General features: G+C 37.3%; 3 protein-coding genes and 1 long non-coding RNA gene across 5 annotated transcripts; 3 read left to right on the top strand and 1 right to left on the bottom strand.

The window, feature by feature from the left end:
- The first annotated feature begins 11,452 nt into the window (after positions 1-11,452).
- Positions 11,453-21,664, top strand: pank1b (pantothenate kinase 1b). Its single transcript, XM_048169853.1, is given in 8 exon segments — positions 11,453-11,792; positions 11,795-11,983; positions 13,751-14,103; positions 14,326-14,579; positions 16,061-16,237; positions 16,321-16,444; positions 16,863-16,988; positions 18,603-21,664. Coding segments are annotated over 8 exon segments (1,353 nt in total). The 5' UTR covers positions 11,453-11,722; the 3' UTR covers positions 18,663-21,664.
- slc16a12b (solute carrier family 16 member 12b) lies at positions 18,803-39,739 on the top strand. Of its 2 annotated transcripts, none has more exons than XM_048169852.1 (7): positions 18,803-18,860; positions 26,896-26,983; positions 28,682-28,785; positions 29,816-29,959; positions 30,060-30,654; positions 37,091-37,350; positions 37,503-39,739. In XM_048169852.1, exons 1-7 carry the CDS (start codon positions 18,803-18,805, stop codon positions 37,733-37,735), a joined length of 1,482 nt encoding a protein of 493 aa, XP_048025809.1. In that variant the 3' UTR covers positions 37,736-39,739. The 2 variants fall into 2 exon arrangements, with proteins under 2 accessions (XP_048025809.1, XP_048025808.1); XM_048169851.1 differs by lacking the exon at positions 18,803-18,860 and adding an exon at positions 24,846-25,346 and having other exon boundaries at positions 26,735-26,983.
- Positions 39,740-51,701: 11,962 nt separating this feature from the next.
- Positions 51,702-53,067, top strand: LOC125256040. Its single transcript, XR_007182038.1, has 3 exons — positions 51,702-51,853; positions 52,518-52,561; positions 52,725-53,067. It is a non-coding gene; the product is annotated as an uncharacterized LOC125256040 (long non-coding RNA).
- A 9,234-nt stretch (positions 53,068-62,301) lies between these two features.
- Positions 62,302-71,821, bottom strand: ifit11 (interferon-induced protein with tetratricopeptide repeats 11). Its single transcript, XM_048170618.1, has 2 exons — positions 71,674-71,821; positions 62,302-66,976 (listed from the first exon to the last, which is right to left on the bottom strand). Exons 1-2 carry the CDS (start codon positions 71,691-71,693, stop codon positions 65,524-65,526), a joined length of 1,473 nt encoding a protein of 490 aa, XP_048026575.1. The 5' UTR covers positions 71,694-71,821; the 3' UTR covers positions 62,302-65,523.
- Between the last annotated feature and the right edge of the window lie 268 nt (positions 71,822-72,089).

Genomic DNA, 72,089 nt, shown 5'->3' with positions numbered 1-72,089 from the left:
ACCTGCACTCTGCCCGTCATCTCTGGTTGTTCAATAAACTCAATCTTAACTATACCTGTGTCTCCGTCCCCTTCTGTATGTAACAGTTATATTACTTCCAGTGGCTGTGAGACAGCAAGACATTTTTGCCGCACTACAAGTACTTATAATGTCTCTTGTGTTGTACTGTAGATAATACCACTTGATTATGTACTATTTTATCAGGGCTGACTATATTCTGTAGATGATATTAACTTTTCTGAAGCATGACTTTTATTTATTTATTTTATTGCTAATGGAGACCTTTCAGTGGTTTTATTTAAGATATTTCTCCTATACCTTGAGATACAAATGACAATTGTTGCAATACATTATTATATAGAGTGTAGAGCTTTTATAGTAATTGCATAGCTCAGTTTATTTTGAAGGATCTTTGACAAGACTGTTATGCCAAATATGAGCACAATTTCTGACAGTTTTGAGGGGAGACATGTGAGATTCTGATAAGAAATATATGAAATGTAGAAGAAATAAAGCAAAATACAAATTTCATCTCTATTCAATCTCATTGCTGTCTTACTCTGTGAACCTAACCTGGTCGGGAGCAGGATTTCTTCGGTAAACACATGATTTCTTTCCTCCCACTTTTTAGAGTCTAAGTGATGTTTAAATACTTCATTCATTCATTCATTCATTCATTCATTCATTCATGCTGCAAATATGCTTTTCTTACCAAGTATTTTTGTTTTATTTCAAGTACAAATATCTAAGAATTCTTAAATCAAGATGCATTTTCTATATAAGAAATTGATATAAGATATTTAGTCTTGTTTCCTGGGGGTGGGGGGCTCTAAATTAAGTGCATTTTACTTAAGTAAAATTATTTGACAGTTATCTATGTTATTATTGCATTCTGTTAATGTCTTTCTTTCTTTTTTTTTTGTCCGTGGGATACCATGAAAATGAATATTAGTTCAATAACTTACCGTTCTGCCAGTTTTCACCTCTGATATTATAATATATTGTGATAAGAATTTAACTCAGAAGTATGTGGGCATCTTTTTGTATGGTGCTGTTGCCATGGTGAATCGTAATATCAGAGCTCCATTGATCATGACTTTTCATAGTCATGGTCCATGCACTTAACTCAGAGTCAGCCTTCTCAGAGTTGATTAAACTAACTCAATTCAGCTGTTCTGAAAATGAAAACTCCCATCTCAGGGTAAGTCAACTCAGAGTTCAAATTTTGTTGACCCTCCATTCTGGAATACACCCCAGATGTGTTTTTGCACGTTATATATATGAAGAGTTCAGATGCAAAAGCCTCAAAGCAGTCTGAAATTTTCTTCTAAAATGAGCATTTTTATCGAGCTTGTATGTTTATGTTCAGTTATTTCACTTTAATGGCGATGAAAAGGACCTATTAATTGCCATTAAGGTGAAATTACTGAACCTAAAAATACGAGCTTGATAAAAATGCTCATTTTAGAAGAAACTTAGAGGCACTTAGAGGCTTTTGCATCTGAACTATATATCTCAATGTCATCAAATATTTAGTGAAGCACTATAACCACAGCAGACAGCTCACTATGACTAATAAAGCATTTAATGTTTCTCTAGTGACATTTTTGGATATTTGGAGAATGACACTGTTGAAGTACACCGAAAGATATGCTCTTTTGTTCAATGTGTCAGTTATTCAATAAGATTAACATCCCAAAAATAATTTTCTGCTTTTTATTTTTAAACAGGTGGATGATTACTGGCAGTACAAGGAGCCAGGGTGGTGAAGGCAATACAGGGAGTCAGGGCAGTGCCAGCAGGGCAGGGAACCAGGGCAGAACAGAGTACACTAGGGGCCCACAATGAAACAGTCAAGACTGGGGACCTCAATGATGAAACCAGTAGAGCCGATAACCCCTTCTGCAGAATGTGTACAAGTTTGAAGATGCCAGATTGAAGATTTCTTTGGGTTCCGATATGTTGAGCAACTCGAGAACTCATGGAATGCCAGTGGAACAGGGATCCTCTGGATCACCATCTGAAGTATCAGCAGAAAGATATTATCAGGAGAATCGGTTGATTGAGGTCTTGCATGTAGGCTGAAAGACGAAAGACTGGGGTGTTTGCAGACAGATGGATATCTGGTGGGCCAGCTGAACTTCTGATGTCAGGAATGGACACCATGGCAAGCCTGGCAAAACAGGAGAACAAGATACAAAAAGATCCCAAGCAACTATAATGGCTGAAATGAAGGAACTGAAAATAGCCACCCTAGTTAAGATCCAGGACAGAACATTCATAAACAGCCTCCCTGGTTAAAATGGGACAGATATTATGGGTCTTGACATGGCTTCTATGGCCAACCCTGGATAGTTAAATAAAGCCGAGTTCAGACTGCAGGATTTTAGCCCCGATTTTGGCTCGCCGACAGGTTTTGAGAAATCGCAGACAAATGCCGAAATCGGCAAATCAGTGTTTGTTCACGCAAGTGACAATCACGCAGTGTGAATGAGCAAAGACGCGATCTGAGAGAATCACAGATGAGTCGCCAACGCCCATGAGATGTTTGGCATGCTAAATATCTGTACCTGTTGGTGATTCAAAATCCTGCTGTGTGAAAAGTGTTCTGACTGAAAACTACATCGGCAATGACTGACAGCCAATGAGAGAGCAAGATACAGAGCAGCGGGGAGTTCGGGGAGGAGTTATAGACCAAAATATCAGCAAGCATGGCTTTGTACACATAAACATTACAATTCTATCAAACAGAACCAAAGCACAAACATTTGCTTGACCATCCGCAACAGCAGCACATTGAAAAGTTATGTATTTACCTCCAACTCTCGTTGCAGAACACACAATCCACAGTCTCCCCAACCATTTCCTCCTCCATATTCTTCTTTTCTTTTTCTTGTTTTCGCTGCAAATCAGCGCACAGGCAATACGTATTGCAAGCTTCTTGTGGGCTACCATTTTTAATAATAATAATAACTCCGGTCTTGCACGCGTGATATCGCGTGGTTTCCTTGTCACATCTCACGTGTGTTTGGTTGTGAAATGTAGTTTGCGTGCCAGACAGAGTTGTCGGCGATTCTTCCTATTGTAAAGTCATGCAGTGTGAAACCTTCTGTCACCGATCCATCGTGCAGTTTGAACACAGCAGCGAGTGAATGCTGGTCAAGATAGTCATGCAGTGTGAAAAGAACAGTGACCTGACTACTTTGAAAATCGTGCAGTCTGAACTCGGCTTAACTCAGGGTCTTGTTAGTTGATGTGAAATAGGTAATAATTTCTAGAATAAACTCATTGGTTATAACAGATATAGGACAGGTAGTCAACTCTGGAATGATTTCCTTGGTTAACATGGAACAGGTAAGCCCAAACACACAATGGCAGAGCAGACTACAGAAGCAATGACTCTTGGCTGATCTCTGGTGCCCGAACGGACTCTGAAATGGATTCTGGAGCTGGAGTAGACACTGAACCATGCTCAGGGGATGGAGCTGCCACTGAACTGAATATCCCCACAGGACACTCAGGGAGAACCGTTTCTTCCTCCTCCCCCTCCCTCTTTGAGCTGGGGATAGTGTGGTGCTCAGACTGGCAGTGGTGAAAGATTCTGGGATGAGCTCCAGGGTCGGAGTGGACTTGTAACAAATCTCTGGGGTCTGAGTGCATTCTTGACTGAGCTTTGTGGATTGAGCAGGTATTTGACGGAGTACAGAGGCTGGAGCGGACTCTGACAGTGTTTTGACAGGAACAGACTCATGGACTGGAGCAGACTCATGGACTGGCAGGAAACTGAGGGCTGATGGGCAGACTTAGAACTGCTGATCTTGATCTCCAAGCCCTTCAGACGGACATGGTGGGAAAATCCTCCAGTTTAGAATCTAGCCTAATACTCACTGGAGCTGATTTCTCCAAACTGTGCTTGGCCAACTTGCCCTGATGACATGGTGGCTTAGTGCCACCAATGGTTGTTACTGGTTTGAAGCTGGAAAATGAAGACTGACACATAGGAAGGAATTGCCTACCGGAGAATAGATGCTTAGTGGCATTATTGTCCTTCACCTCACTGACTTCACCAACTGTAAAGGGAGAGCCACAAATCCACAACACCCAGTACAGATATTGCCTCAGGGAGAGGGTTGGATTGTCTGGTGGTATCAGTTGTACAAGGTAATGGTCTAATCCAATCCAGAACAAATCCATGAGAAATGGATCATCCCAGGGAATTAATGGCAATACTGGACAAATTCCACCACATACATCTTAATAATGTGGCCAGTTCTGATTGATGGAGCACAGAATGTCTTCCCCAGATTTCATCTCAGCAAACTGGTGGTCCATACTTGAAGTGAAAGCCCCCATGTCCATGTTAATCAGTCTGGCCTTCTGTAATAAAAGAAGTTAGGAAGGTCTCTGGACACAGTGTGGGGGTTTCAACAGAAGACACTTCAAGCATTTCATCATAGAAAACTCAGAAATATTGTCATGTCACCAAGTCAGGCAAATGTACTGCTTGCAATGAGACCAGGACTTCAAATTAGTATAGCAAGTAAATCTATCAGAATGAAAAAAATAAAAATAAAATAAATAACAAGAGCAGTAATTAACTCAGTGTCTCTGTGGAAGGTGTTGAAATCAGAAGCAATAACACAAACAGATGCTATGTCCTTCAGAAACGGTTTAGCAATAACACCCAAAACTCAAACAGACAGCTCTTCACACAGGCACGTAAGTCCTTCATCAAAGGCAAGAAACAGGTAAGTACTGTAATAGTCTCAGAAACAAAGGAATCCACATAGGACAGGAGATAATACAGGAAAGTACATCCAAAGACGAGTCCAACAGTGATCCACAGCAAACCAGTCAAAGTACCACATACAAGGCCAGACAAACACTAACTGGTTAGCAGGTTCTTATATTGCTTGAGCAGGGTGATTAAAGTAATCGTGTTCAGGTGAGTCCAATCAGCACACCAAAGAGTGAGGGTCTGTTTACACAACACCATTTTCAACTAAAAACGGAAAACTTTTTATGTGTTTTGGCTGTTCATTTACACGACAACATTGTTTTGGGGGCCTGAAAATGCACAATTTTCAAAACGGGTTTCAAAGTGCATTTTTTTTCAGAATGATGCCGTTATCATCTCCGTGTAAACTACAAAAATGTGAATCTGCAAAAACGGTGATGGTATGCACATGCGTATTATGTGTTTAGTCTATAGGCATGTGCGTTTGGCATGAGTGCTCTGTAAATGAATGCGAATGTGCGCATGCATGTAGCGTTACAAAGTGAGCATCACCAACTACTGGCCTGGCATGCAAAATACAATGTTTTTAGTAATTTTTGCGGATCTGTGTGAACGAACGGGGAAGTTTTTGATATTGTTGTCATCTGTACAAAGAAAAAAAACTTTCCGCTTTTAGTACATTGTTGTCGTGTAAACGTTGGGAGAATGAGTGCATACTGGTCAAGCCCAAAATGGCTACACACTAAGCTTTTAATTGTCTTAACTACAAACTACAAATGATTGGTCAGGACATTAGCAAAATTTAAGCAAATGCACTACTTAAAAAGCCATTGTTGTCTTAGATTAAAGTTATGGGAAGTTTTGTGTGTAGTGATGAAGCACAATGAAACACGAGTTGCATGGTGATGTTCCAGCGTGGTGTCTTTGAAATATTGTGAGAAATATAATAATAAATGCATCTCTAGCACAGTGAAGCATGTCATTGTGCGGGCAGCCTTTTAAGCTGCTTGTATTGGTGAGCTACTTCACTGTGAAAAGTCATTTAATGCTTTGGAGTACAGGAGAATTTTGCAGAATGGCTTGCTTCCCACAAATGAAAAGTTGTTATCTAAGAGGAACGATCAGATGTTATTTTTGCTCCTGCCCAAATTGCAAAGACAATCTAGAAGTGGCTTGAGAACCTCATCTTTTGGCCTGGTCAGAGTACAGATTTACACCCTAGTTAATATTTGGCCTCACATCAAACTCAAAAGAACTGGAAGACATTTTCAACTACTCATGAACTGTTTGAAGCCATTAACATTTAATGGAACAACACTGATTTCCTGTAAAAAGCTGTCTGCAAGTTGGGGAAGACTATTCTGTTCTAAGTTACTTTATCTACAGTATTTGTACAATTCCTGCTAATTTCCTGACCAGTGATTTGTGATTAAAAAGACAATTAAAAGACCTCTAAAATGTTTTAGCTTGGCCCTTTATTTCTTTCTCTTATGTGTGTGTGTGTGTGTGTATATATATTTATATATATATATATATATATATATATATATATATATATATATATATATATATATACACATACACTACCGTTCAAAAGTTTGGGATCGGTAAGATTTTTAATGATTTTAAAAGAAGTTTCGTCTGCTCACCAAGGCTACATTTATTTAATTAAAAATACAGTAATAACAGTAATATTGTGAAATATTATTACACTTTAAAATATATTTTAAGCAGTAAGCTGTAAATCAGCATATTAGAATGATTTCTGAAGGATCATGTGACACTGAAGACTGGAGTAATGATGCTGAAAATTCATTTTGCCATCACAGGAATAAATTACTTTGTAAACTATATTCAAATAGAAAACAATTATTTTAAATTGTAATAATATTTCATAATAAATCCTTTTTTTATTTTATTTTTAATTAAATAAATGCAGCAATAAATGCATAAATGCTTCTTTTAAAACATTAAAAATCTTACCGATCCCAAACTTTTGAACGGTAGTGTATGTATATATATATATATACAGTGGGTACGGAAAGTATTCAGACCCCCTTAAATTTTTCACTCTTTGTTATATTGCAGCCATTTGCTAAAATCATTTAAGTTCATTTTTGTTTCCTCATTAATGTACACACAGCACCCCATATTGACAGAAAAACACAGAATTGTTGACATTTTTGCAGATTTATTAAAAAAGAAAAACTGAAATATCACAGACCCTTTGCTCAGTATTTAGTAGAAGCACCCTTTTGATCTATTACAGCCATGAGTCTTTTTGGGAAAGATGCAACAAGTTTTTCACACCTGGATTTGGGGATCCTCTGCCATTACTCCTTGCAGATCCTCTCCAGTTCTGTCAGGTTAGATGGTAAACGTTGGTGGACAGCCATTTTTAGGTCTCTCCAGAGATGCTCAATTGGGTTTAAGTCAGGGTTCTGGCTGGGCCATTCAAGAACAGTCACAGAGTTGTTGTGAAGCCACTCCTTCATTATTTTAGCTGTGTGCTTAGGGTCGTTGTCTTGTTGGAAGGTAAACCTTCGGCCCAGTCTGAGGTCCTGAGCACTCTGGAGAAGGTTTTCGTCCAGGATATCCCTGTACTTGGCCGCATTCATCTTTCCCTTGATTGCAACCAGTCGTCCTGTCCCTGCGGCTGAAAAACACCCCCATAGCATGATGCTGCCGCCACCATCCTTCACTGTTGGGACTGTATTGGACAGGTGATGAGCAGTGCCTGGTTTTCTCCACACATACCGCTTAGAATTAAGGCCAAAAAGTTCTATCTTGGTCTCATCAGACAATCTTATCAATCTTATTTCTCACCATCTTGGAGTCCTTCAGGTGTTTTTTAGCAAACTTCATGCGGGCTTTCATGTGTCTTGCACTGAGGAGAGGCTTCCGTCGGGCCACTCTGCCATAAAGCCCCGACTGGTGGAGGGCTGCAGTGATGGTTGACTTTCTACAACTTTCTCCCATCTCCCGACTGCATCTCTGGAGCTCAGCCACAGTGATCTTTGGGTTCTTCTTTACCTCTCTCACCAAGGCTCTTCTCCCCCGATAGCTCAGTTTGCTCTAGGAAGGGTTCTGGTCATCCCAAACGTCTTTCATTTAAGGATTATGGAGTCCACTGTGCTCTTAGGAACCTTAAGTGCAGCACCTGAGTTAATTATATGAGTGTCACAGCAAAGGGTCTGAATACTTAGGACCATGTGATATTTCAGTTTTTCTTTTTTAATAAATCTGCAAAAATGTCAACAATTCTGTGTTTTTCTGTCAATATGGGGTGCTGTGTGTACATTAATGAGGAAAAAAAATGAACTTAAATGATTTTAGCAAAGGGCTGCAATATAACAAAGAGTGAAAAATTTAAGGGGGTCTGAATACTTTCCGTACCCACTGTATATATATATATATATATATATATATATATATATGTATGTATATACAAACCCGATTCCAAAAAAGTTGGGACAGGTGGCAATAAGAGGCTGGAAAAGTTAAATGTACATATAAGGAACAGCTGGAGGACCAATTTGCAACTTATTAGGTCAATTGGCAACATGATTGGGTATAAAAAGAGCCTCTCAGAGTAGCAGTGTCTCTCAGAAGTCAAGATGAGCAAAGGATCACCAATTCCCCCAATGCTGCAGCGAAAAATAGTGGAGCAATATCAGAAAGGAGTTTCTCAGAGAAAAAAAATTGCAAAGAGTTTGAAGTTATCATCATCTACAGTGCATAATATCATCCAAAGATTCAGAGAATCTGGAACAAACTCTGTGCGTAAGGGTCAAGGCCGGAAAACCATACTGGATGCCCGTGATCTTTGGGCCCTTAGACGGCACTGCATCACATACAGGAATGCTACTGTAATGGAAATCACAACATGGGCTCAGGAATACTTCCAGAAAACATTGTCGGTGAACACAATCCACCGTGCACTATAACACTATAGGTCAAAAAAAGAAGCCATATCTAAACATGATCCAGAAGCGCAGGCGTTTTCTCTGGGCAAAGGCTTATTTAAAATGGACTGTGGCAAAGTGGAAAACTGTTCTGTGGTCAGACGAATCAAAATTTGAAGTTCTTTTTGGAAAACTGGGATGCCACGTCATCCAGACTAAAGAGGACAAGGACAACCCAAATTGTTATCAGCGCTCAGTTCAGAAGCCTGCATCTTTGATGGTATGGGGTTGCATGAGTCCGTGTGGCATGGACAGCTTACACATCTGGAAAGGCACCATCAATGCTGAAATGTATATCCAAGTTCTAGAACAACATATGCTCTCATCCAGACGTTGTCTCTTTCAGGGAAGACCTTGCATTTTCCAACATGACAATGCCAGACCACATACTGCATTAATTACAACATCATGGCTGCGTAGAAGGATCCGGGTACTGAAATGGTCAGCCTGCAGTCCAGATCTTTCACCCATAGAAAACATTTGGCACATCATAGAGAGGAAGATGTGACAAAGAAGACCTAAGACAGTTGAGCAACTAGAAGCCTGTATTAGACAAGAACGGGACAACATTCCTATTCCTAAACTTGAGCAACTTGTCTCCTCAGTCCCCAGATGTTTGCAGACTGTTATAAAAAGAGGGGATGCCACACAGTGGTAAACATGGCCTTGTCCCAACTTTTTTTGAGATGTGTTGATGCCATGAAATTTAAAATCAACTTATTTTTCCCTTAAAATTATACATTTTCTCAGTTTAAACATTTGATATATCATCTATGTTGTATTCTGAATAAAATATTGAAATTTGAAACTTCCACATCATTGCATTCTTTTTTTTATTCACAATTTGTATACAGTGTCCCAACTTTTTTGGAATCGGTTTGTATTTATGTATATATATGTATTTATATATGTATTTGTGTGTGTGTATATATATATATATATATATATATATATATATTATACACACAAACACACACACACATACATACAGTGCCTATAGAAAGTCATCCTATGAAATTCTTTACCTTTTGTCACATTACACCCTGAAAATAAAATAAAGTCTAACTTTTTTGAGTTGGGTTTGCTTTTGCCAAAAATTAGTGCCTTGGAGTTCAGTCCAAAAAGGTCAATTTTAATTTCATCAGACCATAGCACCTTTTGTTTTTGCATAGTGCAAACAAGACTGGGTGTGGCACTTTTTCAGGAAAGGCTTCTTTCTGTCAGTGCTATGTTTGGCGAAAAGCAAAGACAGCACACCATGCAAAACACACCATACCTACTGTGAACCATGGTGGTGGCAGCATTATGTTGTGGGGGTGTTTCTCTTCAGCAGGGACTGGGCGATTTGTCAGGACTTAAGGGAAAATGGATGCTGCCAAGTACATCCAAATTCTTAAGGAAAACCTGCATCCCTCTGCTAGACAGCTGAAGATGGGCAGGTCATTCACCTTCCAACCCTACAATGATCCTAAACATACCGCCAAAAGAACAATGCAATGGCTTAAGAATAGGAAGATGAATGTCCTTGAGTTGCCAAGTCAGAGCTCTGATATAAATCTGCGGATAGACTTGAAGAGAGCAGTCCATTGCCACTCACCATGGAATTTGACTTAACTTGAGCAATTCTGCAAGGAAGAAATATATATATATATATATATATATATATATATATATATATATATATATATACCCTACATATGGAGAGGACAGCTTATAAATCATAATAATTTTTTTTTTGTAAAAATGCAGAATGTTTTCTATGAGGGTTGTGTTTAGGGGTAGGGTTAGTATTTGCAATATACAGCTTGTGACAGTGTCTGTGAAAAATTTACTTATATCACGCTTATAGCGCTCTCTTGAGGCAATGCCACTCTAATCTTAAAACGGAAGCACTATTGATTTACTTTTGGTGTGCAAAATGTGTAATTTACATGCTAAATACTAAGAAATGTGAAACTAATCTACCTATATATATATGTGTGTGTGTGTGTGTGTGTGTGTGTGTGTGTGTGTGTGTGTGTGTGTGTGTGTGTGTGTGTGAATTTCTCTGGGGGTTTTTTCAACACTTTTGTTTTGTCATTATAGTTAGTGCTCATCTTTTTACGTGTTGATTGTCACTGTTCTTGCCTTTTCTATGTCAGGTGTTGAGGTCTGTACAAACTTTTAATAGTTTTGCTATTTCTAAAATATATTTGCTTTATAATGTGATTGCGCTTTCATAAACAAAGATAGGCCTACGTTAACTTTATTCAATTGTTCTTTAAAACTATGTGGTATATGAAAATAGCCTAGGTCAATTTGTTTTTTTGAACAAGAAGTCTGCTGTTGCCTTGATGAATTTATAACCTGAATTAGGCATTTTGCATGTAATGAATTAACAAAATCAAACTGACATAGTGTTACTATGGACATGTTGTAAGACAATCGTTCTGGGAACCTAAAAGTCTGAATGCAATTGTTTTGCTTGCTTCTACTGACCGTAAACTTGTTTTGCTTTCTTATGTTGGAATTGTGGAGAATAGGCTATTCAAAGAAGACAACATTCTACACTTTTTGGACACCAGTCAATCTAAAAAGTGACATTTGAAGAAGACTTTCTTACCGGGTGGTCTAAAATTAAGCTAATTAAACTTAGCCTATGTTACGCGAACGCCTCGTCAGCTTAGGATACCCGTGTAGGATACATACAGTAGGCTAATAGCAAATTGTAGCCAATGCTATATGTAAGTAGGCGGCTCTGAAACATGACGTTTCAGCAGAGGGAGTGGAGGCATTTTCCTTAGTGACGTCGCATATACCGGCTGTTTGACTCGGAAACAGCCATACAGCGTGAAAGAAGAAATGACCGACAGTGACCTCGAATGAGATGTTGAAGACCTACCTATTGTCTTCATCTCTTTACAACACATTAGCATTTATGTAGGATTCTGATAAAAACACTTGTACATTTTGAAGCGCATTCGAACCGTCGAGTCGTTACGCATCTGTCTTCCGAGCGTTTACATTTGCTACGTAAATAATGGAAAATGCTGAAACATCCGATCAAAACGGAACGACGCACTACACGAACGGTTTAATGAACGGATTTCACACCCTCAGTCCGGTAACGGGGACTGTATTTCGTCTAACGGAGGTGGTCTGGGTGCTAGTGACAGTAGCGGTGGCCATAATGGTATTGAAAATTTCCACCATCTTCATCAGGATGTACACAACAATGGTTCGCCTGCGAAGCGCTGCAGACTCAGAAGACGCATGGATTCGGGAAAGAAGAACAGACCTCGTAAGTCGAGTTTTTCAGAATTGTATTAATAGGCCTATATTAAATTATAACTTAAACTGAACAATGACAATTAACACAACATAGGCCTACAAATAAGTATTTTGAGGAATGGTTTATTAAAATATAGGCTATATAATTTAAGCAACTAAAAAAATGATTCCAGGGCATTAAACGTGCATTTTCTTTATTCTTTATTTTAATTTATTTCACGCATTCATTTTTCGTATCGTCAAGATAAATAAAGGTTATCTCACTGTACGTTAAAATTTCCATTTTATTTTCTCACTGTTTGGTTAAAGTGTTTGTAACGATGCATCAGCATTTTTCGCATTATGTTTTTATTCATATTTGTATCTATCTTGATGGATGAGAGAGCCTATTCAGTGCCATGAAGTCCCGGAAGTAATGAACCAATTTTTATGTTTTCTTTTTGTGTTTTATTCAACTATTCTTCGGAATTAAAAAAAAAAAAAAGAAGAGATTTATTTAAAAGAGAAATAGCTTAAACTCTAAGCACACTTCAAACCTGCCTGTATTAAGAGGTTTATTTTGTTTTTGAAAGACCGGGTTATTTAGTGTTGTGAAATCAATGTGATGTTCGCTGTGCAGATTTCATTGGCCAGATCAGAATCAGGGGGTGTGACCAAAACACGCCAGATATGAAGGGCATGCTTGATCAACCAATGAGATTGAAGTATAACGCAACGGGGTGGGGAAATCGCTCCGTATGAGCTTGCAGACTTTACAGTTGTTGTAAAATGAACATAAAAAGGCAATAGTACACCTGCAAGCTGACATGAACACTTTTATTCTTCTGACAGCTGCATTTGAATGATAAATACATATATTAGATCGCTGCGTGCTTCACATTGCTGTCTGCATAATCCTGCCTGTCTCACCTGAAAGTATGAAACTAATTGTGAAGAAGCCAGGTAAGATCTTAGGTAATATTATTCAGCCAATAAAATCAGTACACTACAGTTAAAAAAAAAAAAAAAAATCTAAAATATTTTACAGTTTTGTTAGTATCAATTGCTTTTCATCTTTTTGAAGTGTTACTGTCAAACCTACTTCGTTGTTGATATTCAGTATTGTTTTTAAATATGTTTACTGTAAACTAATGTAACCTCACTTTTTGTGCACTAACTTCTGTAATGTCACTGTGTTCTTGGTGACTTTGGAGTACTTTGCTCTCTGAGACAAGGAGTACACACACCTTTCACCCACATGTACGTCTGCCAGCTACATTATCATCAGTGATCTAAACACAGACTGCCTTAACTAATCGATGACATAAGAAACTGCTTTCTCTGCAAAGCGATTTCACTGATTCACTAAGGTTACTATAAGAAATACTGATTATATGAGTAAGGTAAGTCTAAACAGTTTTTAAGACTTATTTTATGCTAGACAGATTGTGTGAGATGTGTAACTTTTATTTTAAATACAGGATGTTTCTCTGAATCGCTATGCAGTCTCTTTTAAACTGCTGTTACCATGGCAACAAAAGGCCCCTCAAGCCACAGTGTGAATAGACCGAGATACTTCTTTTCCCCCATGCCAAAGCAGTCATAGTATCAGACAGCAATCAGACAGTATTCATTAATATACATATTCAACTAACTTAAGTATTACCAATAATGCAACATCACTTTTTTCGAGTCCCATTTCACACCAATTGATACCACACAGAAAGATTCAGGTTATGCTTGTTGGGGGAAAGAAATAGTGAAATTTCCCTTTCTAAAACGTGTGTTTTTGTTTCAGCCTTTCCATGGTTTGGTATGGATATTGGAGGCACCCTGGTAAAGCTGGTTTACTTTGAGCCCAAGGACATAACTGCTGAAGAAGAACAAGAGGAAGTGGAGAGCCTGAAGAGCATCCGCCGCTACCTGACCTCCAACGTGGCTTATGGAAACACGGGTATCCGTGACGTTCACCTGGAGTTGAAGAACCTCACCATGTGTGGCCGCAAAGGCAACCTGCACTTCATTCGGTTCCCCACTCAAGACATGCACCGCTTCATCCAAATGGGCAGAGACAAGAACTTCTCCAGCCTGCACACCACGCTGTGCGCCACGGGTGGGGGTGCATACAAGTTTGAGGAAGACTTTAGAACGGTACATTACCCACAGAGGAATGGCAACATAATAATGGGATTTATAAAATTCACAAAAGGTTGAATGTGAAAAATATGTTGATCCGTGCCAGGCTAATGTTTTGTTGACTTAATGACTGGTTATCTTACTACCACTTATCCTATTCCTGTTATCAGGACAAGAAATTGCTAACATCGGATACGCCTCTCACATTTATGATTGTGTATATATTTCTTCCTACAGATTGCTGATTTGGAGCTGCAGAAGCTGGATGAACTAGACTGTCTTATTCATGGTCTGCTGTATGTTGACTCAGTCGGGTTCAATGGCCATCCCGAGTGTTATTTTTTCCAAAATCCCTCTGACCCTGAAAACTGTGTCAAGAGGCCATTTAGCCTGGAGAACCCCTTCCCTATGTTGCTGGTAAACATTGGCTCGGGGGTTAGCATCCTGGCCGTCTACTCCAAGGATGATTACAAGCGGGTCACGGGCACCAGGTGAATTCCTGCATCACCTTTTTCTTGTAGCAAAGCATTGTTCATTTCAGGTTTATGGCATTTTTCCTTGCTTGTATATGTCGCTTGCATAAGTTTGATTTGGCTACTACAGCGGCAGATATTTTACTTGCTGGCTTAATTTTACATCCTGACCTGATGGGCTTTATCAGATGTTATTACAGAATCATAGATATACCTCAAACCATCAGATTTATTCACGCAGAAATGCATTAATTTGTTAATTTTTGTCATTTTAGTTAAAGGGTTAGTTCACCCAAAATGAAAAAAAAAATTAATCAATTACTCACCGTCATGTCGTTTCAAACCTATAAGACTTTTGTTCATCTTTAGAACACAAATGAAGTCCTTTTAAATGATATCTTGAGAGATTTCTGTTCCTCCAGTGACAGTCCACATGAGAATGAAACTCACTGGTTCTCGCACATCAAGCAAACATGCTTGAGCTTCCGTTTACCATAACTGATGTGTGCATTGATGAATGTTTATATGTGAATAAAAGCCTAAATTAAATTTTATCATCATATAAAGCGATCATATCTCTTCAGAAAATGTGGACTAAACCACTTGATTCATATGTATTAGTTTTACAATCTTTATATGAACTTCTTGAAGCGACAAACATCTTCATTTGTGTTCAGATGAACAGAAATCTTACGGGTTTGGAACAACATGAGGGTAAGTAAATTATGACAGAATTTAAATTTTTGTTTGATCTTACACTAAATCATGACCATGTTTGTACTAATTTTTTTCTGTAATTTTAAATAGTTTTAATGATCTAACTAAAACAAAGGAAAGAATTTATAAATCGTGGACATTAATCAATTAAGTGTGGGAACAAATTCTTAATTCATGGCCACGATATCAAATGCCAAAAAAAAAAGAAAAAAAAGAAAGAAATATCTGAAATCAACTTGCAAACTTGCAATTTTATGCCACAGATGGCAATAAAAAGCCTAAAATTCTGTAGTGCAGCTTTAAAGGGTTAGTTCACCCAAAATGAAAGTTCTGTTATCATTTACTCACCCTCAAGTAGTTCCAAACCTGTATGAATTTCTTTCTTCACACAAAAGAAGATATTTTGAAGAATATGTGTAACCAAAGAGTTGATGGACCTCATTGACTTCCATAGTAAGGAAAAAAATACTATGGAAGTCAATAGGGTCCATCAACTGTTTAGATACTGACATTCCTCAAAATATCTTCTGTTGTGTTCAGCAGAATAAAGAAATGTATACAGGTTTGGAACAACATAAGGGTGAGTAAATGATGAGAGAATTTTAACTGTAAAGTAAAAATCATTAATGATGAATAACAAATGATGAATTTTCTTTTTCATTATTTTGTAATGAAAATTGTTACATTTTTTGTAAAAACAAGATCTCTAATGAACCTACCTAAAGCAATGCAACATTCCTTAAATAGACTGACATTCATATGCGTCATTGGTTGTAATTCAGTTTAGGAGGTGGTACGTTTCTAGGCCTGTGTTGCTTGCTGACCGGCTGTGATACATTTGAAGAGGCCTTAGAGATGGCGACTAAAGGGGACAGCACAAATGTGGACAAACTGGTGAAAGACATTTACGGTGGCGATTATGAACGCTTTGGTCTCCAGGGTTCTGCCGTTGCATCCAGGTACAGATGTGCCAGCATTCATATGTAAAAATGATCATGTTTGTGATTTTAAAGAAAATCTGTAATTTTTTTTTTTTTGTTAGTTTTGGTCATATGATGAGCAAGGAAAAACGTGATAGTATAAGTAAAGAGGATCTGGCCAGGGCCACTCTTGTCACAATCACAAACAACATCGGCTCCATCGCCCGTATGTGTGCAGTGAACGAGGTTTGAAAACATTTTCTCTTAATTCAAAAGCTTATTTATTATGTTTAATAATATTATGTCTATCCATATTTCCAGCCACATTCATTGATATTGTTTAGTTAAAAATACAAAAGATACGCAAACAATATCAAGACCAAGTCCATGGTACTAAAGATGGGCCTGAACTCTGTGTGCTCTGAGCTTCTTTACAGTGTTGTCTTGTGGCATGGAGATCAAGCAGCATTGTACAGGGCTATCACAGCACATTGAACAGCCACAAGATTGATAGACTTTTTTTTCTTTTTTTTTTTCTTAAAATACTCTGGTGTAAATGTCAAGAACATGTGTAATTTGGATATTTCCTATTTCTCTTCGTCAGATTCAAAATTGAATCATATTACTGTTTATTCTAACTGTTTTTGTGTTTAATTCTCTTCAGAATATCGATAAAGTGGTTTTTGTTGGGAATTTCCTTCGGATCAACACTGTATCAACTAAGCTGCTAGCCTATGCCATGGACTTCTGGTCTAACAGTCAACTGAAAGCCCTTTTCTTAGAACATGAAGTAAGATTTTTTTCCTTTTTAAAAATCACTTTTAATTCCCTGTCAGTGCTAGAATCAGTTTCATTAAATATGTTTGTCCATCTTAGACTTACCATAACATTCTCTATAGTGTTCAGTCAATGTATCAGCCAAGCCAGTATTTGCCATTTTATAACTATTGGAATCAGCCAACAAGCACACACATATTATTAACAATGGTTTATTACGCGAGATTATTTATAGTGGAGACATTACAGATTAATTAAAATTTTGAGTTTTGTGGCTTTAAATTTTCATACACATTTAAAATTTGAAGCCTTTAAAGACTGGACAAAAATATTGAAATATTAAAATTCAGTGAAAATTCCCCAAAAATCAGAAATCTTCCAAAAACAAAATCATCCTTTGCTTCTATAACATCTCTTCGAGTCAAAACATAGAAGTTCATTTTAATGTATTTACTCTAACATTTTTAATAGACATGTAGGCAGATTCATTATAACTTAATTATAACATAAACTTGAACGTCTTGTTATAATCTTTCACATTGTGAATTTCAGTCCTGTTCAGTCCTAATATAGAAGGTACAAGTGGAGAAATGAGACCAGAAAAGATGATAAACTGTGTTACTGAAGATGAATGTGAGTATTTAAATATTAGGGAGTAAGATGTAAATGAGCACCTGTTGCATTAGGATTTATTAAAAAAACAACAACAGATGAGTAGCCTTCATAAGATATATAGGTATATAATAAATGAGAAATGTTTAAATAATGTTAGAAGCAAACAAGGTGTAAGTACTGTTTGTACAAATTTATTTAGGTTTAATTTGAATATATTAACTTACCTGTCTTTCCTTTCCTTGCAATAGTCTGTGCTTGTCACTGCATGATGGCTTTGTTGATTAACAGGACTTTTTAGCTCCCCCTTGTGTCCAAAAGTTCCAAAATCTACCCACACGCCAGTGGATAGTGTTGATTTCTGCTGTCAAATATTGTGCACTTTGAGAAGATATTATGTAAAATAAACCATTTAGGTTCAGCTATGTTGTGTACATCTCAAAATATATCATTAAATTCTATATTTTTTATACACTATTATTCAAATGTATGTTTAGAATGTTTTTAATATTTTCTCTTTTGTTCACCAAGGCTGCATTTATTTGATTAAAAGTACAGTAAAAAGTGTATTATTGTGAAATGTTTCTACAATAAAAAATATTGGTGGCAAATCAGCAGCCATTACTCCAGTCTTCAGTGTCACATGGTTCTCCAGAAATACTTCTAATATGCTTATTTGGTGCTCAAGACACTTTTCTTATCATTATTATTATTATTGTCAATGTTGAAAACAATTGTGCAGCTTAATATTTTTGTGGAAACCATTCCTTTATTCAGGATTCAACAAAAAAATAGCATTGATTTCAAATAGAAATCTTCTGTAACAATTTAAATGACTTTACTATCACTTTTGAAGAAATATTTACTGATCCCAAATGTTTGAACATACTATATATACAGTATATCAAAATATCAGCCATCAGTTGATCATTAGATTAGGCCTTAACAGATGCCACATCATACCATATGAAATGAGCATGTATAAATATAATATAATAATGCTTCTGTACTGCAGGGATATTTTGGAGCTGTTGGTGCCTTCCTAGAGCTACTAAAGATGACTGAAGACTCCTGAGACACTGAGGAAAACCCAACCTGCAAACCAGAAGCTGCTGTAAGATTTCAGGAAAGCCACATCCTCTAATAAGAAAAAGCCATTTAATAATATGACCGAGTTTCCGTTTCCCCTCAAATCATCGACACGACGGCCCTTCTATGCTTGTGACAGAAGCAGGTGACCAAGAGGAAATTACGCAACAACAACGCACTTTCAGTGTGTGATGAGCTGCACCTCATGTTAACTATGCCTCATCACTGCTTCTATAAATCCAGCACAGCTTTGGCTTTGCCGTTTATTGATATTTTGAGTGGAAGATGATTTAGGACACTAATTATAATGCCTGTATACTCCCTCTACACCCTGTTTGTGAGCTTTATGAAAATAATTGTGATAAACATGTGTAAAGGGTTTGGAGGTGAGTATTATGTTTATAAGTGGGACAGTATAAAAACAACCTTCCCCTCTAAACAAATCATGCTTGGAACCGCAAATCAGATTTATCATTCATTAACCATATAGACGAGCAGTCCTTAAAAGTCATTTAAATGGGACTTTGCTCTCCCTGTTCTTGTCACATATGAGCATTCATCATATCTGGATTACATTAAAAATGCTAATTTGTATTACTAAGCGTAAAATCATTTTGGACACTAAAGCGTGAGTCCAAGTTCATATATCTGACATCTTTTAATACAGCAAATTGAATTTCAGTACTTTTTCAATTACTTACAGAATTAGCAAAAAATCATTAGGTAGACCTGTTTTATCTTCATTGGGCCTTGTATAATTAGCAGATTGTTGACATGAGTAGCTGTAGTTTCTAAGATATCTTTACCTCCTTTTAACTGGTCTGTCTAACAAACAGTGAACATATGCACCTGAGCTAAGACTGATTGTGTCGGGACCAAATTGTTAATATTGACTGGAAAACAGTATCTTCATCAGATGGAGAATTCTCATAGTTCACTACATACAGGAAGTCCTTTCTTACCATGAAGAATTTTATTTGGTTTTAAAGTCCCTAATGCCAATATTTCTCTGATCTGAATGTGTTAACAGTTTACCCTGTGTATATACACTGTAGTATATAATGTTTTTTGTTTTATTATTTAATTTAACATTTGCACAAACCATCTCTTGTCATATTCATGCCATTATGCAGTGATGTCTCAAGTTTCATTAGAGACTGCTAACCAAGACTTATATATATATTTACTGTCAAACCTCCTTGCAAATGCCTTCATCCTTTAAACATTTTCAGCTTAAACATTGTCTGTTGGTTAAAATATTTTGCCTTTTTTCTCACGTATCAACGTGAGGATCTCTAACTTTATGCCTAAACACCTTTTAACTGTTGATGTATTAATACTGTACAGCTGGGTCTGACTGTGAACTGTGAAGGTTATTGTTCAGAACCCGATGTATGTTAAATATGTGTTCCTGAAGCTGGAATCATAAATTCCAAAATAGTTATTCCAGTCACTATAATCTGTCTAAATATGTCGGATTAGAAACATAAGCACTTCCAAGAAAAAAAGTATTGCCTTTCCCTCTCTTTGAGCCACAGTATGACAGCAATTACTTTTCTACTAATTGCATTTTCTCATTTGGCTTCAGCAGTGTAAATATGTACTCAAGACATTAAATCCTTTATTTTTTACATCACTGATAAACAGTTTTCAAGCTTGTAATTTGTAGGGTTTTAAGATGATCATCATGAATGCAAGCAAGACCAAAACTTCTTTGAGGAAGTAATTGTGGATTAAGAATAATACCATAATCTAATTTTTATTGGAGGATTGACCATCAAAAATAATCACCTATTGTGCGTGTACTCAACCTACTACATGTTCATCAGTTACTGTAGCTCAACAACAGACCTGTGCTAATATGAAAGTGTCTTCTAGCTGCTTGTAATTTATGTAACAGCACATTAAGTGCATTGCCTCTATGTCTTTTCCTTCTCTCTGTTGATTCATGCTTTACTTCCTCTGCTCAGTCCTTAGAATTGCCTTATGCAGTGGGGTGCCATTTTGTCTTTGGATGACTGGATTATGCACAATGGCACCCCAACATCTCTCTGAGCCACAAAAGTAACTTCCAAGTATTATGGGGTGCCTTTTAATGGAGACAAGGCTTTATCTCTGTATCCTGTGTATTGTCGCTAATGCTAAATCCAGATGTCACTGTGTACATTAATCCTTAACAGTGTATTTGTTTTCAGTTTCTTTTGAGGGGAGGGGGGATTTCTTTTTCCTATGCCACAGCAGACTGAATGCATGTGTCGGTACATTGTATTTTAACTGAGTCAATGCAAAGCATGTAAGCGATTTCTGAACAGGGGTGACATTTCCTTGGATGGGTCGCACTTGGATGAATCGCTCAATCTAAGGTAGTCAAATTGCCTTTTTATCAGGTTTTGTTCTTGTAAACCAGATCATATGTCAATGCATGTTCATTCTTTGCTCTATTTGAAAAATTGTACGAAACCTTTCTCTCCTTTCATAAATGTATTCTGTCTGCCCCAAACTGTACATGTTTGATGCCCAGTTTTCAGGAAGCATGTTCTAAATTGTAAATGCTGAATTGCCATTACAACTGAATTATAAGCTTTTTCTAGAGCTAAATTGTCTTTAGAAATCATATCATTTTAGATAATTAGATGTTAATATTCCATGCTCATATTAATGACCTCAATCTCCTGACAAACTTGTCTGATGTATGTGATCTGAATGAGTATAATTCCAAACTAAAAAAATTAACTTACGTTTCAGCACACATATGAATCTCAAACAGAATCACTACACAAATTTTAAGTGTAACATTTGATGTTGATCGTACAGGAACCCCTGATTTACTTGCACCTCATAAGGAATAAACTGATCACGATACTAGCTCTGAAATTCATGTCACTAAGAGATTTTATATTGGTTTTGAGTTATATCATGTGAAAAGCTAACTTCATTTGTCAATAAACTATTTTGTAAATATCTAATAAATGTGTTCTTTGTGGGAAATGGTTTGTCTAATGGCTTTTCATTCATTTTCTTTAATTTCATCCCAAAATCAACCCTTACACCAGTTTTTGGATATTTAAACACATGCATCAGAATCAACTTTATTGGCCAAGTATGCCTGAGCAGACAAGGAATTTGTTACTGGTTTAGAACAAACCAACAATGCACATTTACAGTGCTCAGCTTATAACATGAAAGGATCAGGATCATAACAGATGAGTCCGCGGAAGTGCAGTCATTTTGTGTATATTGAAAAGAGCAGAGGCGAAAGCACACATCCCTGGGGGGCACCAATGCTGAGGGTTCTCTATCATTAAATACTAGTATTTATCTGTTATATAGCCTACTAATACTTATTCCACGTATCAATTTAAGGCACTACTTGTTCATTTAATGTAGTACTTTTTCTTTTCCTTGTCAGTATGTGTCAATAAGTGCATTTTTTAAGATTTAAAATAGTTACTTGTCACTATTGGGGTTTTTTAATAGCAAAGCAAATGTACGGTAGTGACAAAAGTAATATATAGGCACTAAATTAATAGGTAGGGTACAGTGGAGCTAAAGTCACACCAGGGGAAAAGGCACATGTTGACTTTATTCTTATTTAAACCACTATATGTTACAAAAACACTTTTGATGATGCTTGTGGAATATTTGGCTGATCCTTGATGCAATCATGAACAGCAACGCAAAGTTGATTTTGTGCTAATCTAATATTCAATATTGTAGATTTATGTAGCAAATGAGAATTACTGAAATGATTGACTATATTTTGAGACAAAGGTCTTGTTAATGTTTTCCAGTTTTGTTCAAGGTAATTAAAGCAACAGTTTTTCAACAACACATGTGTCACACAGAAGAGGACAGACAAGGTAAGGAAGTTAAACAAGCCAATAATATTAATAATGATAATATGATGATAATAATAATAATATTAATCATATTATATATTTATTGGTACTACTGTAAAGCTATATTAAATTATTGTGGAATCTCATTCAATGCTTTCAGAATCTTTACTTTTTTTTTAAATAATATTGTTACTGTATTTTTAAAATGAACATATTTTATTGACAGTATATTTACTGAACAAAAATTAACTATTTTATTTATCAAAATAAACTGAAAACAGTAAAACAGTAATTGTGTTGAACAAGTATTAACTTAACATTATTATTGTATTAACTTAACAAACTATTATTTCAGCTAAAGTATTTGTACACTATGGGTGTAGTGAAAAGCGTATTTGTCTTAAGGTGTGCTACTATTAGCTGACTACAATTCTTAAAGGGATAGTTCAGCCAAAAATGAAAATTCTGTCATCAGTTACCATCCTGCCTTTCTAAACCCATAAGACTTTTCTTCGTCAAACACAAATTAAGAATTTTCTGGACCATACTTGCTTGTGAGAATAAACCTCACTGGTAATGCATCATGCAAGCATGTTTGAGCTTTCACTGACCATATTTGATGTGCTCTATGTATGTGCATTGATCAGTGTTTTTGTGTAAATAAAAGCCTAAACTAAAAGAATAACAAAAGTCTTATGAGTTTGAAGATTAAATGCTAACAGAATTTTTCATTTTTGGTTGAATTAACCCTTTATTACTGATTGGTCAGCCGGGGAATCCAGCTGATATTTTCTAATATTCACTGATTCCATGGCAATGCTTTATATCACTAAAACCGGGAAACTAAAAATGTCATTCAAAGTCAATGTGAAATTAAAGTTGCGATAGTCTCTACTTCCCTTCTGTGACAATATACAAGTGAAATGGCTTCTTGACTTCAACAAGAAAAAAAATGTGCCTGAGAAACAAGTGAGCAGTCATCTTTAGAATTTTGTCTTTGAACTTGGTCTTCTTGCGGTAGCTCTGTATATTTCTGTGGCATCACTGTCGAAGAGTAATTAGCTGGTGAAGTGGATTTACTTAGGCCTACTGTAGAGTTAACAAAAGTTATAATGAGCAATGTAATGTTTGAAGCGGATGTCACAACGAATGTCTGTAGCCGGGGAATATTTAAAAACTAGCAGTTCATACATACATCCGTAAGATCTTACCTTCATGCTGTGGAATTACAAACTGGAAGACAGAACACAACAAGCGCAGCGCTGAAAATGGACGGGGCTCCAAAAGGTCTATAGAGCGACACGCGTCATAATCTGAATCATAATCTGGGTGGGGGGACAATCCAACCATCTCCATTGACTTTGTATTGCGTGAGGCTGCCTCCTTGTCATTTCTCACTTATAACAAAAAAACAGAACAATGTCTAAAAGCTGCTATGTGGCAAGGTGTACAGAAAACAAGCTAAAAAATCATAGAACCAAAAACCCATACGTTTTTTAAGCTGTTGACCCAAAAAACTAACATGTTATATTACTATATTAGAACTATGCCCACTGGAGGGTAACGTAATCAGCGACATGAAATATTATTATATGAAAATTATATGAAATAATATTATAAAACTGACATTTGGATATTTGACTTAACAGTGACTAAATGTTTACTGCACATGTAGGCTTACTGAGGCAAACTGAGTGTCAGGATCCCAAAATTTACCCATTCTTCCTGCTGATGCTTCACATTTTATTGCCTGTATCCACTTTTGTCTCCTTAAAGGCTGGCTTTTACGGTTCGGCAGCTTCGTTTGTTTGCTGTACACCTTGTCACACAGCAGCTTTAAGGCATTGTTCTGTTTTTTGTTATAAGTCAGAAATGACAAGGAGGCAGTTTAACGCAATACAAAGTCAATGGAGACAGTTGGATTGTTTTCCCCCCGGTGTGGGCCTGGCCTAAATGCGCTCTATCTCTATGGCTGCAACCTCATGTGACTGACAGGTCGTCCCGCCTTCGCCATAGTAAACACGTCATCAGTGAAGAAATGTTGCTGCAAGAGGAAAAAAAATAATGATGTGCACGAATAAATCATTTAAATGAATGCTACAATATTCAATATAAAAAATAAGAATTGACCATTTTGATTTTATGGGGACTTTAATATTTTTTATCACCGCGGCCTGTTTTATACACGCAATTACGTCTCAATTATGGACGTAGTGAAAATGAAAAAAATAAAAATAATAATAATAAAAAATAAAATAAATAATAAATAATAAATAATAAAATTCTGCAATGATGAACGGCTGACATCATCATCGCGTGTCTAATGAAGAATTTATTTACCAGTAGGCTTGGCTAGAAATGTGGCTGGCCTAGTAGCAACATAAAAATAATAGATAGTTGGCCTACGTATTAAATGGTAAAACCGATGTTGAGCATGTTTGTAAACAGTGGCGTTGTTCTTCCACAACCACAGGGGCAACTTCCAAGCAGCCAGTATTTCAAGTGAGAGAAGGAAATCCTCACGATACCCAGCCATGCTTAGGCTACTTGCATAATTTTCTTTTCACGTGTAAGGGGGAGTGGAGACAGAGGTAAATAGGTTCACTGCTCGCACGCTTTAACACGTTCAAGTAGCCAATCGTGGCGTGATGTTCCCGCAGCTGCAAACTTGTTCACTTGTGGAAGCCGCAGGATGATGAACATGAACATGCTGCACCAACTCAATTAAACTAATGCGCAGAAGAGTTTCAAACGTCTGGACCAGTTCATGTCATTGCAGAAGAGTTGAATGGGGAATGTTTGGACCGTGTCTGCGGTTGTTTTAGAAAATGGTAAGTGCCTCAATTTACCTCTTTGAGAAGTTTTTCAAACATCTGGTTTCTAGAAGCAAATGACGTTGGTGAACTTATAGCCTCTTCCGCAGTAAAAAAACAAACAAAAAAAACAACGAAATCTTTTCTCAGTTTCTTACATTATTATTATTGTTATTCTCATATTTCCATAGCATTTGCTGTATTCTATATTTTATATTTTTATTATTATTTTACAAATAATTTATTTCACAAATTATATAAATGTTAACAATTCTCAAGAATAAATCTCTACAAAATAGTAGGCCTAATAATAGATGTTGTGTTGTGCCAGATGTAATAAAATATCCACCCCCCACCCTTTAGACAACTTCTGAAGGGAACCACTGTGAATCCACCAATGCTGTTCTTTACATGCAAGTCCTAGCATGAGACACACATATAATTTGCATATAATTCACTAAATATTGACAAGGCATACTTTGAATAGAGGGAGAGGAGGAGGGCATAAGCCCAGAAATCATCAGTTGTCACAATTAGACAAGCCCAATTTCAAAGAAATCAACTGAGTTGATGTGTGTTTTTCATGCTGCAGTGAAACAATGTGGAATTGGAACTGTTCACACAGTCGGCTGATATATAGATTAGAAGACTCATAAACTACAAGTTCAGTTGCATAATAAGGGAAAAAAAAAATTGAATCGTCTTATCCTGACAGTGTACATTGTGTATGTCAAAGCACATTGCACACTCTGAAAACCCAGTGATTGGGTGGTTTTAACCCAGCAATTGGGCTAAATGTTTGCCCAAATCTGGGCAGTTTTATTTAACCCAACTATTGTTTAAAATAACCCTATGACTGGATTAAAATGAACCCATAGGTTGGAAATTAAAAATCAGACACATAATTACTAGAGGCAACAATAATAATCAAAAGGTGAACTTTTGATTTTAAAATGTAATAAATGTTTATTGTTTAATTATTATTCATTAAACTTATTAATACATTTTAAATTATTAAACATATTAATAAATGTTCATTTCCATCTAACTTTAGGACATCAAAAACAAGAATTCCAAAAATTATTTTTAAAATAATTTGAAAGAATAGATCAGCTTTTCAATTGGGTCAAAAGTGTCAGAAGGGTCAGGAAGGCAGACTGCAAGGTCTCAAGTTAATATGGCAACCCGTCAGTTAATGAGCTCTCTCTCAGAAACACTTCCCATTAATGCAGTCATGCATCATTTCACTTTTCACTGTGAATCATTTGTAAGACCCAAAAGGAGCCCCAAACCTGGTTTACAGTACTTACAGAAGACGTGCATCACCCAGCGTGCCTGTTGATCATTTTAGCTGAGCTTGTTACTTATTCCTGCCTGTTTTGCTGTGTGTGTCATCTTTCGCTCAGCGGAGTCACTGACCGGGCCTCACATCTGCAGAAGGAATTCCATGACCAGTGAGTGTGGCGGCAGAGAGGTGCAACGTGTGTTTGGGACTGGGAGTTTTGGAGTTTGAGGGAAATAAAAGCAGTGGGAAGGACAGACTCCATGGCACAGGAAAGGAAGAAAGGAGGGGTCCTTCCTCCGGATGGAGGCTGGGGATGGATGATTGTGGCTGGGTGCTTTGTGGTAACTGTTTGCACAAGAGCTGTTACGAGGTAAGCTTTTTGGAGCATGTATGCTGTTGCTCATACCTGTATAGAACTAGAACAGTTTGATATATAGTGTTTTGTTTTCAGCCATAATTAAACCACAGGTTATTAACTGACCGATTTCTTGGTGATAATCAATAGCTAAAGAATAACGTCACTCGTTTTTTTTGTGACCAAAAATTTTTACTGAATTTAAAAAAACAACAACACATAATGCAAATATACATGAAAAATCCAATAAGAACAAACAGAGGAGAGGGAAGCAAGAGACATACCAGGTCAAAAGTCAGATCCATGGGGAAAAGTCTATTGCATTTTCTCTACACAATCTTGTAAACCTTCTGTCCTTAAAAATGTCTGGATTTGTTCCTCAAATGAGTTTAACCTGTCAAATAGTACATACTCTTGTATAGTACAGTACATGAGGCACAACAGAACACTATATTTAGTTCATTCCACTCCGAGAATTACCTAGAATGAGTCATTGGTTCACAAAGTGACAAGAGCTATCTGGTGTTTCTGCTGCAGCTTTGAGGTCAGGTTACATTTGACAGACTTAAAAACAACTTTTAGGCGTTCACAAATGGATATAGATAACACAGTGTTGTTTTTACATCTATTGGCCTCTTAGAAGGAGTTTTTTTTTGTGTGTGTTTATTTTGTGCTGTTGTAAGTGTCATTTGTTGCTACAAAAAGGGAAGACTTTACCTCTTTTAAAAATATTACATATATATATATATATATATATATATATATATATATATATATATATATATATATATATATAAAACTTAAATATTCTTTTATAATATATAATATGTTAAACAGGTAACGTCTTCCTTTTATACTGCTTTGGACAAGCTGTTCCATTTAGATATTTTGAGCTCCTCCTCAGGCAGTGAATGTGCCGACGAACTGACTGTGTTGCTTAAGCCCTGTAATTAAAATGTATAGGTGCAACGTGTGAAATGCGAGAACCTGATGAACAGGTCTGCAAAGCTGCTAATAACATTTACTAGGATGAAATTGCAAGCGGGCTGGTGAGAACAAAAGAGTTAATTTGACCTCACCTCTGAAATAAGCACTCTTTTGACCATTTCCTAAGTCCTGCTGAGATAAGTGGTGATAATCAACCCAAGGAGTACCAGATGATGAAACTCTTTTTGAGCTTAAAGTGCAGCCAGTGGTTTTCAGACAGAAAATGTGCCTTTTTAATCTCTTCTTTATCTTATGGATATTCTCTTCTCTACCCTTAACCCCTTAAAAAGCTCTTATCATCCAAGTATGTGTGTGTTATTCAAGCCAATGGTGTTTTCACACTGACTGTGGAATGGTTGACTGAATGACATCTCCTTCTTTAATGGCTGATGGCCAGACACGTCTGTCTCAGTGGCTAAAGACGTGAGTTGCTGGCTGTCATACCCATACTGAGTGCTCTGACCCGAGTGACCTGCCTGGTGATCTAGTTTTGTTTGTTCAGGTGCAGAACAGGCACTGCAGAGGCTTGTGCCTCATTACCTCGTCTCAGTCTTTCATATCCAGACACCCACAATCTGTTCATTTTAACTTGCTGTGAATGGCACTGGACTTTAAAGCGTGTTGTTAGGCTGAAGTGTCACAATACGGTCCTTTAAAGACCACAAACTTTTTTGTGTGTTTGTGTTCTGTCTGATCAGAGTTGTTTTGTAATTTTCTCTTTTCCAGATGCATCTCCATATTCTTTGTTGAGTTTCAGATGCACTTTGCAAGAGATTACTCTGGGACAGCATGGATTCATTCATTAGTGGACTGCACAACCATGCTCTGTGGTACGTAATGATCATACTGAACACTAAAGCCATCACACATTGGCGTATCACAGTCATCATCATAGGCCAGTCTGAAATAGGGTTTCCATCTGCAGAACTCAGTTACAAAGTTCTGCACATCTGAGACAATACTGTTGCATAAGAAATTAAGAAAGACCTGCAGTCTGTGGGAGTTCTCTTGAAGTCAGCAACACACAGCGAACATCTTGAGAGGACACGCCAGTGTCGCAAGCTTGACCCAAAAAAACAGGCCTGTTTGCTTTCCTTACACCTGGTGATGTCTGCTGTTGACAGTACAGCAATCTTAAGAATTACATCGTTAAGGAAAGGCCATCTTTAGGCTGCTGACTAGTAAACAAAAGACGTAAGAAATGCTGTTATTACAAAAAGCTTTCCAATATTGTGTTTGGCTGACATGTTCTTTTTTTACCACAAGGCTGATTTGTTTAGGGGGCCATGCTGTTCAGAGGTTTCTGTAAGCACATAGTTGCAAATCATATATGTTGTAATATGTTGTCAAGCAATTCCCAGGCAGTAATAGTGACCAATTATCTGAGAATTATGTAATATCTTCAAATTAGTTAAAAAATACACTACTGTTCAAAACTTTGAAGTTTCAGTAGCAAATACTCTAGTGTTCATTGTCACATGATACTTCACAGTTTATTCTAATATGCTGTTTTGGTGCTGAAGAAACATTTCTTCTAGTAAGCAATGTCGAAAACATGCAGTGGTGCTGCCTAATTATGTAGAAACCATGATATTTGTTTTTCCAGATTTCTTTGATAAATAGAATTTCAAAACAACAGCTGTCAATTTACTGTCACCTTTAAAGAATTGAATGCATCCTTGCTAAATAAAAGTATTCATTTAAAAGTAAAAAGTCTTAATTTCCACACTGTAGTGTACATGGATGGAAGCCCGGCTTACATTAAATATTATTTAAATATGACTTTCATCATCATCATTTTTTACATATTGTTCAGTATGACTTGCACAACTTACATGTTTATTCACTTTACTTTTACAGCTCCACTCGGAAGCCTGATTGGGAATCGGTTGTCATGCCGCGTAGCTGTAATACTAGGAGGATTCCTGGCCTCAATAGGACTAGTCCTCAGCTCCTTCGCCACAAGTCTGGAATATCTTTACCTTACCCTGGGAGTGGTAACTGGTAAGACCCCTAAAACACTGACCTACAGACCCATATTCTGCACTTGGTATGTAGCAAGTTCAGCATGTTTACAGTTTTATTTTATATTCCTCTTTTTTAGGGCTTGGCTTCGCCCTTTGCTATACTCCAGCTATTGCCATGGTCGGGATCTATTTCTGTGAGAGGAAGGCTTTGGCCTATGGCATTGCCATGTCTGGCAGTGGCATCGGGACCTTCATCCTGGCCCCAGTAGTACAGCTGCTAATCGAACACTATTCATGGCGTGGGGCCCTCCTCATTTTAGGGGGCTTCGTGTCTAACCTGTGTGTTTGTGGAGCTCTGTTACGGCCCATCATTCTAAAGGAAGAGGAGGCCTGTCCTCTTCCAGTGGACTCAGAGTGTGGGTATAGCATTAAGCCGCCCGCAGTAAATGGCGTTCATACGGGGAAGGCTGCAGGCGATAAATTAGAAGTGAATGCTAAACAGCGCTGCCTTCAGTCCATGCAAGAATACAACTTCCTGCTCATGCCTGACTTTCTGGTGCTGGCAGGCTCTTTCCTGCTGCTGGCCAGTGGGTGCAGTCTGCCGTTTGTGTACCTAGTGCCGTACGCGCTGGATGTAGGTGTTGGTCATCAGCATGCTGCCTTCCTGATGTCCATTCTAGGGGTCATTGACATCGTTGGAAACATCACATTTGGCTGGCTCACTGACAGGAGGTATGTTGTTTTGTGCAGTGTTAGTATTGCATTACAGTCAAAAACAGGAATAGGTCATTTATTGACTGAGCCACATTTTGTTTGTTTTTCTTTTCTTCAGACCTATTTATCAAAAAAGAAAAAACTTTAAGCACAGATTTTGTTATCCAATAAACAGCTGGGACATTGACATGACACAATTTCTTTGTCCAGATCTTAATACAGTGATGTTAATACACCTAATATAAGATAAATTCTTTAATGAATTATGAATTTAAACCTTTAGAAATGTTATTTAAAACCTTTAAAAGTTTATTAATAATGTTTAACCCCTAATGGAAATAAAAATATATGGAAATATACTGCGCAATATATTACATATATGGGAAACTAGTGCTTATATTTTTCAATATACTGCAATATATGCATTGACCATGTATGGCTATATATTGGTATATAAAATATTTAGAAATTAAGACAAAAATCGCATTACATGTAATATTCACTAAGTTTTATACTTTTTTGCGTACATATATTGCACATACATGTTCCCATATAAATGTGAATGCATGTACACACATATATACACATTCACGAAATGAGTTACAGCAGATTTCTAGTTCCCAGCATGCTTTGCTTCTGACTGTTAAAGGAGAGTAAATGTTAAAAATTAAGTGTTATTTCATGTGTTTTTCTCAATATTAATATTGGGGTAGATCTGTTAGTGTTTAATGTTCTATTATTTTGGAATTCAAAAGGTTTTCTGGTATGTGTGAGTTTTTGGGGTTATCATTGTGCCAAAGAGTAGAGGTTGTCGATTGGCCAAACACCATTAAAACTATAATTACTTTATTTAAAAAGTAATGGCTGTGCGCTCTTCAGCTCAGTGAATAGTCTCTTTGTTAAATACTTTAGTACATGCACTAAATACTTAGTACATTTAGTATGTGCTATTGTTAACTAACTTTAAAAAATATGAAACATTTATAATGTAAATAATTATAAAATATAAGAAATATATTACATTATATGCTTCTCTATTTGTGTTTATACTGCATCAGCAGTATCTGATATATATTTAATATCTGCAATATATTTATATACATTTAGTACCATATCTGATCACATATACAGTGGGTACGGAAAGTATTCAGATCCCCCTTAAATTTTTCACTCTTTGTTATATTGCAGCCATTTGCTAAAATCATTTAAGTTCTAAGTTTTAAGTTAAAACACAGAATTGTTGACATTTTTGCAGATTTATTAAAAAAGAAAAACTGAAATATCACATGGTCCTAAGTATTCAGACCCTTTGCTGTGACACTCATATATTTAACTCAGGTGCTGTCCATTTCTTCTGATCATCCTTGAGATGGTTCTACACCATCATTTGAGTCCAGCTGTGTTTGATTATACTGATTGGACTTGATTAGGAAAGCCACACACCTGTCTATATAAGACCTTACAGCTCACAGTGCATGTCAGAACAAATGAGAATCATGAGGTCAAAGGAACTGCCTGAAGAGCTCAGAGACAGAATTGTGGCAAGGCACAGATCTTACAAAAAATGTTTTGCTGCACTTAAGGTTCCTAAGAGCACAGTGGCCTCCATAATCCTTAAATGGAAGACGTTTGGGACGACCAGAACCCTTCCTAGAGCTGGCCGTCCGGCCAAACTGAGCTATCGGGGGAGAAGAGCCTTGGTGAGAGAGGTAAAGAAGAACCCAAAGATCACAGTCGGGGCTTTATGGCAGAGTGGCCCGACGGAAGCCTCTCCTCAGTGCAAGACACATGAAAGCCCGCATGGAGTTTGCTAAAAAACACCTGAAGGACTCCAAGATGGTGAGAAATAAGATTGTCTGGTCTGATGAGACCAAGATAGAACTTTTTGGCCTTAATTCTAAACGGTATGTGTGGAGAAAACCAGGCACTGCTCATCACCTGTCCAATACAGTTCCAACAGTGAAGCATGGTGGTGGCAGCATCATGCTGTGGGGGTGTTTTTCAGCTGCAGGGACAGGACGACTGGTTGCAATCGAGGGAAAGATGAATGCGGCCAAGTACAGGGATATCCTTGACGAAAACCTTCTCCAGAGTGCTCAAGACCTCAGACTGGGCCAAAGGTTTACCTTCCAACAAGACAATGACCCTAAGCACACAGCTAAAATAATGAAGGAGTGGCTTCACAACAACTCCGTGACTGTTCTTGAACGGCCCAGCCAGAGCCCTGACTTAAACCCAATTGAGCATCTCTGGAGAGACCTAAAAATGGCTGTCCACCAACGTTTACCATCCAACCTGACAGAACTGGAGAGGATCTGCAAGGAGGAATGGCAGAGGATCCCCAAATCCAGGTGTGAAAAACTTGTTGCATCTTTCCCAAAAAGACTCATGGCTGTATTAGTTCAAAAGGGTGCTTCTACTAAATACTGAGCAAAGGGTCTGAATACTTACGACCATGTGATATTTCAGTTTTTCTTTTTTAATAAATCGGCAAAAACATAAACTTACAGGATAAGCAAATATGCATAGCTATTTATTTATATTATGAAAAGAAAGTTAAAGAGTCACTTCTCAGTTTTCATCTTGAACACTTGTAAAGGATTGGGAGTGAATGTGATCATCCTTTCCTCTTTACTACACAGAACGAAATAAACATGAATGAAAATCAAAAAATATGTTGAAAGATACAGTAGCTTACCGAAATCTGTATCACGTCAGTTCAATCAGTGTTGCAAACAATGTCATGTAATGTTATACCTCAGAAAAGCCATTTGTTGACCATAAACTTATAGTCAGCAAGAAAAATAATAAAACTTAAGTAAGCATGCATAAGTAACTTTTTTATTATAAAATTGACTTAAACTGGGTGCTCGTCTGTGTGTAATCAAGCGCATCGTTTTCATTTTATTCTGGAGACTAAACTCATGCTCTGCTCAGTGTTGCCAGATCTCGCGAGACAAATAAGCAACCAGGCCTGTGAAAACAAGCCCAAAACAAGCAACTTTTTCTACAGAGCCCCCCTAGGTTCCGGGAAGAGAAAAATAAATAAATTGTGTGCACGGTTTTACAATCCGTGGGGACGGATTTTAAACTGTGGGTACAGATTGTCAATTTACATCCATGTGGACAGATTGGTAAACTGTGCGCAGTTTATTTATTTTTCTCCCCCCTGAGCTTCAGGACAATGACCACAAGAGGGAGTTAAACCACCTTTTAACATTATTTAACATTTTAAATCGTCCCCCACGATGGGTTTAATCCATTCTTTTACTCCTTTCTCTTTCTCCCAGTCTTTGTTATATTTCTTCCTGTATTTCGCCCACTTTGTCCCAGGCATTTGTTCCTCCAAAAAACTCTCCTACAGTCCAGTCAGTCACCATCAGTCGCAACTCGCGTGCGCATTCATTTAAAGTTTGTCACTCACTGAAGACGTTTTCCTAACCAGAAAAAAACAGATTGCCCTGCTCTGCCTCTGATTGGCTAGTACTCGTTGCCATCTGGGTCAGAGCCAATTAGAAGCAGGATGTGGGTGGGAAAAAACTCTGCTGTCTCCTGTGTGTATGGGGAAAGGGGAGGGACAGAGAGAACAGGCTACGTTTAAATAACATATAGAAAATATCTGCTTGACAACTTATTATGAAGCTGGGATCAAGCCCAAATAAGCAACTACACTTTAGAAACAAGCCCAAAAAAATGTGACCCGCGACTACCAATATTTGTAAGCGACTTTACAGAAAAACAAGCCCAAAGTCGCTTATAATAAGCGGACTTGGCAACACTGGCTCTGCTGTCACACTGGAGCGCACTCACCACCTACTGGACAGGGGTGGGAATTACAGTTACAAGCTACATAATCAGTCAAAATGACGGACGGACTGCAGATTTTTTCCGTCACTTTTAAAAAAATTCCATCAATGACGGAAAATTTTCGATTAACGCGACCTCTGAGATCTAGACCTTTGCCTGTGTTTTGGATTACTCTTTTTTTTTTTTTCCTTGCCTTCCTGTTTCTGTTTGCTGGTGTTTGACCCTCTGCCTGTACAACTACGCTCATCATATTAATAAAGCCTGCACGTGGATCTCCAACTCTGTTGTCCCGTCCCATCCGTTACAGAATACTCAGCCTCACCAAGGATCCAGCAGCTTTTCTGAGGAACACTGGCCAGGTATGGACATAGCAAGAATTTTGTTAGCCCTTAGACAAGGCCCACGATCTCTGGAGAACTATGTTCGTGAATTTTTAGCGCAATTCTTTTTTTGTGATGGCATTAATCAACCTCTACAGTCCAAGCTTAGACGAGAGGGTCCGCGTTCATCACTGAGATGTTTTTTGGATTTTGCTCTGACTGTTGGCTCTCTGTTCACTGTGGGCCTCACGGAGGAGGTAGATGATATCGCGTTCAGGCCAGTAATGGCGGTCGCACCGAAGCGTGCTTACATCATGGTGGCGACAGCAGAGCCCGTTGGCAAAATGGCGGCGACGATAACGCCCCCTCAAGTCTCAGCTGATTGTCGTGAGCCAAGGCAAATCAATGCTGATCTTCGTGAGTCTAGTCATGTCACAGCTGATCCTCCAGAGCCCTGTCACGTCTCAGCCAAGATGGCTTCCACGCCTGAGCCCTCAGAGATTGCAGTGCTGGCCGTTATGGCCACAGCCATTTGGTGTTTGTGGGCTGCACACACATCGAATCCAGTCCATGAATCTGCTCCAGAGACTGCTCCAGTCCATGAATCCGCTCCAGAACCCATTCCAGTCCATGAATCCACCCCAGAGACTGCGCCAGTCCATGAATCTGCTTCAGAGCCCGCTCCAGTCCATGAATCCGCTCCAGAGCCTGATCCAGCCCATGGGTTCACTCCTGAGCCTGCTTCAATCTATGAGTCCAGTCCAGAGTCCACATCAGTCCGTGAGTCCACTCCTGAGTCTTTCCGCGGTCCCAGAACCCAGCCTCATGGGCTATGGACTTCCTGTCTGCCTGGATACGACCACGGTGGTCATCCCTGAGTTTCCTGTCTTAACATGACCATGGAGTTTGTCCCTGAGTTTCCTGTCTGCCTTGACATGACTATGGAGGTGGTTTCTGAGTTTGCTGTCTGCCTCAACACAACCACAGAGGTTGTTCCTGAACTGTCTGCTCCCCGCTACATGACCAGAGAGGACGTTCCAGTCAGAGCCCTGGAGGGCTTTTCTGAGCTCCCTGTCTGTACTGTCATGGCCCTAGTGGCCAATGCTAACCTCTCTGTGCTTCATGTTTCAGTTTCTCCTGTTCAGCCATGTTGGTTCCCAGTGCTACCTGATCTGCTGTTGTGGTCGTCTGCTCCACCGTGCGGGTCTTTAAGCCCATCTGAGTGGCAGTGGTGGTTGTCTGCTCCACCGTGGGGGTCTTCAAGCCCGTCTGAGCTGCAGTGGTGGTTGTCTGCTCCACCGTGGGGGTCTTCAAGCCAATCTGAGCTGCAATGGTGGTCATCTGCTCTGCCGTGGGGGGTCTTCAAGCCCATCTGAACTGCTTTGGTGGTCGTCTGCTCTACCGTGGGGGTCAAGTCTGTTCCTGGTCGTCTGTCCAGCCTTCTTCGCCCTGGTCGTCTGCCCTGTTTCAGTTTCCAGGCCGTCTTCCTTTCCATGGTCCTGCCCCCTGATCCTGGCCCTCCATCCCGCCACCTGTTCCACCTCTGAGTATTGTTTAGCCTTGTATCCGACCTTGTCTCTGTGTTCCTTGTTCTGTGCCTTGCCTTGCCTTGCCTTGCCTAGCCTGTGTTTTTGACCCTGGACTGTTTCCTTGTTTATGATCGTTTGCTGCCTGCCTAGACCTTTGCCTGTGTTTTGGATTACTCTTTTTGCCTTGCCTCTCTGTTTCTGTTTGCTGGTGTTTGACCCTCTGCCTGTACAACTACACTCATCATATTAAAGCCTCCACCTCTGTCCCATCCCATCCGTTACAATTATGATATATTAGTAAATTTTTTTTTTTTTTTTTTTTTTTTTTTTTTTTTTTTTTATGTATGAAAGTGGCAAGTGGCATTGTAATACAATATATTCTGTATATTTTCAAATATACCATTAAATTATTTGTTTATTCATATTTAGGGAAATGTATTTTTTTTTTTTTTACGTAAGGGAACCCCTTAGTATTCCTGTAAAATTTGCCTAAACACCAAAAAGGCATACCTAAAGTAAATTGCATGCTGTTCTTGAACCATTTGGAGTATATACATGTTTTGATCTCTTTTGAAAGGTATATCTTGGTACAGTGGAACGCTATCAGGTTAAGATGTGTATACATGTGTTCAACGTGTAAGGAAAATATGTTGGAATTTGTAAACCATTCATTAAACTGAAATAATTTCTGTCAATTAAAATTAAGCTAAAAAAAGCTCAGTTTATAGGCAAACAGATAGTGAATGTCAATCATTTGCTTCTGATCATGCTGACTAACTCTTTCTGTATCTCTCCCAGGTGTCTGAAGAAGTACAGGAATATATGCTACATGTTTGCAGTGGGAATGGAGGGACTATGTTGTCTTTTTATCCCCCTTTTACACACATTTGTCTTGCTGGTACCCTTCTCTGTGCTCTATGGATACTTTGATGGAGCTTATGTTGCCCTTATTCCTGTGGTAACATCAGATGTTGTAGGGACAACATACCTCTCTTCAGCTCTCGGGGTTGTGTACTTCCTCCACGCTGTTCCCTATCTGGTCAGCCCACCCATTGGAGGTAAAAGCCACAAATTATTTTACTTTTTTATTAGTTCAAAGTTCTATTATAATAAACATTATAATGGAACTTTGTCACACTGAGTGATGAGTAAAAATATTTTCTGTGGAAGTCAACAACATTCTCAAGATTTTTTTTTTTTTTTTCCATAGGTTGGTTGGTTGACACCACAGGGACTTACACAGCAACATTCTTTTTGAGTGGGTTCGCTCTGATCTCAAGCTCTCTCCTGCTGTTCTCAGTTGCTGTCATTCGCCATTGCCGGAGAAACCAAAAGAACAGCCTGAGCAAAGACCCAAAATTGGTGTCATGTGAAGGCAGACAAGTGGACTATTTTACTTCTAAAAATAAAGACTTGACAATAATTATACCAGCCACTTCCTAGCATTGGAATAGCAATTTTCTTCTTTTTTTTAATACTACTTAATCAACTGTATGACATACTGTTATCATATATAGAGTCATTAATAATGTTTAATTGAGAAAAGAAATGTTTGTGTATACATTTTTTCACATGCCTTTTGTTGACCTTTTTGTTAAAATATTTTATTGTCATCTACAGTAGCAGCCTTTAAAGAAAGTGGGTTACAACACACCAAGTCCTCTCTTTTCTCTTTGTTTTGTTTTTTCTGTGGACAGAATTACAAATTTAGGTTATTATACTTGAAGCTCCAGTTGTAGTACATTATTTAAGTCAGGTAGAGGACAGTGCTGATCCCTTAGATATATGGACAGTCTGAGCTTCTGTATAATTCAGATATCAAGGTTAGTACATTTGCTCATGCTCTGCAAATGGTTTGTAAAGGTCTGACATTTTTATTCAACAATGCTTTTTTATGTCATGAGTTGCTACAACTAAGCAGTTCTTCAATAATTCTTTAAATGAGTTTCTTGAGACTATTATGCAAGAGGCTGAAGATATATTGTTTGTATGGAGGCTACTAGGGCATGGGACTAATATATAACCTTTAGTATTTGATGTTCAACATTCTAAATTAAATGTTTAGTAATAGTTTTAGGTGTAGTGAATTTCATCAGTTTCATTGGGTTAAAAAAATGTAACTATATAAAACCATAAAAAGTATTATAGGTAATATTCCACATATATGTAATAATCCACATATTTTCATCTCATGATTCTGCAAGTTTAAGTGATATTAGTTAATGGTAAAAACTATTTTCTTAATAGCAATCAATGCACACAAAAAGCAGGGTTTTTATTTGTCAAAGCAATACAGGCTTATAAACATGTAGCTGTAATGTCTGGTGTGTGTTCCTTTTTTTTGTCCTTCTTAGAAGAAAAGGTTCTATATAGAACCATAAAGGGTTCTGTCAGGTGCTTCATATATAGAACCTTTTATGGGTTCCCCTCATGGAATCATTTTATGAAATTAATTTTATTTTATTTCTTCAGTTCATTTTTTATTTTAATGACGTTTTATGAATGAAGCAACTTGTAAACATACTTTATCACAAGAAAAATTGAATAACCTGTTAAACTTGAAAGAATTATGCAATCGTTTAAGACATTTCTCTATGGAATGTCACATGACGATACTGAAACTCAAATGCATTAAGACACCATTTCATTTAACAATAACAGAGATTCTCCATTTTGAACAAAGATCTGGCAACATGTTTTTGATACATTTTTGTAATATTCTGTTTAGAAAGACAACCAACTTAACAGTTTTCCCGACAAGCACAGAAATATTCTAAAAGTCATGATTCAATTGGGCACTAAAATTTATTTACTGTAAATATACGAAAAATTTGTTCTAGGCCAAACATTTTTGTTCAAGAAGAAAAGAGGGGACGTGTAAGGGGATGTGATCACTTAAATGGACAAAGTGTGGCCGTGTTTATGCAAATTACCAGCTGCAGGGACTCCCTCACTCATTTAGAACAGTGGTTCTCAAACCTGTCCTGGGGACCCCTCACCACTGCACATTTTGCATGTTTCCCTCATCTACCTGATTCAACTAATCAACTAATTAGTAGAAACTGCAAGAGTTGAATTGGGTGTGTCTGATGAGGGAGACATAAAAAATGTGCAGCGGTAAGGGGTCCCCAGGACAGGTTTGAGAACCACTGATTTAGAATACCCAAATTCATCAACATTTAGAATGGACTACTTGCACAGCTACTTCCGCTTTCTACTTATTACGGCTCGAGCGTTTCCGGTCAGCGTTCAGCGCACTTATATACAGAGAGCTTCTTGTGAAAACGCATATTATTACTACATTTTAGGGCTGCGAAATGTTTTTTAAACAATTAATCATATTCTCTGCATAAACATTAATTATCTTCAACCTGCTGAAATGTTTATTAATATATTTCCCTTCCAAATGCGCATTCTGAATAATAAATAAATATATTTCCCCACTAACCTTCCGCCGTCAAGTGCTCGTCTTCTCATTAGCAGTGTTTTTCTCTTAATCATCATATTTCATACCTGTTAAATTTACATTTAAATGAATTTGACTGATAAACACAGGAAGTGCATTGTTTTACTATGGTAGCTAAGTGTAACGATGGGTGACAACGCATTATCACGATGGCAAAACAAACAAACAAAAAAAAAGTGAAAACTGCTCTTTTATTCCAGTGTTTGAAATAGTTGAATGAATGTGATAACTGCTTTAACGGTGTTATTAATTAATCTTAAAGAATAACGCAATGACAGCGCAACTACCTTGACTATTAGGATTTTTGGCATAAATGTGTGAATTACATAAATAGTTGTCAGAAAAAATGGCACAGAATAGAGACTAAAATATTATGTTCATTCTGATCTTATTTATCAAGTCTCACACTGCAGCGTCGCAATCACTATTAGAGCGCTGACACCCTGTGGTGAAAGAATCACAGCTTATGTTGGATTAAAACTTAAAGTTCCGTTGAGTTTGGAAAGGTCTGTACACGGTAATCATCAGAATCTCTTCTCTTGTCTCTGAATATGTCTGGAATTTAAAATCATCCCGAGGACTCTCGTTTTAAGATGGGGTTTAGTTATCTATGTGATAACGGCGCATTGAAAATATATATAACCGGAAACAACTGAGCCGTAATATTTCAAACCGGATGTGCGTCACGAGGCTCAGTGCAAGTAGTCCATTAAGGCAAGCACAAGTTTGCATATGTGCGTATGCACCTGTGTTCCTGCACACTTAAGTAGCCTCCACAAATGAGGACCATTGTTTTTAAATCACTAATTATATTTCAAATTCAAATCACTTGAACCAATATTCTGTGCACAGTAGAACATATATGACATAACAAATGTTTAAATGGAGAAATTTTACACTTTTATCCACTAAATGAGCTCATTTCAAATTTGATGCCTGCTACAGGTCTCAGTTGGCACGGGGCAACAATTGGCTGAAAAAGCAAGAAATTTTGAAAAGATTCAGATGGGAGAACATCTAGCAAATAATTAAGTTAATTGATATCAGGTCTGTAACATGATTAGCTATAAAAGGGATGTCTTAGAGGCAGAGTCTCTCAGAAGTAAAGATGGGCAGGTTCTCCAATCTGTGAAAGAATGCGTAAAAAGATTGTGGAAAACAATGTTCCTCAACATCAAATTGCAAAGGCTTTGCAAATCTCATCATCTACAGTGCATAACATCATCAAAAGATTCAGAGTGTTACGTCTATGACATATTGTATGCTGTGGATATGTTCCTGTGTCTCTTCTCTAACAGAATTGGTCCAAGGCTTGATGAGAGACTGCCGGTGGTTGGACCAGAGATGAGAACTGGACTATAAATTCCCCTGGATCCCACTGGAGAGCGCTCTCACTTTTGCTCTCGCTCTTTCTCTGATTGCCACTCTCTTTGCTGCTTGCTATGATCATTTCTCTGTGTCTCTCTTTGATCATGATTGCTCATGTGTTAGTCCTGTGTGTTAAGCTCTAGTGAAAATGCTGTTAAATCAAGTTACATTCTAACAGAGTGCTGTTCAATGTTCCACTGTTCATGTTTGTAAACCACTTGTGAAGCTGTAGGGAGGGAGTGCCTTAGTTATTTTTGTAGGCTATTTGGCCACTACCTTTTTTCTCCTGTTTTTGAGTAGACAAGGAGTGAGGTTACATCGTTGTATTTTGGTTTCTTTATTTTAATGCACAGGGAAGTTCGTTTCTTTAATGGGAAGTTAGAGTGTTGTTTGTTTGTTTTGGCATTTGCTCACCCCTGATAATTTGCTTCAGTTCTTTTATTTCTCTTATGATATTGTTGGTATTCTCCAACTGCTACCACATAAAAAGATTGACCAAAAGATCAACTAAGAAAAATAAAACGAGTACTTAACCAGCTATTCATTGTTGTGTCATTTATGTTGCAGTCCTGACCTAGACCAGGGCCCGTTTCAGAAAGGAGGTTCAACCAACTCTGAGTTAAAACTTGAACTCTGAGTTGACTTACTCTGAGATGGGAAACTCTGAGTTTTCTGTTTCAGAACAGTTGAATTGAGTTAGTTCAGTCGACTCTAAGTAGGTTGACTCTGAGTTAATCGTGTGCACCACAACTATGAAAAGGCATCATCAATGGAGCCCCGATATTACGATTCACCACGGCAAAAGCACGTGACAAAATGACATCCGCATACTTCTGGGTCAATGCAAGTTTAATTCTTATCACTGTTATAATATCAAAGGTGAAAACTGGCAGCACGGTAAGTTATTGAACTAATATTCATCTTCATGGTATCCCACATGCAAAAAAGGAGAAAATAATATTAATTTAACAGGATGCAATAAAAAGAGTGTAAATTATTTTATTATTATTATTAAACACTCGTTAGGCAGTTTACTTCCACTTTTAGAACAATTTTCTTCATTTTCATTTAAATTAAATGCCTTTCTGATGTGATGGGAAAAAAGAGAATAGCAAGCTTGGCAGAAAGCAGATTCGAACTTGAAAAATCCATCTTGATTTAAGAATTTTTAGATATGTGTACTTGAAATAGGACAAAAATATACTCAGTAATAAAAGCATTTTTGCAGTGTGAATGAATGAATGTATTATTTAAACATCACTTGCACTTTAAAAAGGGGGAGGAGACCAAAGGAAACTCTGGGTTTACCGAAGAAAACCTGCTCCTGACCAGGTTAGGTTCACAGAGTGAGTTACCATGGTAACTGACTCTGAGTATAAGTTACCTCTCTTTCAGAAACAGGCTTGACTTAACCTGCTTTCTCGGGTTTGACATACCTCCCATTCTGAAACGGAAAACCCAGAGTTTCCCTCATTTCAGGGTTAACATACTCAGAGTTTTCACTTAACCTCCTTTCTGAAACGGGCCCCAGGGCCGTAACAAGAGAAACTGGAGAAATCTCTGTGCATAAGGGATAAGGCTGAAGACCTTTATTGGATGCCCGTGGTCTTCAGGCCCTCATACGACACTGACACAATTATGCCGATAAATGTAAATTTAGTAATGCAATGACATTACTAAATGGGCCCAGGAATACTCCAGGAAACCACTGTTGGTAAACACAATCCGCCGTGCCATCTGCAGATGCCAATTAAAGCTCTATCATGCAAAAAGGAAGCCATATGTGAACATGGTCCAGAAGCGCCATCGTGTCCTGTGGGCCAAGGCTCATTTAAAATGGACTGTTTCAAAATGGAAAAGAGTCAAAATTTGACATTCTTGTTGGAAATCACGGATGCTGGGTCCTCCAGGCTAAAGTGGAGGGAGACCTTCCAGCGTGTTATCAGCATTCAGTTCAAAAGCCAGCATCTCTGATGGTATGGGGGTGCATAAGTGCATACGGTATGGGCAGCTTGCATGTTTTGGAAGGCATTATGAATGCTGAAAGGTATATAAAGGTTTCCAGATGACGTCTATTTCAGGGAAGGCCTTGTGTATTTCAGCAGGATAATGCAAAACCACATACTGCAGCTATTACAACAGCATGGCTTCGTCATGGAAGAGTCTGGGTGCTGAATTGGCCTGCCTGCAGTCCAGATCTTTCAACTATAGAGAACATTTGGCGCATCATTAAACGAAAAATACGTTAAAGACAACCACAAACTCTTCAGCAGCTGGAAAGCTACAGTGCTCAACGTAAATGAGTACACCCCCAAAGTAACATTTTTTAAAGGTGCCCTAGAATCAAAAATTGAATTTACCATGGCATAGTTGAATAACAAGAGTTCAGTACATGGAAATGACATACAGTGAGTCTCAAACACCATTGTTTCCTCCTTTTTGTGTAAATCTCACTTGTTTAAAGGTGCCCTAGAATTAAAAATTTAATTTATCTTGGCATAGTTGAATAACAAGAGTTCAATACATGGAAATGAAATACAGTGAGTCTCAAACTCCATTGTTTCCTCCTTCTTATATAAATCTCATTTGTTTAAAAGACCTCTGAAGAACAGGCGAATCTCAACATAACACTGACTGTTATGTAACAGTCGGGATTATTAATATGTACGCAATATTTGCATATGCCAGCTTATACCAGCTTATACCATATACCATACTTACGCAGTTAGACATGCTGCATGACGAACACTTTGTAAAGATCCATTTTGAGGGTTATATTAGCTGTGTGAACTTTGTTTATGCTGGTTAAGGCAAGCGCGAGTTCCGGGGGAGGGGAACACGAGAATTAAAGGGGCCACAGCCTGAATCGGCGCATATTTAATGATGCCCCAAAATAGGCAATTAAAAAAATGAATAAAAAAAAAAATCTATGGGGTATTTTGAGCTGAAACTTCACAGACACATTCAGGGGACACCTTAGACTTATATTACATCTTTTAAAAAGACGTTCTACGGCACCTTTAAAAGACCTCAGAAGAACAGGCGAATCTCAACATAACACCGACTGTTACGTAACAGTCGGGATCATTAATATGTACGCCCCCAATATTTGCATATGCCAGCCCATGATCAAGGCATTAGACAAGGGCAGCCAGTATTAACGTCTGGATCTGTGCACATCAGACTAGGTAAGCAAGCAAGAACAACACCGAAAAATGGCAGATGGAGCAATAATAACTGACATGATCCATGATATTTTTAGTGATATTTGTAATTGTCTTTCTAAATGTTTCGTTAGCATGTTGCTAATGTACTGTTAAATGTGGTTAAAGTTACCATCGTTTCTTACTGTATTCACGGAGACAAGAGAGCCGTCGCTATTTTCATTTTTAAACACTTGCAGTCTGTATAATGCATAAACACATCTGCATTCTTTATAAATCTCTCCAATAGTGTGTAATGTTACCTTTAGCCATGGAGCATACTATCAAACTCATTCAGAATCAAATGTAAACATCCAAATAAATACTGTACTCACATGATCCGATGCATGCATGCAGTATGCATGACGAACATATTGTAAAGATTGAGGGTTATATTAGCTGTGTGAACTTTGTAAATGCACTGTATTATAGTCGAGAACTCGGGGGGCAGGGAGCGCGCGATTTAAAGGGGCCACAACCTGAATCGGTGCATAGTTAATGATGCCCCAAAATAGGCAGTTAAAAAAATTAATAAAAAAAAATCTATGAGGGTATTTTGGGCTGAAACTTCACAGACACATTCAGGGGAAACCTTAGACTTATATTACATCTTGTAAAAACAGGTTCTAGGGCACCTTTAAACGATATCTCAATGAACACAAAAACAATTTCCAAAATGTTGACAAGATTAAGTTTAATATAACATCTGTTTAATTTATAACATGAAAGTAAGGTTAATAATATAACTTTAGGGAGTTATAAGATTACACATTTTTCAGTTTTCCTCAAATTAGGGTGATGCAAAAATGAGTACACCCCACAGCAAAAACTACTACATCTAGTACTTTGTATGGCCTCAATGATTTTTAACGACAGCACCAAGTCTTCTAGGCATGGAATGAACAAGTTGGCAACATTTTGCAACATCTATGTTTTTCCATTCTTCAAGAATGACCTCTTTTAGAGACTGGGTGCTGGATGGAGAGTGATGCTCAACTTGTTGCTTCAGAATTCCCCGTAGGTGTTCAATTGGGTTCAGATCAGGAAACACTGAATCACTTTCGTGCTGTTCTTCAGAAATCCAACAGTGGCCTTAGATGTGTGTTTAGGATCATTGTCATGTTGGAAAAGTGCACAACGACCAAGGGCACGGAGTTCTGGTAGCATATTCTCTTTCAGTATAGAGCAGTACATTCATGATGACATCAATGAAATGCAGCTCCTCAACCCCAGCAGCACTCATGCAGCCCCACATAAAGACACTGCCACCACCATGTTTCACTGTAGGCACCATGCATTTTTCTTTGTATTCCTCACCTTTGTGACACCATATAGTTTTGAAGCCATCAGTTACAAAAACATTTATCTTGGTCTCATCACTCCAGAGTATAGAGTCCCAGTAGTCTTCATCTTTGTCAGCATGGGCTCTGGCAAACTCTAGGTGGGCTTTTTTGTGCCTGGGCTTTAGGAGAGGCTTCTTTCATAGACGGCACCCATGCATGCCATTCCTCTGCAGTGTACGCCGTATTGTGTAACAGGAAATAGTCACCCCAGTTTGGCTTTACTTCTTTAGATAACTGCAGTGAACTTGAATGCCTATTTTCTTCAACCCTTCTCATCAGAAGACGCTCCTGTCGAGATGTTAACTTCCGTGGACAACCTGGACGTCTCTGTGAGATGGTTGCAGTTCCATCTTTTTAAAATTTTTGTACCACTTTTGCTACAGTATTCTGACTGATAAGTAAAGCTTTGCTGATCTTCTTGTAGCCTTCACCTTTCTGGTGTAAAGAAATTATTTTCTTTCTCAGGTGACATTTCTCTTCCATGTGGTGCCATTGCTGACAGCATGAAATGGGAAGGGGTTTTAACACCCTTTTATAGTCAACTGTCTGCTGGACACAACATTTTGGAAATAGTTTTTGTGTTCATTGAGATATTGTTTAAAATGTTACTTTTCAAAGGGGATGTACTCATTTACGCTGAGCACTGTATATCAGGCAAGAATGGGACCAAATTCCTACTCCACAAACTCATTACCTCGATGCCAAGACGTCTTCAGACTGTTTTGAAAAGAAGAGGAGATGCTACACCATGCCTATCTCAGCTGTTTGATCACAGGTGAATCCACTGTGCAAGATGAATCAGTTTCAGTACGATACAGACCAACGGCATAACCAGATTCCACTCGCTATTTTCTGGATTCAGTTCCACAGCCCTCTCGAAAACTTCTACGGCTCTGTCATAATATTTGCGAGAGAATTTAAGATAGGGCCATCCACTCAGTTGGAAATGTTTCATTTGTCTTCTGAAGCTTCATCAGGTAACTTTCACACTCTGAGTATTTCTTCATGTGGTAGTTTATCCAGGTTAAAATTCCATAAGTGACAATAAAAGTCTTGTCACAGTTCTTGCCAAGGATTTCTTTTAAGGGATAGTTCACACAAAAATGAAAATTATCCCATGATTTATTCACCCTCAAGCCTTCCTACTGTAGGTGTATATGATTATCTTCTTTCAGATGAACACAATCAGAGATATATTTAAAATTATCCTTAGTCCTCCAAGGTTTATAATAGTTGTGAATGGGGGGCCATGTTTTGAAGTAAAACATAATGCATCCATCCATAAACCCAGTGGGTTAATAAAAGCCTTCTGAAGCAAAGTGACTTCAACTATGTACAAGCGCATTCGACTCTCAGGGAGCAAAAAACAGTAATAGCGATGCATTCATAGCAGTAGACAATGTTTTGTTTGTTTCTAACGTTAAAGAGATAAGAATCTAGAGTTTGAACAGAGTGCATTCAGATTTCAAGGGACTTGTATGCATGCTGTGTGGTCGCTATGCTTGACTCTCTTGAGAGAGTAAGAGTTGAGCACCTACAACCTGTGGTTCGGGTCCTGTGGCTGCCGTTGTAGGCAGAGCATGGGAGGAGTCTGATGAGAAACCCTTTCCCTTTCATGCTAGCTCTGATATTTTCATGTCAATTTCCAATCTGGAACTGATTAAGGTGGAATTGGATGCAGAATGGGATAAGATGGATGCTATTCATAAATTTACCCCCTCTGCTGTCCACACACGTGAAAGTTGTACTATCACCTGAGGCAGATTTAGCTATCCTTGCCACAAAGCACACGGCCAATGAAATTGGGAATTAATGGTTGCTATTGTCGCAGGGGTGCATTTGTAATAAGGAGGAAAAAGAGATTATCCACTCCACAGAGCTCCGTTTAACATTATTGTCAAGTTGAATGGCTCACGGTGAGCCTTCTTGATAAGCTGATATTTGGTTGAGCATGTTTAGTGCTCCCCTCATTTTAGAGGGTTGTCATGCTGAGTACTCCACTCCCCATAGCTTCATTTAGCATCAAGAGTCAATTTGAATGTTTTTTGTAAGCCGCCTTGACAAGTTTGTTACGATTGAGCGTTGTTAGTACTCCCCCTCATTTTATTCTTTCATGCTGAGTACTCTGCTCCCTAAGAGATCTGTTTAGCATTAGAGTCAAGCAGATTGGCTTTCTGTGAGCCCCCTTGACAAACTTAGTTACAATTAATGTTTGTGAGTGTTGCTAGGCCTCCATTTGTTTTAGAGTGTCATCCTGCTGAGGACTCCACTCTCCAGAGCTCCACTTGGTTATTTTTTTGTGAGTGTAGAATAGGCCTCCTCTCGTTTTAGAGAGTCATCCTGTTGAGGCCTCTGTTCTTTGGAGCTCCTCTTTTAGATAGTGTCGAGAGATTTTAAGGCTCTTTTGTGAGCCTCCTTGACTACTGTCTTTAGAGTAGAGTGTTGCTAGGCCTCCTCTCATTCTTGAGAGCCTTTCTGCTGAGGCTTCTGCTCCCCCGAGCTCTGACTGAATAGCAGTGTCATGTGACATGGCTCTCTGTGAGCCTCTTCGATACAGCTGTCCTTAGTATGTGGTGTAATTAGGCCTCTCATTTTAGAGAGTCATCCTGCTGAGGTCTCCGCTTTTTAGAGCTCCTCCATCTAGTTAGGCCTCCTCTCATTGTAGAGAGTTGTCCCGCTGAGGCTTTTGCTTCCCAGAGCTTCGCCTGGATAGAGATGACAAGTGGCATGGCTCTTTTTGAGGCTCTTTGGTAGGGCTGTCCTTTACATAGGACATAGTTAGGCCTCTTGTTCTAGAGAGTCATCCTGCTGGCTTTTCTGCAAGGATAGTGAAAGCCAGCCTCCCTGGTGATTCTAGAGGTTGATGTTATTGTCCCCCTGAAGTGACAGGCCAGGGTCTATTTTTATTCATGGCCATATTCTCTTAACCCCTTACGTACTGCTCCTCCTTCTAGACAGTGGCACAAAGGCTCTTGAGCCTCATGATTCAGAACTCTGCAGAACCTCTTGTCTTTAATGAGCCCAAAAGGGTCCATGTCACACCTCTCTTCATCTCTCTGCACTGGCTACCACTTGCTGCTCGCATCAAGATCAAGTCATTGACACTTCCTACTACTTACACTCACTCCTATGAGTCTACATCCCTACCAGAAGCCTGTGATCGCTAAATGAGCGAAGGCTTGTGTAACACAGTTCGTAAATGTGGGAAGAAGGAGGCGCTCTTTTGCGAGCCTCCTTGATAAGTTAAGTTTGGTGAGTTGCCTCCTTGAGAAGATAAGTCTGGTGAGATTGGCTAGTACTCCCCTCACTTTAGAGGGTCGTTATGGAGAGTACTCTGCTCCCTAGAGCTCCCACACAGTTTTAGTATCAAGTCGTTAGGCTCTCTGTGAGCCTCCTTGATGTATGACTTTAGGTTGAGTGTGGTACTCCCCCCATTTAGAGGGTCGTTATGCAGAGTGCCCTGCTCCCTAGAGCCTTTTAAAGAACATGGTCAAGTTGAATGGCTCTGTGACCCTACTGGACAAGCTGTTTTCATGGTAGAGCCTATGTAGTACCCGCCTCATTTGAGAGGGATGGTATTCAGAGTGTTTTACTCCCTGGAGCTATGTACAGCAATTCCATTAAGTCAGTAGGCTTTCTTTGATCCTCCTTGATGAGCTGTTTCAGCTAGAGCTCTGTGAATAGCTGCCGAGTTGGTTGGCCACCTGTGGGCCCCCTCGACAAGCTGATTTAATGTTGAGACTTGTTTGTACTCCCCTTGTTATAAAGGGTCGTTATGCTGATATATCAAGTTGAAGGACTCCCTGTTAGCCTCCTTGATAAACTTACTTCAGGCTGAGTTGGTTAGTACTCCCCTCATTTTAGAGTGTCGTTATGTAGAGTACCCTGTCCCCTAGAACTATGTTTGGGTGCTCTGTAGGTCCTGTATAACGCTTTTCAGACTGAGTAGAGTTACTCTCCTCACTTGGAGGGTTGGTATGCTGTGTCTCTGCTTTCCAGGACTTCAGTCTCTGGAATCCATTTTGGCCAGGGTCTATTTATGTTCATGGCCATATTCTTTTAACTAGGGATTGTACTCGTACTCATAAAAATACTCCCGATACCAAAGACCGATACCTCATGTGACATAACTGACAGAATTTTCTGACATTGTTTCTGGCAGCAGCAGAAAAAATGTCAGCCTCAGGGGTGTGGAAATAATTTGTTATCGATTAGTGAAAGCGGGATATGCCGGATAGGTGGAATCGCGCTGAATGACACAGATCAGAAGCGCTCTCTCTCTGGCGCAGGCTCTCTCTCTTTCTTGTGCGCAATCAGTTCTCCTTGTGCCTAAATGGTCAAATGCACACATAGTTGCCAAAATGTCCATCGTGTGGAGTATCTCACGTAAATACAGTCGCTTATGGCTTAAGTGGACGTAAACATTTGGGTGAAAACAGGATATGTGTCAGTATCCATGGAATTGGTCTTAAAGGGGCCGTAGCCTAATTAAATATTTGTCATTAATGTTAATAAAACAACAAAAGATGTTAAATAAATGTATACATATTATATAAACCTACTGTACCTGAAAAACAAGTCTCTGTAGTATTTGTTGTATTGTTTGTAATTTGTGTGTAATTTTTTTTTATAAAACAACAATTATATATATTCAATTCAATTCACTATTCAATTCATTTATTTGTATAGCACTTTTCACAATACATATCGTTTCAAAGCAGCTTTACAGAGAATGCATGTCAACATTACAATTTACAGAATGCAGTTAGCAAATAATGTAATAATTTAGGCAATTAATTTACAATCACTGTTAGCAGTTTAACAGAAGGTAGAAGCAATGAGCTCCTGGAAAAATGAATTACATTAACAATAATTAGGATATATAGAAATTTGGGAATGTGCATGTTGATCCAGATGATTGCGTCTTCTGAAGTCCTCGCAGGAGTTGGTGCCGTCTCTTCATAGGTGTTGGTCATCTGAGGTCTTCTTAAGAGGCTGGATCCAAACTGAAGCTGATGTCCTCTCTAGTCACAGAAAAGCAAATGGAGAATAATTAGCATAGCTGCTGTTCATAACATTAAGCAAAGATAGTCATGTGCAATTGATCTGGTATGAGATGCATTATGTGAATGCTTGGCTAAAGAGATGCGTCTTTAATCTAGATTTAAACTGGGTGAGCAAGTCTGAGCCCCGAACATTATCAGGAACACTGTTAAAAATAAATGTAAATTTACAGGTAATGGTCTGTATTTTTTTTACAGATTTTTCCCGTTTTGTCATTATACACTGAAATGCATGTTGTTTTACAGATATTTGCTGTAATTTAATTTTCCACTATTAAATTTACAGGGAATTGCATGTATTTTAGTATTACATTAAATTTCTGTTTTTTAAAAGAAATGTTCTGTATTTTTACAGAAAAATGTGTAAATTTACATAAAATGTTGATTAATATTTTACAGTTTTTTTCTGTAAAAATAGAAAAAAGGGAACAAATGTAGAACTACAGAAATCAGCAGCCATTCAACATGTTTTTTCCTCTTCCATTTAAGATAATGTGTTGGTGAAAGTTAGTTTTTTTAAGGTTCAATTATAGTATTGGTAGCCTACATACGGTGTGTAGGCCTTCTATATATTATGCATTGTTTATTTTACTAATATTTTAACCTCAACTTGCACATATGCTTATTTTGAAACTGCTGATTGGTCTTCTTGACTTATTCTCCTCTAAATTTCCTGAACACATCTATTATTGATATGTACATTTTATGTTTTTCCAAATCGAGCTGCAAATGCGTAGCTTTGTTTGTTTGTGTGTGTGTGTGTGTGTGTGTGTGTGCGTGCGTGCGTGTGTGCGCGCGCGCGACGCAGATTCAAATTTGCCGCCGATTACTTTTCCGTTAGTCCCGCCCACAACAGTTCCCAGTCAGAGCCGTACGGTGATGGAAGGGCGAGCGTCGCGGGTAATTTGAATTTATTTCAGGGCAGGCTATGCTTGTGGGTCGTGAGATTAACAGTATTGTAAAGCAATCGTAAAGAGCAGTCGTCGTGGGCAGGAGAATTTATTTGAACACATCCGTCTGTCCATTCTTCGGAACAGTGTGAGGAAAAACGAAAAACTAAGACGTCCTTTCAGCGAGAAGACCACAGCGGACATCATACCAACCGATCACTGGCTGAGGTAAGAGTTAAATTCTACATGTGTGTGATATTTTATATCGTGTGGCTACACATTTATATTGTTTATAGTTTTGAAAAAGCTAATGTTAGTATTTCTAAACGGTGTTCAGACACATAACGTAAGGTAACTGTCGTTGAAAGCAAAACTGCAGCAGGTATCTTTCAATTTTCCATCTGTTTTAAACCAAGAAAGATTAACTGTAGTTATTTATAAAGTCCATTCAAGTGTTTATATCTTCGTTTAGATGTGATAGTACCGCCATTTTTTCAATCTCTTTTGATACACTGAACGATTAATGTGGCTAACTGCCACTCTGCAGCCTGTACAACTCATACTATAGGTCCAAGTTATACGTTACGTTACATGATGAAAGCAGATGAGAGTACAATATGAACAACATTATAAATTAAATATTCTGAGCGCATCTGCTTGCAAACACGAGTAGTATGCATATATTAGTGTTATAATAAATACTAATAATAGAAAAAAATATTACATGACCTGAGTAAATTGTCAATACTGAATCATAAGATACATTGGATAGTTGGATATAAAAATTCCAGATCAAAGAAGGTTGAGGATTTGCATTGTCTCAGGAAAACATATGCTGGCATGTTTGAATTAATGTAATAGCCAACTAATTTTTATTTCTTTATGATTTCAGGTCATGTGGAAAGACTGGAGATCTACAGCAGCATTGCAGTCCAGGTGTGGAAAGTGTACTATTCTTATACAACAAATTCTTTGTTTACATCTTTTCATGCTGCTGTTCTGTACAGTATTTTTTGTTGTAATTGTAACTAGAATCATTCAGAAACATGGCTTTTCCTATCACTGCTATCCTGACACACATCTCTACTTTTCATTCCAGCCAGATGATCAACCAGTAGCTGCTCGCATCTCAGCCTGCTTGATGGAAATTTCCGACTTTCACCTGGATGACCTTCACCTTCAACTCCACCTTGCCAAGACAGAAGTTCTCGTGGTTTCAGCCACCCATCCTTTGTGTTATAATCAATCAGTTAAACTTCACAGACTACAGTGCTGGAACTGCCTGATCTTGAAGATTTGCCCAGTACAACATTGGGAAGACCAGGCCATTCCTATCGGAAAATGCTACACAACAGAACAACAACTGGCTCTGCAAGCCTGTACCTATACGCCCTCCAGAAGCTTGTGCTCTGAAAGTGAACAGCATCTTGTGGTGCCATCCCAAAGGAGCACAAACACACTTTAACTGACCTTTACCTGGACTGTCCCATGCTGGTGGAATAACCTGACTAACTCAAACCATTTTCAAGAGACTGCTAAAGATGCATTTTTTGTGTGTGAACAATTGTCCTGATGATACTATCTGATTAACTGAAAAAAATAATTTCTATGCATACTGTGCTAGACTAACTGGAAATTGTCATTGTACTTATTGTTGCATCCATTCCCAGGTGAAAAAAAAAGTACATTTTTATAATCTACTTAAAGTGCTCTATTTTCGTGCACTAATTTTGTACTTAATATGCTAAAAATTCTTCTTTAGTACTTCTTAAGATAATCTTGAGAACATCTAAGTGTACTCAACTGTGCTATTTTGAGACAGCATGAAATATGAACTAAAATGTGCTTTTAATATACTATCTCTGTATTTAAAAAATATATATTTAATTACCACTTGTAGTACACTATGGGCTCAAATGTACTATAAGTGGTATCTAAATACATTTTTTAAAATACAGATATGGTATATTAAAATCACATTTCAGTTCATATTTCATGGTGTCTCAAAATAGCACAGTTGAGTACACTTAGATGTTCTTAAGATGATCTTAAGAAGTACTAAAGATACATTTTTAGTATATTAAGTACAAAATTAGTGCACTAAAATAGAGCACTTTAAGTATATTATAGAAATGTACTTTTTTCACCTGGGTTGTACTCCTTGTAGTCACTTTGGATAAAATGTAATCATATGTATAAAATAACAGCAATATTACAGTATAAAAGTATACAGAAATGTTCTATATACTAAGCTTGAATTTCCTATAATTTAAGTAACTTGACATACAATGTCTTATGTACAATGACTAATACCGTACATGTGCATGTTCCTTTGATTAAATGTATTTGGTACTATATTTTGTTAATTTAACATAAATTGGTTTTTAATTTTATGCATTTCTAAGTAATTAATTTATAGATTGATTGTAGTTGTGAGTGGTTCTGTAAAAATAAAGATTAATATTGTGAAATGCAAACATTTGTTTTTGTATTTATGTGCTAAGTGCATTTTTATAAATAATTTCTTAGTTATTGTACATGGAAAATCTATATTTTAAAAGTAAATAACTGTAGATGGACAGAGCAGCTTGATAAAATAACTCATAAAAACCTTCAATTTGCAGAGATTAACCTGAAAGTTAGTAATTTTCTATGTAATCTGACATAAATTATCAGTTTTTTCACGGTTTAATAAATTATTATCAACAGTAATATACTGTAATTTAATGAATTTTGACTGTAAAGTCTGTTCTGTATTTTTACAGTTTTTGTATCTAATTTTGTGAAATGGTTTTTTGCTGTAATTTAACGGAATCCGTCTGGAAACTCTGCTGCCAGACTTTTTACCGTTTTTTTACAGGATTTTTTTTTTACAGTGAAGGCTATTCCAGAGTTTTGGAGCCAAATGTGAAAACGCTCTCCCTCCTTTAGTGGACTTAGATATCCTAGGTACAATCAGAAGTCCAGAGTTTTGTGATCTTAAAGAGCGTGAAGGATTGTAGGGTAATAGAAGATCGGTTAAGTACACAGGAGCTAAACCATTTAGAGCCTTAGGTCATTAGCAATACTTTATAATCAATACGAAACTTAATAGGTAACCAGTGTAGAGATGATAAAATTGGTGATATACACTGTAAAAAAAAATCCCGTTGTTTCTACGGAAAAATACCGGCAGCTGTGGTTACCAGAACAATACTGTAAAAATGACATCAAACCGTAAACATACTTACGGAGTTACATGTGAATTTTACATTTTAAATCTGTTAAATTTACGGTAAAATGTATTTCATTAACTGATATAATGTTAATTTACTAACCTAATGAAGTACTAATATCTGTTTTGTACCTTAATAATACACTGACAGTCACCAAACACAGTGGTGATGAGAGTCACATGATGAATCAAAGTTCATCACAAGCAGCTTTTCCACAAGCTGAGAAGCACAATACTAACATATAGAAGGTGCACACAGTGTCATTCACACACACACTAAACACCATCATGGTAACATGCATGAAATTTTAAAAATGCAATAAACATTAATTTAACAACATTAGATGTAACATAAAACCCTAATGTACATAACTGATTAGAAAACAAATGAGAAAAACTAAAGAAACAGTTATTTCAACGAAAATATATCAAATGTGAAGTGCCACGCAGGGAATTGTGGGAATGTCAATATACGGTTTTTCACTGTAAATTTTACAATGAATTGTTATTTTTCACTTCCAAAAACTGTGAATTTAACGGTATTTTACCGTAAAATTACATTAAATGTACCATTAGATCTATTACAGTTATTCACCGTATATAGTACGGAAACTTTCTGTAAACCAATCAACAGTTTTTCACCGCAGCATTTTTACAGTCTTTTACTGTTAAAATCACGGTCATTTTTTACAGTGTATGATCATATTTTCTTGAGCTGGTAAGAACTCTAGCAGCTGCATTTTGTACTAATTGTAGCTTATTTATTGAGGAAGCAGGACAACCAGCTAATAATGCATTACCGTAATCTAGTCAAGACGTCATGAAAGCATGAACTAACTTTTCTGCATCAGAAATAGATAACATATTCCATATCTTAGCAATGTTTCTGAGATGGAAGAAGGCTGTTTTTGTAACATATGAAATATGATTTTCAAAGGATAAGTTGCTGTCTAATATAACACCCAGGTCTTTAATTGTCGAGGATGGAGTAACAGTACATCCTTCTAAATGCAGATTGTAATTATATTGGTAATTATGCTCTTTGAAGGTTATTGGACACTGTGAATTTTTTGTTTTTTAAGTTTGTGACAAGCACATAAAAATGTATTACTTTTTTCATTAGAGTAATAATAAAGAAGCTGTCCTACATTCATTTGTCTCACTGTGCTTGGAAAACTGCAACATCACCAAAAAAAGAAAAAAAAGAAATTAATAAATGTATAGGCATCGGCATTGGTATCGGCGAGTACCAGAAAAAAAATATCTGTACTCGTACTCGGTCCCTAAAAAATGGTATCGGTGCATCCCTACTTTTAACCCTTATGTACTGTTGCAGGCCAATTTGACTCATTTTGATTCTTTGGAAATATCAGTTAACCTATGTTTTTTTTTCTTGAAAGTTTGTGAAATTTTTGTGAAATTTGTCTGTAACCATTAGTCGTGGCCTAATGGTTACAGAGTCTGACTTGTAACCCAAAGGTTGTGGGTTTGAGTCTCAGTACCGGCAAGAATTGAATGTACAGTGCTCTCTTTCACCCTCAATACCACGACTGAGGTGAGACCCTTGAGCAAGGCACCGAACCCCCAACTGCTCCCCTGGTGCCGCAACAAAAATTGGCTGCCCACTGTTCCGGGTGTGTGTGTTTGTTCACTGCTCACTGCTGTGTGTGTCCACTTGGATGGGATAAATGTAGAGCACAAATTCTGACCATTTTTGGCTACATGTCATGTTACTTTTACTTTCATGAACATGCATGCAAAATTTCAACACACCGATGTGTTTTGACATATACACACAAAATTACTACTACGTTTGTGATGTTTGCATGTCAATCTGAACCAAATATTTTAATATTCTAAGGCAACTGTACAGACCCAAAATAATAAAATTTCTTGGATATATTTTGTAATTTTAGTTTCTGAACTACCCTATGAAGATAAAAAAGGAGCTTCTCCCCACTTATTTCAATACAGAAAAATATTGTCAGCCACATATGGTAAAAATAAGCTATCAATTATGTTTTCAATCTATCTGAAATACAATTACAGTGCCCCTATTATGGATTTTTGAAAATTACCTTTCATGTAGTGTGTAACATAGCTCTAAGAGAATGAAAACATTCTGCAGTTTTAAATCTGAAAGTGCACTGTATATAAAGTTATTGTCTCTCAAAAGTAAGAGTCGACTCAGAGTCAATTAAAAGCCGTTTCGTTGTGACATTTTTCAACAATACCACAGCAGTACAATCTTTTGTTGTGTTCCCGTTATTTTACTGACGACTGCTTCTCAAACCTCGGGGAGTTTAACGCAGGATTCACAAAACGCTTGGTCTTAAAATATGGATCAATACCCTGTTTATTTGGACCAGCTTGCTCCTCTGAATCTCAACTTGTAAGAATGATTTGTAGCGGGTCCCGGCTAGGTCTCCGCTGGCAGATATATAGATAATCCTCTGACAGGAGTTCTCTGAAAATATTATAAATATTACACAGAAAATCAGTGACGCAGGACAACAGTTGCTCATTCTCCATTCACTCGGATTATCTTTATTTTTAACTTCATTTTAACTTTGTATCTGCAATCATGAATTATTTTCTGTTATTTTTGTCTGTTTTGCATTGAAGCACAGGTGATATCCACATTTGGATAACATGAAGCCATATATTCTTCAAAGGTCTGTTTTCACATAGATGTATCCTCACATATTTTCCAAACATTAACTTATTAAAGTTTGTATGAAACCAAAAACAAACATTTTCCTTTTAAATCCCATTTTTGGTCTATCCTCAATCATGTCTGCACTTCTTCCTTTAAACAACTGTCATCTTTGTCCTCTTATTAAAAGAGTATTTTTGTAATAACTGTACATTTTATAAGTATTCACTTTATATAACAGAATAATTCTCATTTGCATTTAAGCTGTATTACATTCAGACTATAGGAAAACAAACTTTAATAATAAGCATCTGCCTCATAACTTGGCGCTCAGTTCTATGAACTAAGTTGTATTGTAATATTATTATTATATTATAATATTATTGTAAATTGTAATACTAACATGCATGCGCCCTTAAACAAGGCCGCAGCCGTAACTGGTCGTACGCTGTACATTCACATTAACTTTTTATCTTCTTAACATTGGACAACATACATAGCTGTTTTTCACACACACTTAAATAACCCACAACTGCCCCGGAGCCGTAAGGAACAAATAAAATAAACAATCTGAGGACGTCGGCCGCCATTCTCTCAACTGTGTACTGTTAAACTTAACGGTTTACACCTTTGACATACTTTTAGCTTACAGAGCATACATCACCGGGGATTCATATTAGCTTATAAACATTTGTAGTCACATAAAAGGTGTGTAACTAACCTGAAAATATTATAAATATTACACAGAAAATCAGTGACGCAGGACAACAGTTGCTCATTCTCCATTCACTCGGATTATGAGCTCATCTTGCTCTGCATCGCTAAATGCCCCAGTGTGACGCTACTTGCAGCTACTACCACCCTGTGTCCATTTTATGAAAAACATGTCATTATGTGCTTTTCATTCAATTAGATAAATCAGAATAAAATAAAATACTATTGCAATAAAAGGAAAGGAAACAAAAAGTAATAATCTCAACAAAACTTATTTTGTGAGTGTCACAGATTAATAATTGATGTTTATATTTTCTAGCGATCTTTAATTTAATCTGAAATTCTGAAATTTAATTGATCCACAACTCTGGACCAGTAAGCCTGGATCACATGACAGTCCCATATCCAATGAGATATAATCTACATATATAATCTCCTTAGCTAGAGCACATGTCTTGAAACTCATAAATAATGGCTACTGTACATCCAAAAACCTAGGTAGCTGACTTGATGCCTCACTGCCCTATCAGGCAATGGCTTGTAAGGCAGCTTCTGTGCATGAAGGCACCTCACGAAACTGATTTAATTACTACAGTAGTAATTTCTCGCTAGAAATGACATCAAAAGTGGAAAATGTTGGTCAAAAACGTACATTTACACACAAACTGACCGGCAAACGCAACTTTCGGACGCCATTTTTACAGCTCAGCTGTCACAGAATGGAACGCACAGGATTGTGGGATATCAACGGCAGCGAAGAAAAATCGATCAGATGAAGGTATCTCAGGATACAAGAAGTGAAGCTAGCATTGGATTCGGACATGCCTTGATGCCTTCCTACCTTGAAATGTGTCCTCCGAAGGCAGCAATTTACAGTTTTTGGACGCAGCCAGTGTTAAAGTACCCTTTAACCACTTGCTTGTTTCATTATAAGAATTAAATAATTAATTTACAAAATTTTGTTAGTTAAGAAAAAAGAATGTTGAAAAATAAGGAATTTTTTATATATATAAATAGGAATCAAAATAAAAAAATACACGAAAAAATAACATTGATGGAAAGTATATTACATTTAAGTGTATCACTGCTACATACAATTTACCACATTGTACAAGGAGACCCACCCCCAGCATTCAACCTAAACTGATCCGGGTCTGTGTGGCCATATCTCACCCAAAATCAGAAAAGCCCTTATGGTCCATAATTGGGCTGAATGTGGCTAAATGTGCCATGCTTCAGTGCAAATCGAGCCAAATCCATACATCCAAAGCCTAGCCAAATCTGGCAACCATTACTGGGCCAGAGCTGGCTCACTTTTGGTGAGCCGCTGCCAGAACACGATCGAGTGAGCTGACACTCAGCCGCATTTGGCCCAACTGTGCTGGCTACCGGGGTATGTTAGACCCTATACCGACAGAGTCCCATATTAGAGCTTTTTTCCTCCTCAATTTATATTGCATGATATTGGCCTCTCTATGAACATGCAGAACGTGCCATTAGTTAAGTGTACTTATAAAATGGCAAGTTCCTGTCCTTGATTCTGATTGGTCAACAGCTATTGGAATCAAGGACAGGAACTTGCCGTTTTATAAGTACACTTAAATAATGGCAAGTTCTTAGGTGTAAGTTCTAAAACCTCAGTTTGTTATGCTCCAATGCTCCACCCTAAGCTGGATTTTAGCCTATTACTAACCTGATCGAAAATTTTGCGGTAACATGGATTTATACTAGAGTTAATAATTTCAGAGTAAGTCATAATGAATTCAAATGTAACAATTTATCATTAGTCAGGTAAATGTATCATACCAGTTACATAATCAAATTGAAGATAATCAATACAAAACATCAAACGCTCAGAAATAAAGATGTCGCCAGAAATCACCAGCTTCTCTATTGAAATGAATGGGATTGTGATGCTTTTTCACTCTGTGTCGCCGGTAGTGTGAATGCAGGTTTACTGGAGCCTTCCATTTGAGAAGCACCATACAGGTACATCTCAATAAATTAGAATATCATGAAGAAGTTTTTTTTTTTTTTCTGTAATTTTAATTCAAAAAGTAAAACTTAAATATATTCTAGATTTATTAGACATAAAGTAAAATATTTTCAGACTTTTTTGTTTTCATTTTGATGATTACAGCTTGCTGCTTATCAAAAAAAAAAAAAAAAAAAAAAATCAGTATCTCAAATTATTAGAATATTAAATTTCAAATTCTATTATATTACCATTCTCATATACTGGGTATACTGGGTTTAGGTCAGTAATCCCAACAGCAGTCATGGGGAAGTCTGCTGAATTGACAGTTGTCCAGAAGACGATCATCAAGACCCTCTACAATGAGGGTAAGCCACAGAGGGTCATTACTGAAAGAATTGGCTGTTCGCAGAGTGCTGTGCCAAAGCATATTCATGGAAAGTTGAAAAAGTGTGGTAGGAAAAGGTGTACAAGTGAAAGGAATGACCGCAGGCTTGAGAAGATTGTCAGACGAAGCCAATTTAAGAACTTAGGAGAGCTTCAAGGAGTGAACTGAAGTTGGAGCCACCGCACACAGACGTCTTCAGGAAATGGGCTACAACTGTCACATTCCATGTACCAAGACACTTCTGAACCAAAGACAACGTTAGAAGCACCTTACCTGGGTTAAGGAGAAAAAGAACTGGACTGTTGCTCAGTCATCCAAAGTCCTCTTTTCAGAAGAAAGTAAATTTTGCATTTCATTTGGAAATCATGGTCTCAGAGTCTGGAGGAAGAGTGGAGAGGCACAGAAACCATGTTGCTTGAAGTCCAGTGTGAAGTTTCCACAGTCAGTGATGATTTGGGCTGTCATGTCACCTGCTGGTGTTGGTCCACTGTGTTTTCTGAAGTCCACAGTCAACGCAGCCATCTACCAAGAAATTTTAGAGCACTTCATGCTTCCTTCTGCTGACAAGCTTTATGGAGATGCTGATTTAATTTTGATTTAATTTGGCCCACACTGCCAAAGGTACCTAAAGCTGGTTCAATGACCATGGTGTTACTGTGCTTGATTGGCCAGAAAAGTCGCCTGACCTGAACCCCATACAGAATCTATGGGGTATTGTCAAGAGGAAGATGAGAGACACCAGACCCAACAATGCAGATGACCTGAAGGCCGCTATCAAAGCAACCTGGGCTTCCATTACACCTGAGCAGTGCCACAGGCTGATTGCCTCCATGCCACGCCACATTGATGCAGTAATTCATGCAAAACAAGGCCCAACCAAGTATTGAGTGCATAGAAATGAACATACTTTTCAGAATCCTGACATTTCTGTTTAAAATATCCTTTTTTTAATTGCTCTTATGAAGTATTCTTATTTATTGAGATAGTGAATTGGTGGGTTTTTGTTAAATGTGAGCCAAAATCATTACAATTAAAAAAACCAAAGACTTAAAGTACTTCAGTCTGTGTGCATTGAATTTATTTAATACACGAGTTCCACAATTTGAGTTGATTTACTGAAATAAATGAACTTTTCCAGGACATTCTAATTTATTGAGATACACCTGTATATCTGAATTATGCAGCAGCTCATGCGTCCATATATCTACTGATGAGCACTGCCCTCTACTGACTTAAAGGTTCTCTAAGCGATCCTGGGTGGAGTAACTTCCTGTTGACGTTCGAGGTGTTGTCAAACAACACAGAGGCTAGTTAGAACGTGCTTCCTGAAACAGTCATGAACGCGCATTTAAAATCATTCTCGTTGGTTATTGGCTGGAGCATGTTTATTATGTTTCGTGGTCCAGGCTGCACCAGTTTGTTTTTATTGCCGTTTTCGGAGCTTGTGGCGACTACAGAGGCCGCATTTTTTTACAGTGTGTTCAGGGGACAGGCAGCTAGCGGATAGTGAGGAGATGTTTGTTGTATGTGACAAAAAATATTTTGGCCTAAAATGCGTGACATCACTTAGAGCACCTTTAAATAACATATTACAACTGGAGCTTCAGATATAATAACCTACGTTTGTAATTCAATGTAAATAATAATTTAACAAAATGCATTTAAATTCAATATCAACATCAGTCTTACACCCAACATGATTGTGAATAGTTTATTATGTGAAACAAACTCTTTTGCTCAAATAAACTTTATTTATTGGTAAAATCAATACAGGCAGGTTCCACAACCCAAAAAGCACACAAAAAATTTCCATCACATTTTCTGTAAGCATTTCTTGCCACCAGATTTTTTTATTTATTTATTTTTTTATTTGTAAAAGCAAAACAGGATTAATGTATAAAAATTACAGCCCACATACTAACACAAATTATAATTGCACTTAAACATCCAACATTCCTACAATGTGTTCCGTATACAATGGCACATTAAACTACCCATTACTAAACAACATATGCACTAAAATGACAATCAAATGAAACATAAAAATATACATTACTCACATACAGTTCTCCTAAAAAAAAGGGCCACAGGTAAAAATCAGGTAAGGTAGGCAGCATTTTGTTGAATGTATAATTTAGATAACCAGAGATTTATATAAAAAAAAATGTTGAATTTGTAATATTTGTATTTAGTTCATATAGTTTAAATAGTTGTTATAGTTCAAATAGTTTGTTATTTGGAAGGTATAAACATTTTGAGGTCATGCACTCCAGACAAATGGTCTTATGAAGTGGGCCCTCCCTGATTTATCATAAAATGATCCTGCATTTATTTAAAAATTAGAAAAGCATCTTAATTAACACATATAAATTCATATTCAACAAAACCATATAGGCTATGAGTAAAATTTATATATATTTGGCTGTTGTGAAACAAGGGTGTTAACAATGCCAGGGTCATGGGTTTTGTTCTAATGGAAATGCAGGAGAATACCTTGAATGCAATGTAAGTTACTTTCAATAAAAGCATCTGTGAAATGCGTAAATGTAGCTAATAGAACATGTTGTGCTGACGTTAAATTTGCACAAGTGTAATAGAATATTGATGAAAATAAACTCTACAATATGCAACAAATAGGCTAAAAAATATTAATAAGTGGAACTGAACTTTAAATGTAACCATATTTTCAAGTTTTTTTTTTTTTCTAGATTTTATTAAAACAGTTTACAGTAGGAGTCATCATCTATGACTTTACAATTTCTGACTGGACTCTTATTCAGGGTTCCCACTCTTTTTCAGCGATCATTTTCCAGGACTTTTCCAGGACATTTTCAATTTTACTATGGCAGTAATAAAAGACAAAGTAAAGTAATATATTGCTCTGCAAGTCTTTAAAAGGCGTACAGTTTATTGCCATGACTTAACTATAAAATCAGTTTTTAATGAGCTCTCAATCATACATTATGTCTATGGAAGCTTGTTTCTGCCACAGAATAAAAATGTTTAAAAAAGTTAATTGCGACTTTTTATCTTGCTATTCTGACTTTTCTCGCAATTCCGAGTTTATATCACAATTATGCGATTTATAATTCTGACGTTATAACACAATTGTTAACAATTGCGAGTTTATAACATCACACAATTCTGACTTTATAACAATTGCGAGTTTATATCATGCAATTCTGACTTTATAACAAAAAATTGCAAGTTTATATGAAGCAATTCTGACTTTAACATGCAATTGTGAGTATATATTTCACAATTCTGACTTTATATCAAGCAGTTGTGAGTTTATATCACAATCATGTAAGCCTGCAACTGCAAGAATTTTTAAGAATTTTGAGATAAAATGTTGCAATTACCTTTTTTTACTTTTTTTTTATTCAGCGGCAGAAACAAGCTTCCATAGTTTATTGCCATGACTTAACTATAAAATCATTTTTAATATAAGCTCTTAATCATACATTGACAAATTGTTCTCGTTACCAGTGTCCATTTCATAGCAAAAAATTTGGAACTATTTTAATGTTTTGTTTAACTAATTGAAAATAAAAATATTAGTCAAAGACAAAGTCAATGAATAACAAAGACATCCACGACACTTAATAGAATATGTGGCAGGTCTATTAGTCTGCATTTACACAATGCACACATCTATTTTGACATTAGAATTTTCTGTCCCTGTCCCATCGCAATGTCAATCAATATAATTTTGGATTCAATCCCGCATTTAAATAAGTTAGTCATTCCCAAAACTTTGCAGTGTGTATACTTAGCAGAATGAAAAACTTTTTTTTTTTTTCAAATTGCAAATGGGTTATAAACAGATTTTCCCTTTTTAATCACTGCAGCTGTCAATCACTTCAGTGGAAACTCAAAGTTCTGCACTGTTGTGAAAACTCCTGTTATAATCAATCAAGCTGGCTACACTGCACAATGAATCTCTTATTGACCTTATATTACATAAAAATTATTAGTTAGCAAGTTACTGAATTAGGTAGCTGCTTACCAGTTACTATTTACTGCATACATTTGAGCAGATAATAGAATTAGCTAACTGCTGCAAGTGGCAACACAAAACTAAACATCATCATTGAAAATACTACTCTCACGTCAAAACTCATCATTCCTGAACATCGCACTTTCTGCAACTAACAGTAATTGTTTTTGGCCAGTGATAAACTCTTTGTTCTCAGCTGAAGAACTTTCTAAAAAATAATTTTCAAGGACAACAACAAGATTTTCCAGGACATTTTACATTTTCTCTAATTTTCCATGTGTTTTCCAGGACTGGAAAGTTTGTCATCAATTTTCCAGGTTTTCAAGGTTTTCCAGGACGAGTGGGAACCCTGTTATTTCTGTTTTCCTTTTCTTTTTTTTTTCTTTAAAAAAAATCAATTAGAGCCTACATTATTAATTATAAAATAATCAGTGAATGTCACTTTAATAATTAATTTGTGATCAATTACTGAAGGTTAAAGGTGGCCCACTTTATCACATTCAATGTCTAAACACTTTCAAGAAAAACAAACACATTTTTACAATATTTGTTTACATTTAGAGAACAACCTTAAAATGTAGAAATGAAAATCTAATGTCAATACTGCATCAGCCGTATGATTTTATCTTTTAAAGAAGCACTGTTCCTTAAATTCAAGTCCATTTATATGCTCTGACAATGCATACCCATTGAGCACAGTACAATCAAGGTTAATTGCCGCACTTTACCTGAATTCACCGTATGTCTTTATCTGGTTTTGAAAATGCAATGCTTTACTCAACGATCTTTCTCTTAAGCTGAAGTGAACATGCATGAGAGAGGGAGCAAGCTAGCAAGAAAAAGAGAGATGTAAGACTGTACAGAAAGTTTGGGCATGTTTTATTCAAATTACTAGCTGTTGGAATCACTTGGATTCATTTGTTCTGTGAACAATTAAGGCCCGTTGTTTTTTTAACCATTAATTGTGCATCCTTTAAGGCACTCACTAAGATTACTATGGTATTCATCATCCTCTTCATTGTCTGAAGTGGGTGCATAGCTCTTGGTGTCCCCATATTTTTCCCCTTTCAATTGATAAATTAATCCCAGTATTTCATTGGCCTTCCAATCATCTGGGTTAACCTTGATACTTCTCTGGGCAATGATCATCAGTTTCTTTGCACTTCCTTCCCCCTCACTAGAGTGTGGATTCATTGTGAAACTCTTTTTGTAGTGCTTGATTGCCAAGTCCACACACCTCTTACTGTACTGCTGGAACTCAGCATAGTAATAATGTACTACATGCACACAATCATTTTTCTCTCTAGCTGTCTCAAATGTTCTGCCAAACAGTTTGTCTGCTTTGGACAGTTCACCTCTCTCGCCGTATTGAAGTGCAAGCTCACACATGGCAATGATAAAGGAAGCTTTCAGAGAAGTTGCCTTTTCTAAGTAGTAGATGCACTGATTTCGTGCATAGTTTACCTCAGTTCTGTTACCTCTGTCTTGTCGTTTTTCTTTCTGTAAATTTATTTTCTTGGTCTTGTAGCACATTGCCAACTGATGATGTATGAAACCTGAGTTTGGTGATCTTTCAAGTGCTTTCTTCAGCAGTTCAATAGACTTGTCGACAGATCCTTGATTCCTGAAGAATTTCCCAACATACCTTATGACATGTGGATCTTCTGGAGAGCCATTTAGAGCTGTCTCCATTAGTTTCTCAGACTCATTCATCAACATTTTGGAACATAACGAAAGTTTAAGTCCTAGAAGAACTCTTAAGGTATTATCATCTGGGTTGATGTCAAGGGCCTGTCTCAGCTGTTTGATCGCAGGTGAATCCACAGTGCAAGACTCAGTGCGGGTACTAGTTTCAATGCGATACAGAGCTGTGGCATAACCAGCGTTCCACTCGCTATTTTCTGGATCCAATTCCACAGCCTTCTGGAAAACTTCTACGGCTCTGTCATAATATTTGCGAGAGAATTTAAGATAGGCCCATCCTTTCTCACCAAGGACCTCTGGAAAAGATGAAAACTCAGTTGGAAATGTTTCTTTTATCTTCTGAAGCTTCATCAGGTAACTTTCACAGTCTGAGTAGTTCTTCATGTGGTAGTTTATCCAGGCAAAATTTCCATAGGTGACAATTAGAGTCTTGTCACAGTTGTCACCGAGGTTTTCTTTAATGAGTGTCTCAGATTTCACCAGGTGTGTAAGGGCCTCGTCTTTGTGCTCAAGAAGGAATTTCACATATCCTAAAGAGCAGTGAGTTCGTGCAACTCCTTGCTCCCGCCCTAGACCCAGCTTGACCTGCTCCTCAAGCCTCTTGAGAATATCTGTTAAGACTAGATCATCTTTTTTAATGTCCCAAGTAAAGTGACACTCCAGCTGATCCAGTTTTGGTTGTAAACTGTCCTGGATCGAACTGACAAGAAAACAAATGAATTTATTATAAGAATAAAAACAACTCATTAGAATACCATTACGCATTGTCATAAAATGCCTTAATATTAAGTAGGGAGAGCAGAGAGTGCTTCTGAATTTATTTTAGTTTTTTAAAAATGTTATGCATTCACCGATGTGAACACCCACCCATAACCATTACCCATTTAGTTTTAAAGAGATAGTATTCACCCAAAAATCAAAAATTCTTTCATCATTTACTCACCCTCATGTTGTTCCAAACCCGTAAGACTTTTGTTCATCTTCAGAGGACAAATTAAAATATTTTTAATGAAATCTGAGCGATTTCTGTCCCTCCATTGACAGCTGCGCAACTACCACTTCAAAACGTTCATAAAGAGAACTCTATAATGATTGAGCGGTTAGTCCAAATTTTCTGAAGAAACACAATGAACAGATTGAATTTGGGCTTTAACACTGCCCTGCATGTTTTATATAAACATTGATCAGTGAACATAAACAGAAGCTCAAGCAAACCTCTTGCGGAAGCTCAAATGTGCTGCACACATTAGAATGAACCTCAATGTGAGAAACACGACACGCGAACATGCTTAAACTTCTGTTTATATCTGATGTGTGTGTTGCTGAATGTTTATATGTGAATAAAAGCCTAAATTAAATCTTCAGTGTATAAGAGATTGTCTCTTCAGAAAAATTTGTACTAAACCACTCAATTCATATGGATTAGTTTTTTATCTCTTTATGAACTTTTTTAAGCATCAAAATGGAAGTTGCGTAGCTGTCAATGGAGGGAAAGAAATTGCTCAGATTTTATTAACCCTTTATTTGTGTGTCTCTCTTTAAGAGCCAATAAAAACTGAAACCAAGTAGGTACTAGCACAATAATTCTTTTTGCATACAAAATCAGAGACTTTACACATTCAGATCATGCCTCTAACATGATCTTGTTGCATTGTTTTCACCCTCTAATGAGTCTGCACAAATTGAGTTTACAAAAAAACAGCCCACAGGCGCTAACTGAAAACAAATGTGTAGATTTCACGTGGCATTTTTACTCATAACTTACTGAAAAATGCACAGATCATAAATGGCACATCATCATTTACAGCAGATTCCTATGATTAAAATAAGCCCCAAAACAACATAATCTGTTGCATCGATCACAAGATATTACTCACGGAGTGATGAAACATTTTTGGCTAAAAACATGTCTCTCGTCTTTCCGGGATGCAATGTGTTATTCAGTGTTTCCGGAACCGTCCATGCACAACGTGGAATAACGCAACATAGGTGTCATTTTAAAGCTAGGAAACTTAGATTTTTAATGGATCTAACCATTTTGATAAACTCTAAAGGAGTGCTGAGTAGTCCCTATAAATCCGAGTGAACCGCCCGCTGGCGCCACCTAGCAACTAAAAATTAATAATCCATATTATTTAATAATCAAGTCTGAACTTTACAACGCATGTAGCCAATTCGATTAACTCCTAAGTAGTGCTGAGTTATTTGCTGATAAATAGAAAAATGTTTTCATAATTTATGTAACTAAAAACAAATATGATTTCAAGTGACATTTTTACTCATAACTTCATGAAACATGCACAGATCGTAGAAAATGCATTATTTAAAGCAGATTCTCACGATTAAAATGAGCCTAAATCAACATAATCCCTTGTGTCAATCACGAGATATTCCTCATGGAAGAACGATTTTAAAAATACCATTAAAAATCCATTAGGGGCGTCAAGGGCTAAACAAAAAGGCTACCTTGGTTTCAAATTCTGTAATTTTTGATTACTTTATGCCATCACCACAAAATTTGACCCAGATGCAGCTCACATGTAGGAGAGCTTCATCAAAACAATTTCCTCCTATCTTATTTGCTTCATACGGAGCCCCCGGACATGACATGCAGGAAAAAAAATAGTTGGCTAAATCATGCGCACAATTTATTAATTCGTTCCCTCGATTTACTAAAACATGCGCACGATTTAATATTTCGTTCCCTCGTTTTACTAAAACGTGTGCATGATTTACTATTTTGTTCCCTCGATTTATAAATCATGCGCATGATTTAGTAAATCGAGGGAACAGATTAGTAAATCGTACGCAAGATTTTTTTTCTTACATGTCATGTGCGGGGCTCCATAGCTTCCTTAATTATTGCATGTCAAGTAAGAAAAATATGTAAAATTATATAAAAAATATATACTGTATATATATTTGTTTGTCTTTTATCAGCAGCTTCTCAGCAAGAGAATGTTCAATTGAATTGAATTGAATTGAATTGAATTAAACTTTATATTTTCTAAAAATCTAGAAAGTGTTCTATCAAATGATACCTACCTTTTGACTCTCCTTGCTTTAGTTTTGGAGTTATGAGTCTTTACTTTTGTGTATGTCACTCAGAAAAAAAACAACTCTAAACAATTCTAAAAATGCCTTTAGGTCTTAAAGGGTTAAAAATATCTTCATTTGTGTTCCGAAGATGAACAGAAGCCTTACGGTTTTGGAACGACATGAGGATGAGTAAATTATGACAGAATTTTCATTTTTGGGTGAACTAACCCTTTAAATAATATATAATAACAAAAATGTATTGTTTGTTTATTCAATATTGTTAATAATAATAATAATAATACCTCTGACAAAAACATATGTCTGGATGTTTACATATAGCTGTAGCGGAAGTGCGATAAAGACAGAGCATTCCATAATAATTAATTACATTTATATACACTTTTCTCTCACTCAAAGTACATTAGAGTGAGAGAGAAATCTCCTGAACTCCACAAGGACACAGATTAACCCCTAGTGAAACACTTTTTTAGTGGATTTTAAATAACCACATGGAGTCAGGACTTCAGTTTAAATCAGGGGTCTCCAAACTAGGCCCTGGAGGGCCACTGCCCTGCAGAGTTTAGCTCCAACCCCAATTAAACACACCTGAAAAAGCTAATCAAGGTCTAATTAGGCATACTAGAAACTTCCAGGCAGGTGTGTTGAGGCAAGTTGGAGCTAAACTCTGCAGGACATTGGTCCTCCGAGACCCCTGCTTTAAATGATCATTCGAACGACAGTGCCTTTTATAGTAGGCTATACACAGATGAGCCAAAACACTATGACCACCTGCCTAATATGCTGATGCTGCCAAAACAGTGCCGACCCACTAATGAATCCTGAAGGTGTCCTGTGGTATCTGGCACCAAGTTCACGAGTTCACGCTTACATATAATTAGATAAAGTAAAGGTTATGTGTATTTGGTGTGCTGTCCAGGTGGAGGGAATTTGGCCTGAATCCAGAGAACTCCCCCTGGTTGTGATAGGAATAGCTAGAACTAGAAGTGCATTGATGAGCCTTGGGTGCCCAACACCCTGTCACCAGTTTGTGGTTTATCCCTCCTTGGACCACTGTTGGTAAATTCTCACCACAGCTGACTGGGAGCAACTCACAAAATTTGCTGTTTCAGAGATACTCTGACCCAGTTGCCTAGCCATATCAGTTTGGCCCGTGTCAACGTTGCTCCAATCTTAATTCCTGCCCATTTCTCCTGCATCCAACACGTTGATTACGAGAACTGATTGTTTGCTTACCATCTAATCTAACCAGACCTTAATATGTGGCCTTGTTAGGAGATGATCGTCGATATTTGCTTCATCTGTGACTGGTTTATGCTGTTTTGGCTCATAAGTGTATATCCCACCAATATACTTATGAATCTGGATGCAAGGAGTGCGCCCCCTGCTGAACTCACTAACATTTCTTCTAGCAGTTTTTCAAAACATTTCTCATAGGGATTTACAAGACCCAGCCCTGCTTAGCTTCAGTATAATCCAAGAGAAAGCTGCAGCTATGACTGTGGCTATGAGGTGGTTATGCTGGTTATAAAGAAGGGTCTGTCTAATTAGCCATTAAATGTCTTCCTTTTTTTATTATTATTATTAATTTTTTTTTTTTTTTTTTTTTTACACAGAGCCTAAATGAAGTTTGTGTGGTTGTTATAGCTTCTCAAATTAAGATTAAGAGTCAGATGATGTGATTCTTTCATTAAACCAACATAATTTTAAACTTAACAGGAAATTATAATTTCTTACCACATATTTGTTTTTTTGTCCTGTAAATTGTATTTTTACATGGACACTTACAAATTTACAATCGCCTTAAGAGGCTGATGATCATCTATGATGTAGTTATTTTAAGGACTGTACTGTAGTTTCTTTTATCTGTTTAATTTCACAGTGGTCTCTCCTAAATACACAATTAATCTACATTTTATATACTGAAATAAACATTTAGTTAGTAGGCCTATAACAGTTATCAAATTTACTCTGAATAATCAATAATTCCTTTCTCGATTAAAAACATTGTTGATATTAAATTAGCCATGCAAATGAAATTATTAGAAAACATTAATAGCATTTTCATAATAGAAAATGTGCTTTCTGTGTTTCCTACCACGGTACTGTTATTGTTATGCTAGAACTGAGTTTGAAGTAATGTGAACAGAGTATTGTTATTTGAACAACAATTTCATTTGAAACTCGACTGCAAATAGCTATGCATTTATTGTAACATTATGTCTCTCCCTCAGGTCTCCTCGACCAGATTTCAAAACTTTCCAGCCTGTTAGCAGTAACCATTGTAAATTAGCTTCATAATCAAGACAAATCTTTAGTTAATATATAAACGGTATTCACCTCATCTCTGTCTCCGACATCGTTTTTCTTGTTGCTTGTGGAAAATGATACGGATAGCTCTGTTGTACAAGCTCAGTAGGAAGCGTAAAACTTTCGTTTCCTGAAAGATGCGTCACGGCCGTTCAGTTTCCTGCACGTTTTCGAACCCGAGCACTGTCTGTGCCACAGGGGTGTACCTGGGTGGCGCTGGACACCCCTGACATCTGATTGGCCACCCCGGGTGCCACCCCAAAATTGAATTCGATATACTGGCAGTTTGATGCTGAGTGAAATTTCATTTAACCTCTTGTTAAAAGAAGCATTTATTTTGACTTGCAACAAATTGTTCATGAAGAACGTGAATATACCAACGTTAGTTGCCGGTGTTGTGCCAGAGCGCTTCTCTCATAGTTTTCCATTAAGTTACATTATATTTG

This window comes from Megalobrama amblycephala, linkage group LG20 (assembly GCF_018812025.1).
Source record: "Megalobrama amblycephala isolate DHTTF-2021 linkage group LG20, ASM1881202v1, whole genome shotgun sequence".
NCBI classification, from domain to species: Eukaryota; Metazoa; Chordata; class Actinopteri; order Cypriniformes; family Xenocyprididae; genus Megalobrama; species Megalobrama amblycephala.
This window is presented reverse-complemented; position numbering and strand designations above follow the sequence as displayed.

Coding starts and splice junctions, on each gene's coding strand:
- slc16a12b (XM_048169852.1), top strand. CDS start 18,803: ATGCTTGTGACAGAAGCAGGTGACCAAGAGGAAATTACGCAACAACAA. Junction 29,960..30,059: donor TACCCTGGGAGTGGTAACTG/GTAAGACCCCTA, acceptor CCTCTTTTTTAG/GGCTTGGCTTCGCCCTTTGC. Junction 37,351..37,502: donor GGTCAGCCCACCCATTGGAG/GTAAAAGCCACA, acceptor TTTTTTCCATAG/GTTGGTTGGTTGACACCACA.
- ifit11 (XM_048170618.1), bottom strand. CDS start 71,693: ATGTCGGAGACAGAGATGAG. Junction 66,977..71,673: donor ATGTCGGAGACAGAGATGAG/GTGAATACCGTT, acceptor TTTTCTTGTCAG/TTCGATCCAGGACAGTTTAC.